Raw genomic sequence first — 71744 nt, 5'->3', positions numbered from 1 at the left:
AAGGAGGACACAAACAACCTTCCGGATATAAAAGGGGTCAGAGGGTCTAGTAAGGAGGAGGAACTGAGGGAAATCCTTATTCGTCGGGAAATTGTGTTGGGGAAATTGATGGGATTGAAGGCCGATATATCCCCAGGGCCTGATGGACTGCATCCCAGAGTATTAAGGAGGTGGCCTTGGAAACAGCGGATGCATTGGCAGTCATTTTCCAACATTCCATTGACTCTGGACCAGTTCCTATCGAGTGGAGGGTAGCCAATGTAACCCCACTTTTTAAAAAAGGAGGGAGAGAGAAAACAGGGAATTATAGACCGGTCAGCCTGACATCGGTAGTGGGTAAAATGATGGAATCAATTATTAAGGATGTCATAGCAGCGCATTTGGAAAGAGGTGACATGATAGGTCCAAGTCAGCATGGATTTGTGAAAGGGAAATCATGCTTGACAAATCTTCTGGAATTTTTTGAGGATGTTTCCAGTAGAGTGGACTTTCAGAAGGCTTTCGACAAGGTCCCACACAAGAGATTAATGTGCAAAGTTAAAGCACATGGGATTGGGGGTAGTGTGCTGACATGGATTGAGAACTGGTTGTCAGATCGGAAGCAAAGAGTAGGAGTAAATGGGTACTTTTCAGAATGGCAGGCAGTGACTAGTGGGGTACCGCAAGGTTCTGTGCTGGGGCCCCAGCTGTTTACACTGTACATTAATGATTTAGACGAGGGGATTAAATGTAGTATCTCCAAATTTGCTGATGACACTAAGTTGGGTGGCAGTGTGAGCTGCGAGGAGGATGCTATGAGGCTGCAGAATGACTTGGATAAGTTAGGTGAGTGGGCAAATGCATGGCAGATGAAGTATAATGTGGATAAATGTGAGGTTATCCACTTTGGTGGTAAAAACAGAGAGACAGACTATTATCTGAATGGTGACAGATTAGGAAAAGAGGAGGTGCAACGAGACCTGGGTGTCATGGTACATCAGTCATTGAAGGTTGGCATGCAGGTACAGCAGGCGGTTAAGAAAGCAAATGGCATGTTGGCCTTCATAGCGAGGGGATTTGAGTACAGGGGCAGGGAGGTGTTGCTACAGTTGTACAGGGCCTTGGTGAGGCCACACCTGGAGTATTGTGTACAGTTTTGGTCTCCTAACCTGAGGAAGGACATTCTTGCTATTGAGGGAGTGCAGCGAAGGTTCACCAGACTGATTCCCGGGATGGCGGGACTGACCTATCAAGAAAGACTGGATCAACTGGGCTTGTATTCACTGGAGTTCAGAAGAATGAGAGGGGACCTCATAGAAACGTTTAAAATTCTGATGGGTTTAGACAGGTTAGATGCAGGAAGAATGTTCCCAATGTTGGGGAAGTCCAGAATCAGGGGTCACAGTCTAAGGATAAGGGGTAAGCCATTTAGGACCGAGATGAGGAGAAACTTCTTCACCCAGAGAGTGGTGAACCTGTGGAATTCTCTACCACAGAAAGTTGTTGAGGCCAATTCACTACATATATTCAAAAAGGAGTTACATGAAGTCCTTACTACTCGGGCGATCAAGGGGTATGGCAAGAAAGCAGGAATGGGGTACTGAAGTTGCATGTTCAGCCATGAACTCATTGAATGGCGGTGCAGGCTAGAAGGGCCGAATGGCCTATACCTGCACCTATTTTCTATGTTTCTATGTTTCTCAATGTCTCCTTTTTAAGTGTATTTCCAATTCCCTTTTTGAATCCAACTATTGAATCTGCTTCCATCACTCTTTCAGGCAGTGCAGTCCAGGCCATAACCTCTCACTGAATGAAAAGCTCCCCCCTGGCTTTTTTGCCAAGTTTCTCCTTATCAACTCGATCAAAACTCATAATTTTGAATGCCTCAATTCAATCTCCCCATAACCTTCTCTGCACTAAGGAGAACAATTCCAGCTTCTCTAGTCCCTCCACATAACTGAATTCACTCTCCCTGGTACAGTTCTGATAAATCTCCACGGCACTCTCTCCAAGGCCTTGACATCCTTTTTAAAGTGTGGTGCCCAGAATTGGACACAATACTGCAGCTGAGGTCGATCCAGTGATTTATAAAGGCTTATCGTTATGATATCTTATTTCTACTCTTCTTTCATATTTCTTCTAATTCAGTGATGTGTTGATTTCCACAATCCCTCAGAAAGGTGAAAACTTAAGAAATGGAATGAAAGTGCTTTACTATTTTACCCTCTTATCTCCATTGACAGAGGGCTAACTGGGATCAGACAGCACTCTTTTTAATCAGAGTTGAACTCCATTTGTAACAGTGTTGCTAAAGTTGCTCAAGTGAAGAATAAGGGAAAGAAATTCAGGAGTGACCCGTTTGGGGTTTTTGCTTCAGGAAGGAAGTGGAGCACTAAATCAAGCACCCCACTTCCTTCCTGTAGCACAACAGGACACAGACGTGGCGGCAGTTGTGCAGCACTGCACACTTGGCCGTGCTGCGCTGCCACGTTCGGAGGCTCCTTCCCTCTTTTAGAAGGAAGGGCCATCGCTGCAGGCTCTGCAAGGGAAGCACTTAACTGGTCTCCGACAGCAGCAGTGATTTGGCCCGATCAGCCCGATGCACTGCAGCAGAGTGCTGGGCTGATCGATCGCTGGCGAAGATGAATCACAAATAAAAGAGAAACAGCATTTTTGAAATTTTGCTTTCATTACCAAGGTCACCTCCCCTTTAAATTTCACCCCCGAAGTGCTGGCCTCCCGATCAACGCCTCCTGCAGCTACCGGTGTTTTTGCCCGGCAGTGCTGCAGGGGGCGGAACCGGGCACACGGCGATAACGTCACGATTTCCGGCAGAAGGAGATCGTGGCGCAACGTCCTATCGCCGCCGCACACCTCCCGCCAAAGTTAGCGGGAATCAATCATCTCGCCGCACATCGTCGGTAAGTGCTTTGTGCCCAGTTATCGTCCCCGGAGGCAGTAACGGGAGGCGCTAAGGAAGCCAATTTCTAGGCCTAAGTATTAACTATATACAGATTACGCAAGATTGAAATAACAACCTTCATACATTTAAAATAAGTCACCCTTACTATAAGGGTGATGGTTTGTCCTGAGAGGTACATCAGGTGATTTATGTAGGACAGAGTCTGTGATCCTCAAGCAAACCCGCAGTCTCTCCATTGGCGCCCAATCCAATCTCCTCATTCCACTTCATGACCTTGATCTGAGGTGAAACAGTTCTGCAGTTCTACACCGCTTGCACAAATTGCAAAGTGGCTTTAGATTAGCAAAATGCAAATGGTGGGATGCAATTCAGGGGCTTTTGACCAAATCAGGTTCAGCAAATGGCACGGGACCATCTTCAGAAGGCAAAAGACTTACATAAGAACATAAGAGTTAGGAACAGGAGTAGGCCATCTAGCCTCTCTAGCCTGCTCCGCCATTCAACAAGATCATGGCTGATCTGGCCGTGGACTCAGCTCCACTTACCCGCCCGCTCCCCACAACCCTTAATTCCCTTATTGGTTAAAAATCTATCTATCTGTGATTTGAATACATTCAATGAGCTAGCTTCAAATGCTTCCTTGGGCAGAGAATTCCACAGATTCACAAACCTCTGGGAGAAGAAATTCCTTCTCAACTCGGTTTTAAATTGGCTCCCCCGTATTTTGAGGCTGTGTTGCCTAGTTCGAGTCTCCCCGACCAGTGGAAACAACCTCTCTGCCTCTATCTTGTCTATCCCTTTCATTATTTTAAATGTTTCTATAGGATCACCCCTCATCCTTCTGAACTCCAACGAGTAAAGACCCAGTCTACTCAATCTATCATCATAAGGTAACCCCCTCATCTCCAGAATCAGCCTAGTGAATCGTCTCTGTACCCCCTCCAAAGCTAGTATATCCTTCCTTAAGTGAGGTGACCAAAACTGCACTCAGTACTCCAGGTGCAGCCTCACCAATACCCTGTACAGTTGCAGCAGGACCTCCCTGCTTTTGTACTCCATCCCTCTCGCAATGAAGGCCAACATTCCATTCACCTTCCTGATTACCTGCTGCACCTGAAAACTATCCTTCTGCATTTCATGCACAAGGAACCAATCGTGGAGCTGTGGAGGCGTATCCTGCTCAGTTGGAGCTGTGAGCAGTGAGTGGAGCTGCTAGCAACTTGAGCTCCTGCCTGGAGAGCCCTGAGACCAGCCCAGGAGGAGAAGGAAGGAAGGGGCTTCACCTTCAACTTTTATCCAGAGGGAGAGGAGGAGAAAGCAGAAAACTTTTAAACAACTTTACCATTCTGCAAGGAGTTGGAGAGAGGGGGAAAAGACAAACAACATCCAGTGTGGAAGGAGGGAGACTCTACATTCTACAGGTGGGTGTGGGTGCATTTCCCCAAAAAGACTTTGTTGTTTCGGTGGGGGGAGGAAAGAAGACCACTGAGGGCCGGAACATCGCGGGGGGTGTGTGTGTGTGTGTGGTAGTGTGTGTGGGGGCCTTGCTTACAACTAGGCCCCCCCCCACAATTGGAACCCCCCCCACCCCCCCCCACATTTGCCTAGCCTGGGATAGCTGGAGCTACCAGGCTGAAGATTGTTATTAATCACCCAATTAAAGATCGTTAGGAGTGCCTGGTGGCTCCAGCTACCCCAGGTGAAGACATCTTCTCCCCCCACCTGAAGACCACCCCAAGGACTTTTGTGTTTTTGCCATCTGGGGAGTGCACCCACCCACAGCTGCGAGGGGAGACCTGCCCTCGCAGACCCCCTTCCCACCCCCCTCTCTCTCTCTCTTTCTCTGCTACTCTGTTTCTCCCCTCTCTCTCTGAGAACCCTTTCCTTCCAAATTTAAAAAAAAAAACAATTAAGACAACTGAGCAGAGGGAGCAAGGCCTCTCCCCAATTGTCAACGAGGGGAGAGGTACCTCGTTAAGGGCTCCTCTGCTCAGTTAAATACACGAGGCCATTAAAGACCATTAAGGCCTGTGACTTTGGGGTGGGTGTAGCCCTTAAAGGGACCCCGTGATGGCGACCCCATCCACGCCGGTGGCAGGGCCAGCAAGGACGTATGCGCAGGTGGCAACCGCTTCCACAGCACCTCCTGCGCCACCCGCTGCCCTGCCACCATTTACACTTATAACAAAAAAACACGGGGTCAAGAGCTACACTCACCCCACAATGAGCATCGAGGAGTGCGTGCGGGCGATGGCTGGGGTAGTCGGCCCCTCGGCCATTGTCGCAGCCTCCAAGATGTCTGGGAAGGCTGTTTTCTTCCTGGGGTCGGAGCGGGCGGTGTCCCTGGCCCTCGAAAAGGGGCTCACGGTGGGCGGGACGTTCCTGCCGGTGGATCCTCTCGAGGCCACCGCGCAGAGGGTCATCGTGTCGAACGTCCCGCCCTTTGTTCCCGCTGAGCTCCTCCTCCCTCACCTACAACAACTGGGGGAGGTAAGGTCAGGGATCAACCCCATACCGCTCGGCCTCAGGGAGAACAGCCTGCGCCACGTGTTCTCCTTCCGCCGCCAGCTCTTTGTCCGGCTGGCGCGGGAGGACGTGACAGAAGGGCACTTTAATGTGGTGCACGAGGGGACTGCCTACCGCGTCTTCTGGACGTCGGACAGCGTGCGGTGCCATGCCTGCAGGGAGGTGGGGCATGTTCGTAAGAACTGCCCCGCCTCCAAGGCCGCCAAACCACCGAAGGCGGCCAAGGCTGGCGCTGCCGCCACCCCTCCCCCTAGTTGCGTCCGCGTGCCGGGAGCCATGGGTGCGCGGGCATCGTCGGAGGCCTTTGTTTTCAGGGCCTCCGGCGGGGGGGAGGGAGAGCGTCCGAGCGGAAAGAAGGCGCGGAAGAAGGAGAAACATCTAGAGGCGGGTCCCCTCGGTGCGCCGGAAAGTCTGACCACCGCGCTCAGCCCAACCCAGTCACCGGCGAGCGCGGGGTGCCCCGAGCCCGTGCCCGGGCCCTTGAATACCACCACAGAGGGGCCCAGGCGCGGGCAAGAAAAGGAAAAGGGGGGGGCGGAGCGGGAGGCCTCGGCAGACATGGAGGTCTCCCTGACTCCGCGCGCCCCCAGGAACAAAAAGAGGCACCGCCCCAATGAGGCGGAGGGGGAACAACATCCCTCCGCGGAGGAGGCGGTGCCCGCCGCGTGTCCCGCGTCCCCCACCAGCGCCCCCAAATTGCGCTGCAGGCGCGAGGAGTCTTTCCCCGGGGAGGGTGAGACAGTTGAGGCTGCCCAGCCTCTGCCTCCCGGGGATGGAGTGGAAGATCTGCCTGTCGTGGGGGGCGTGGGGACCGCGGAGGAATGCGTAGCCGCCGGGCCGGGCGTCCCGGGGACTGAGGCGGGCGAGGCCGAAAAGGCCGAACCTGAGCCCGCCCAGCTATTACCCAACTTCCCCCGGGAGTTGCTCGACCCGGCAGAAACAAAATATATTGATTTTAATGAAACTGTAGACGCTGGGCCGGGGGGTGGCAGCGGGGAGGGGGAGGAACACCCACCCTCGCCCCTTACTTTGGAGCTGGAGCACTTGGGGAGCCTGGGGATCTCCTATGGCCGGGTCTCTCCTTGTTCTCCGGTTCCTGGGGCGGAGGGGGAACCCCTTCCGCTGTCATTTCCCGACCCAGCACCATTTTTAAAAGAGCCCAGTGGGGACTCCTCTGCCGACGATCCTGGGGGTGGGATCGGGGCAGTGCCAGGGCCGGTTGGAGCGGCCGGTTCATTTGCCGTACCTTGTGCGGTCGATGGGCCGGCTGCTGGCGGCCACCTCCCGGAGGAGGACGGGGACTCGGTGGGGGACGCGGGTGAAGACCTAGAGACCACCGCCAGCGAGGCGGTGGATCTGCTCGCGGCCGCCGCTGAGGCCCTCCTCGTTCCTGCAAAGGAACTCCGGGACTTTTTGGCCCAGAGCCGGGGTCGCCGCGACCAAGCCCGACTGGCCCTGGATAAATGGTCCGAGCCGGAGCTGATCAAGGGGTCCGTCCGCGCCGCCGTTAAAACCTTGGCCGCGGGCGGGCCCTTGACAAAGGAGCAGCACCTTGAGCTGCGCGAGCTCGAGGGACTCCTCGCTGGGCTGCGGAGGGAGCGGAGTTCAACAAAAGACTCCGCTCCCTCCCCCACAATAGGTTAAGGTAGAGGTTGCACTATGCTTTTACCATGAAGATAACCATAGCCAGCCTCAACATCAACGGCGGCAGAGGGGCACGCCGTAGATTTGACAATTTTTCGCTCCTGCGGGAGGGGAAATATGCGGTGTGCTTCCTGCAAGAAACCCACACCGTTCCGGGAGACGAAGCCACGTGGCTCCTGGAATGGCAAGGAGAGGTCCGCATGAGCCACCTCACCGCCATTTCTAGTGGGGTGGCCATCTTGCTGGGCCCGCATTTTCAGCCGGAGATCTTGGGGGTCGAGGAGCCCGTGCCAGGCCGCTTGCTGCACGTAACGGTTCGCCTGGGGGACGTGCCGCTCCATCTCGTGAACGTGTACGCCCCTCATCCCGGCCCGCAGCAAACGCGCTTCTTTGAAGAGGTGTCCGCTCTTCTTGGCTCCGTCGACGTCGGCGACTGCATTGTCCTCGGGGGGGATTTTAACTGCACCCTCGAGGCGAGGGACCGCTCCGGTGCCCCGCAGTGCATGACGGCGATGGAGAAGTTGAGGGACCTGGTCGGGTCCTTCGACTTGGTGGACGTCTGGCGAAATCTCCACCCCGACTCCAGCGCCTTTACTTGGGTGAGGCCTGGAGTTGGATGGTCTAGAGCCGACCGCCTTTACGTGTCTCGGGCGTACGTTTCCTGCGTCCCGGCGGCCTCCATGCGGCCGGTGCCGTGTTCGGACCACCACCTGGTGTGGGCGGAGCTCGCTTCGCTCCGCGCGAGGACGGGGTCCGCGTACTGGCACTTTAACAACCGGCTGCTGGAGGACGTGCGGTTCCAGGACTCGTTCCGTCGATTCTGGTCCGACTGGAGAAGGAAGCAGGGGGGCTTCCCCTCCTTGAGGCTATGGTGGGACGTGGGCAAGGCTCACGTCCGCGTCTTCTGTCAAGAGTACGCGAGGGGGTCGACCAAGAGGCGGGCGGCCAGAGTCGGGCGCCTAGAAAAAGAGGTGCTCGACCTGGAAGGCCGTCTCGGTCAAGTCGTCCGGGACCCGGCCCTGCGGACGGTGTACGAAGCGAAGAAGGCCGCGCTGAAGGACCTGCAGCTCGTCGGGTCCCGAGGCGCGTTCGTGAGGTCGCGGATCCGGTTCCTGCGGGATCTGGACCGCGGCTCCCCCTTCTTCTACTCGCTGGAAAAAAGGCAGAGTGTCCGTAAGCAGCTCTTGACGCTGCTGGCCGACGACGGCTCTCTCGTCTCGGATCCGGAGGGCGTCAACAACAGGGTCCGTGAATATTACGGGGCTCTGTTCTCTCCGGATCCGTCCAGCGAGGAAGCGCGTAGAGTTTTGTGGGAGGACCTGCCGAAGGTCGGCCCGGAGGGCGCCGAAAATCTGGAAGCTCCGCTAAGCCTGGCGGAGCTGACCGGTGCCCTCGCCCGGCTCTCGAGGGGAAAATCCCCGGGGCTGGACGGGCTGACCGTGGAGTTCCACAGGGCGTTCTGGGACGTCCTGGGGGGCGACTACGCGCGGGTCCTGGGGGAAAGTCTGGCGACCGGGGAGATGCCCCTCTCTTGGCGCAGGGCAGTCATCGTCCTGCTGCCTAAGAAGGGCGATCTCCGCCTCCTTAAGAACTGGCGCCCGGTCTCCCTCCTCAGCACGGACTACAAAATCTTCGCCAGGGCGATGTCTGCTCGCCTTGGTGCCGTGCTGGACCACATGATCCACCCCGACCAGTCCTATACGGTCCCGGGCCGGACAATCCACGATAACATCCATCTGGTCCGGGACCTCATCCATTGTTCCCAGGAGGCTGGTCTGTCGGTCGCCTTCCTATCCCTCGACCAAGAGAAGGCGTTCGACAGGGTGGATCACGACTATCTGCTCGGAACTCTGCGCGCTTTCGGGTTCGGGACGCATTTCGTCGCCCGGATCCGACTTTTGTACGCCGCCGCGGAGTGTCTGATTAAGGTTAACGGGTCCTTGACGGCGCCCCTTCGCTTTAGGAGAGGGGTGCGCCAGGGATGCCCCATGTCCGGCCAGTTATACGCCGTTTGCGTGGAGCCTTTCCTGCGCCTCTTGCGGACGAGGTTGACGGGACTGGCTCTGCAAGGGCCGGGCGTGGAGGTCGTCCTCTCGGCTTACGCCGATGACGTGCTCCTCGCGATAGAGGATCCCGCTGACCTGCGGAGGATGCGTGAGTGCCAGGAGATTTACTCGGCCGCGTCCTCCGCCAGGATCAACTGGGAGAAATGTTCCGGACTCCTGGTGGGTCAGTGGCGGGTGGACTCCCTGCCGGAGGAGCTCAGGCCTTTTGCCTGGAGCACGACCCATCTCCTCTATCTGGGAGTCTACCTTAGCCCCGACGAGGGAGCCTGGCCGGCGAACTGGCAGGAGCTGGAGGCCAAGGTCGCCGCTCGCCTAGGGCGCTGGACAGGACTGCTCCGAGTGCTGTCCTACAGGGGTCGAGCGCTAGTCATAAACCAGCTGGTGGCCGCAATGCTGTGGTACCGGCTGGTCACTTTGACCCCTCCCCCTGCGTTTGTCGCCAAGATACAGAAGAAGCTGGTGGACTTCTTCTGGAACAACAGGAAGCACTGGGTCTCTGCCGCGGTCTTGAGTCTCCCGCTTGAGGAGGGCGGTCAGTCGTTGGTGTGCGTCAGCGCCCAGCTCGCGACTTTCCGTCTTCAGACCCTGCAGAGATACCTTTACGTCGAGCCCCCTCCTAGGTGGTGCGCTCTGGCGAGGTATTTCTTCCGCCAGCAGCTCGACCTCAATTATGACACGCAGCTCCTGTTTGTGAACTTGGGGGGTGCCAGGACCGCCCTCCGGGAGCTGCCTGTCTTTTACAGGGAACTCATCAGGGTCTGGAACAAAGTCTCCACCAAGCGCAGCTCTCCGCCGGCTGGAGTGGCGGCCGTCCTGCAGGAGCCGCTGCTCGGGAATCCGTACCTCCACGGCCGAGGCTTCATGTGGCGGTCGGAAGAGAGGGCTGTGGCTGGTGAGGTGACCAGGGTCAGGGACCTGCTCGATGGCGGAGGAGCGGGCTGGATGGCGCCAGACACGCTGGCGCGGCGCCTAAACTCTGCCAACGTCCGCCACGCGGCCGATGCCATCGAGTCGCTAAAAACAGCTCTGGGCCCTGACTCCGTTAGGTGCATCGAGGAGGCTCAAGCACGTGGGGAGATCCCGTCCGAACTGACCCCCGTCCGGACGGAATTCCTCATCGGCGCCAAACTCCGGAACCTCCCTCGGGGGCCGGCGCCTCACAACTTGAGCCGCCTCGGGGAAATCCCCTCCGTGCCTTTCAGTTCCGCACGGAGGGGTTTCCTGTACGGGCTGCTCCTGCACACCCTCAACTTTGCCATCCTCGCCGGCCGTCCGGACACGCCATGGCGTACCATCTTGCCGTCCAGAGGAGGCGGGGGTCCCCGATGGAGGGCACTCTACGCAGGGGTCCTCCCACTATTCATCGGGGACTTGGCCTGGAGGGTGGTGCAAGGAGCAGTGCCATGCAACAAATTTTTAAGCCGGTTCACGGACTCCCAGGCCGCCTGCAATTTCTGCGGTCTGGAGGAGTCCGTGTTCCATGTTTTTATGGAATGCACAAGGTTGCAGCCCCTGTTCCATTATTTGAAGGGGCTGCTCCTGAAATTCTGGCTGCACTTCAGTCCCACTCTCCTGATCTTTGGGCACCCTGTGCGGAGGGGAGCGGGTAGGTCCGAAGGCCTCCTCGTAGGACTGCTCCTGGGCACGGCCAAGGGTGCCATCAGCCGGTCCAGGCAGCGGGCGGTCGAGGGGGTCGTTCAACCTGACTGCCTGCCTCTCTTCCGCTCTTACATCCGGTCCAGGGTGTCCTTGGAGATGGAGCACGCGGTGTCCACCGGTACGCTCGCGGCCTTCCGCGAGAGGTGGGCACCGGAGGGACTGGAGTGCATCATCACGCCCGGCAACCAAATTTTAATTTGATTTTACGTTTTAAAGTGAATTTGTTTTAATTGCCGGTGCTTTTAGTGTCCCCTTCCCTTTTATAGGGGGCACTGGGGAAAAATTGTGATTTTAGTGCCCAAAAAAAAAACAAAAAAAAAAGAAAAACACAACAAAAAAAGCAAAAAAAAGGGGGGAAAAAAAAAAAAAGGGCCTTGTAAATGTCTGGAGTGTCACCCAGGTCGGGTGGCACCGTTTAATGTCTTTATGTTTTGCAGGTAAACTCAAAAGAGTTTCATGCACAAGGAACCAATCGTGGAGCTGTGGAGGCGTATCCTGCTCAGTTGGAGCTGTGAGCAGTGAGTGGAGCTGCTAGCAACTTGAGCTCCTGCCTGGAGAGCCCTGAGACCAGCCCAGGAGGAGAAGGAAGGAAGGGGCTTCACCTTCAACTTTTATCCAGAGGGAGAGGAGGAGAAAGCAGAAAACTTTTAAACAACTTTACCATTCTGCAAGGAGTTGGAGAGAGGGGGAAAAGACAAACAACATCCAGTGTGGAAGGAGGGAGACTCTACATTCTACAGGTGGGTGTGGGTGCATTTCCCCAAAAAGACTTTGTTGTTTCGGTGGGGGGAGGAAAGAAGACCACTGAGGGCCGGAACATCGCGGGGGGTGTGTGTGTGTGTGTGGTAGTGTGTGTGGGGGCCTTGCTTACAACTAGGCCCCCCCCCACAATTGGAACCCCCCCCACCCCCCCCCACATTTGCCTAGCCTGGGATAGCTGGAGCTACCAGGCTGAAGATTGTTATTAATCACCCAATTAAAGATCGTTAGGAGTGCCTGGTGGCTCCAGCTACCCCAGGTGAAGACATCTTCTCCCCCCACCTGAAGACCACCCCAAGGACTTTTGTGTTTTTGCCATCTGGGGAGTGCACCCACCCACAGCTGCGAGGGGAGACCTGCCCTCGCAGACCCCCTTCCCACCCCCCTCTCTCTCTCTCTTTCTCTGCTACTCTGTTTCTCCCCTCTCTCTCTGAGAACCCTTTCCTTCCAAATTTAAAAAAAAAAACAATTAAGACAACTGAGCAGAGGGAGCAAGGCCTCTCCCCAATTGTCAACGAGGGGAGAGGTACCTCGTTAAGGGCTCCTCTGCTCAGTTAAATACACGAGGCCATTAAAGACCATTAAGGCCTGTGACTTTGGGGTGGGTGTAGCCCTTAAAGGGACCCCGTGATGGCGACCCCATCCACGCCGGTGGCAGGGCCAGCAAGGACGTATGCGCAGGTGGCAACCGCTTCCACAGCACCTCCTGCGCCACCCGCTGCCCTGCCACCATTTACACTTATAACAAAAAAACACGGGGTCAAGAGCTACACTCACCCCACAATGAGCATCGAGGAGTGCGTGCGGGCGATGGCTGGGGTAGTCGGCCCCTCGGCCATTGTCGCAGCCTCCAAGATGTCTGGGAAGGCTGTTTTCTTCCTGGGGTCGGAGCGGGCGGTGTCCCTGGCCCTCGAAAAGGGGCTCACGGTGGGCGGGACGTTCCTGCCGGTGGATCCTCTCGAGGCCACCGCGCAGAGGGTCATCGTGTCGAACGTCCCGCCCTTTGTTCCCGCTGAGCTCCTCCTCCCTCACCTACAACAACTGGGGGAGGTAAGGTCAGGGATCAACCCCATACCGCTCGGCCTCAGGGAGAACAGCCTGCGCCACGTGTTCTCCTTCCGCCGCCAGCTCTTTGTCCGGCTGGCGCGGGAGGACGTGACAGAAGGGCACTTTAATGTGGTGCACGAGGGGACTGCCTACCGCGTCTTCTGGACGTCGGACAGCGTGCAGTGCCATGCCTGCAGGGAGGTGGGGCATGTTCGTAAGAACTGCCCCGCCTCCAAGGCCGCCAAACCACCGAAGGCGGCCAAGGCTGGCGCTGCCGCCACCCCTCCCCCTAGTTGCGTCCGCGTGCCGGGAGCCATGGGTGCGCGGGCATCGTCGGAGGCCTTTGTTTTCAGGGCCTCCGGCGGGGGGGAGGGAGAGCGTCCGAGCGGAAAGAAGGCGCGGAAGAAGGAGAAACATCTAGAGGCGGGTCCCCTCGGTGCGCCGGAAAGTCTGACCACCGCGCTCAGCCCAACCCAGTCACCGGCGAGCGCGGGGTGCCCCGAGCCCGTGCCCGGGCCCTTGAATACCACCACAGAGGGGCCCAGGCGCGGGCAAGAAAAGGAAAAGGGGGGGGCGGAGCGGGAGGCCTCGGCAGACATGGAGGTCTCCCTGACTCCGCGCGCCCCCAGGAACAAAAAGAGGCACCGCCCCAATGAGGCGGAGGGGGAACAACATCCCTCCGCGGAGGAGGCGGTGCCCGCCGCGTGTCCCGCGTCCCCCACCAGCGCCCCCAAATTGCGCTGCAGGCGCGAGGAGTCTTTCCCCGGGGAGGGTGAGACAGTTGAGGCTGCCCAGCCTCTGCCTCCCGGGGATGGAGTGGAAGATCTGCCTGTCGTGGGGGGCGTGGGGACCGCGGAGGAATGCGTAGCCGCCGGGCCGGGCGTCCCGGGGACTGAGGCGGGCGAGGCCGAAAAGGCCGAACCTGAGCCCGCCCAGCTATTACCCAACTTCCCCCGGGAGTTGCTCGACCCGGCAGAAACAAAATATATTGATTTTAATGAAACTGTAGACGCTGGGCCGGGGGGTGGCAGCGGGGAGGGGGAGGAACACCCACCCTCGCCCCTTACTTTGGAGCTGGAGCACTTGGGGAGCCTGGGGATCTCCTATGGCCGGGTCTCTCCTTGTTTTCCGGTTCCTGGGGCGGAGGGGGAACCCCTTCCGCTGTCATTTCCCGACCCAGCACCATTTTTAAAAGAGCTCAGTGGGGACTCCTCTGCCGACGATCCTGGGGGTGGGATCGGGGCAGTGCCAGGGCCGGTTGGAGCGGCCGGTTCATTTGCCGTACCTTGTGCGGTCGATGGGCCGGCTGCTGGCGGCCACCTCCCGGAGGAGGACGGGGACTCGGTGGGGGACGCGGGTGAAGACCTAGAGACCACCGCCAGCGAGGCGGTGGATCTGCTCGCGGCCGCCGCTGAGGCCCTCCTCGTTCCTGCAAAGGAACTCCGGGACTTTTTGGCCCAGAGCCGGGGTCGCCGCGACCAAGCCCGACTGGCCCTGGATAAATGGTCCGAGCCGGAGCTGATCAAGGGGTCCGTCCGCGCCGCCGTTAAAACCTTGGCCGCGGGCGGGCCCTTGACAAAGGAGCAGCACCTTGAGCTGCGCGAGCTCGAGGGACTCCTCGCTGGGCTGCGGAGGGAGCGGAGTTCAACAAAAGACTCCGCTCCCTCCCCCACAATAGGTTAAGGTAGAGGTTGCACTATGCTTTTGCCATGAAAATAACCATAGCCAGCCTCAACATCAACGGCGGCAGAGGGGCACGCCGTAGATTTGACAATTTTTCGCTCCTGCGGGAGGGGAAATATGCGGTGTGCTTCCTGCAAGAAACCCACACCGTTCCGGGAGACGAAGCCACGTGGCTCCTGGAATGGCAAGGAGAGGTCCGCATGAGCCACCTCACCGCCATTTCTAGTGGGGTGGCCATCTTGCTGGGCCCGCATTTTCAGCCGGAGATCTTGGGGGTCGAGGAGCCCGTGCCAGGCCGCTTGCTGCACGTAACGGTTCGCCTGGGGGACGTGCCGCTCCATCTCGTGAACGTGTACGCCCCTCATCCCGGCCCGCAGCAAACGCGCTTCTTTGAAGAGGTGTCCGCTCTTCTTGGCTCCGTCGACGTCGGCGACTGCATTGTCCTCGGGGGGGATTTTAACTGCACCCTCGAGGCGAGGGACCGCTCCGGTGCCCCGCAGTGCATGACGGCGATGGAGAAGTTGAGGGACCTGGTCGGGTCCTTCGACTTGGTGGACGTCTGGCGAAATCTCCACCCCGACTCCAGCGCCTTTACTTGGGTGAGGCCTGGAGTTGGATGGTCTAGAGCCGACCGCCTTTACGTGTCTCGGGCGTACGTTTCCTGCGTCCCGGCGGCCTCCATGCGGCCGGTGCCGTGTTCGGACCACCACCTGGTGTGGGCGGAGCTCGCTTCGCTCCGCGCGAGGACGGGGTCCGCGTACTGGCACTTTAACAACCGGCTGCTGGAGGACGTGCGGTTCCAGGACTCGTTCCGTCGATTCTGGTCCGACTGGAGAAGGAAGCAGGGGGGCTTCCCCTCCTTGAGGCTATGGTGGGACGTGGGCAAGGCTCACGTCCGCGTCTTCTGTCAAGAGTACGCGAGGGGGTCGACCAAGAGGCGGGCGGCCAGAGTCGGGCGCCTAGAAAAAGAGGTGCTCGACCTGGAAGGCCGTCTCGGTCAAGTCGTCCGGGACCCGGCCCTGCGGACGGTGTACGAAGCGAAGAAGGCCGCGCTGAAGGACCTGCAGCTCGTCGGGTCCCGAGGCGCGTTCGTGAGGTCGCGGATCCGGTTCCTGCGGGATCTGGACCGCGGCTCCCCCTTCTTCTACTCGCTGGAAAAAAGGCAGAGTGTCCGTAAGCAGCTCTTGACGCTGCTGGCCGACGACGGCTCTCTCGTCTCGGATCCGGAGGGCGTCAACAACAGGGTCCGTGAATATTACGGGGCTCTGTTCTCTCCGGATCCGTCCAGCGAGGAAGCGCGTAGAGTTTTGTGGGAGGACCTGCCGAAGGTCGGCCCGGAGGGCGCCGAAAATCTGGAAGCTCCGCTAAGCCTGGCGGAGCTGACCGGTGCCCTCGCCCGGCTCTCGAGGGGAAAATCCCCGGGGCTGGACGGGCTGACCGTGGAGTTCCACAGGGCGTTCTGGGACGTCCTGGGGGGCGGCTACGCGCGGGTCCTGGGGGAAAGTCTGGCGACCGGGGAGATGCCCCTCTCTTGGCGCAGGGCAGTCATCGTCCTGCTGCCTAAGAAGGGCGATCTCCGCCTCCTTAAGAACTGGCGCCCGGTCTCCCTCCTCAGCACGGACTACAAAATCTTCGCCAGGGCGATGTCTGCTCGCCTTGGTGCCGTGCTGGACCACATGATCCACCCCGACCAGTCCTATACGGTCCCGGGCCGGACAATCCACGATAACATCCATCTGGTCCGGGACCTCATCCATTGTTCCCAGGAGGCTGGTCTGTCGGTCGCCTTCCTATCCCTCGACCAAGAGAAGGCGTTCGACAGGGTGGATCACGACTATCTGCTCGGAACTCTGCGCGCTTTCGGGTTCGGGACGCATTTCGTCGCCCGGATCCGACTTTTGTACGCCGCCGCGGAGTGTCTGATTAAGGTTAACGGGTCCTTGACGGCGCCCCTTCGCTTTAGGAGAGGGGTGCGCCAGGGATGCCCCATGTCCGGCCAGTTATACGCCGTTTGCGTGGAGCCTTTCCTGCGCCTCTTGCGGACGAGGTTGACGGGACTGGCTCTGCAAGGGCCGGGCGTGGAGGTCGTCCTCTCGGCTTACGCCGATGACGTGCTCCTCGCGATAGAGGATCCCGCTGACCTGCGGAGGATGCGTGAGTGCCAGGAGATTTACTCGGCCGCGTCCTCCGCCAGGATCAACTGGGAGAAATGTTCCGGACTCCTGGTGGGTCAGTGGCGGGTGGACTCCCTGCCGGAGGAGCTCAGGCCTTTTGCCTGGAGCACGACCCATCTCCTCTATCTGGGAGTCTACCTTAGCCCCGACGAGGGAGCCTGGCCGGCGAACTGGCAGGAGCTGGAGGCCAAGGTCGCCGCTCGCCTAGGGCGCTGGACAGGACTGCTCCGAGTGCTGTCCTACAGGGGTCGAGCGCTAGTCATAAACCAGCTGGTGGCCGCAATGCTGTGGTACCGGCTGGTCACTTTGACCCCTCCCCCTGCGTTTGTCGCCAAGATACAGAAGAAGCTGGTGGACTTCTTCTGGAACAACAGGAAGCACTGGGTCTCTGCCGCGGTCTTGAGTCTCCCGCTTGAGGAGGGCGGTCAGTCGTTGGTGTGCGTCAGCGCCCAGCTCGCGACTTTCCGTCTTCAGACCCTGCAGAGATACCTTTACGTCGAGCCCCCTCCTAGGTGGTGCGCTCTGGCGAGGTATTTCTTCCGCCAGCAGCTCGACCTCAATTATGACACGCAGCTCCTGTTTGTGAACTTGGGGGGTGCCAGGACCGCCCTCCGGGAGCTGCCTGTCTTTTACAGGGAACTCATCAGGGTCTGGAACAAAGTCTCCACCAAGCGCAGCTCTCCGCCGGCTGGAGTGGCGGCCGTCCTGCAGGAGCCGCTGCTCGGGAATCCGTACCTCCACGGCCGAGGCTTCATGTGGCGGTCGGAAGAGAGGGCTGTGGCTGGTGAGGTGACCAGGGTCAGGGACCTGCTCGATGGCGGAGGAGCGGGCTGGATGGCGCCAGACACGCTGGCGCGGCGCCTAAACTCTGCCAACGTCCGCCACGCGGCCGATGCCATCGAGTCGCTAAAAACAGCTCTGGGCCCTGACTCCGTTAGGTGCATCGAGGAGGCTCAAGCACGTGGGGAGATCCCGTCCGAACTGACCCCCGTCCGGACGGAATTCCTCATCGGCGCCAAACTCCGGAACCTCCCTCGGGGGCCGGCGCCTCACAACTTGAGCCGCCTCGGGGAAATCCCCTCCGTGCCTTTCAGTTCCGCACGGAGGGGTTTCCTGTACGGGCTGCTCCTGCACACCCTCAACTTTGCCATCCTCGCCGGCCGTCCGGACACGCCATGGCGTACCATCTTGCCGTCCAGAGGAGGCGGGGGTCCCCGATGGAGGGCACTCTACGCAGGGGTCCTCCCACTATTCATCGGGGACTTGGCCTGGAGGGTGGTGCAAGGAGCAGTGCCATGCAACAAATTTTTAAGCCGGTTCACGGACTCCCAGGCCGCCTGCAATTTCTGCGGTCTGGAGGAGTCCGTGTTCCATGTTTTTATGGAATGCACAAGGTTGCAGCCCCTGTTCCATTATTTGAAGGGGCTGCTCCTGAAATTCTGGCTGCACTTCAGTCCCACTCTCCTGATCTTTGGGCACCCTGTGCGGAGGGGAGCGGGTAGGTCCGAAGGCCTCCTCGTAGGACTGCTCCTGGGCACGGCCAAGGGTGCCATCAGCCGGTCCAGGCAGCGGGCGGTCGTTCAACCTGACTGCCTGCCTCTCTTCCGCTCTTACATCCGGTCCAGGGTGTCCTTGGAGATGGAGCACGCGGTGTCCACCGGTACGCTCGCGGCCTTCCGCGAGAGGTGGGCACCGGAGGGACTGGAGTGCATCATCACGCCCGGCAACCAAATTTTAATTTGATTTTACGTTTTAAAGTTAATTTGTTTTAATTGCCGGTGCTTTTAGTGTCCCCTTCCCTTTTATAGGGGGCACTGGGGAAAAATTGTGATTTTAGTGCCCAAAAAAAAACAAAAAAAAAAGAAAAAACACAAAAAAAAACAAAAAAGGGGGGAAAAAAAGGGCCTTGTAAATGTCTGGAGTGTCACCCAGGTCGGGTGGCACCGTTTAATGTCTTTATGTTTTGCATGTAAACTCAAAAGAGTTTCATGCACAAGGAACCAATCGTGGAGCAGTGAAGGCGTGTCCTGCTCAGTTGGAGCTGTGAGCAGTGAGGAGAGCAGCTAGCAACTTGAGCTCCTGCCTGGAGAGCCCTGAGACCAGCCCAGGAAGAGAAGGAAGGAAGGGGCTTCACCACCAACTTTACCCAGAGGGAGAGGAGGAGAACAGAAAACTTAACAACTTTACCATTTCTGCAAGGAGTTGGAGAGAGGGGGAAAAACCAACAACAACAACATCCAGTGTGGAAGGAGGGAGACTCTACACTTTCTACAGGTGGGTGTGGGTGCATTTCCCAAACAGACTTTGTTGTATCGGTGGGGGGAGGAAAGAAGACCACTGAGGGCCGGAACATCGCGGGGGGGTGTGTGTGTGTGTGGTAGTGTGTGTGGGGGCCTTGCTTACAACTAGGCCCCCCCCCACAATTGGAACCCCCCCCACCCCCCACATTTGCCTAGCCTGGGATAGCTGGAGCTACCAGGCTGAAGATTTTTCTCATTTACCCAATTAACATCGTTAGGAGTGTGTGCCTGGTGGCTCTAGCTACCCCAGGTGAAGACATCTTCTTCCCCCACCTGAAGACCAACCCAAAGACTGTGCTTGTGTGTTTTGCCATCTGGGGAGTGCACCCACCCACAGCTGCGAGGGGAGACCTGCCCTCACAGTTCCCCCCCCTTCCCACCCCCCTCTCTCTTTCCCTGTTACTCTGATTCTCCCCTCTCTCTCTGAGAGCCCTTTTCCTCCCAAATTAATAAAAAAACCCAAAAAAACAATTAAGACAACTGAGCAGAGGGAGCAAGGCCCCTCCCCAATTGCCAACTAGGGGAGAGGTACCTCATTAAGGGCTCCTCTGCTCAGTCTAATCAAACGAGGCCAATTAAGACCATTAAGGCCTGTGACTTTGGGGTGGGTGTAACCCTTAAAGGGACCCCGTGATGGCGACCCCATCCACGCCGGTGGCAGGGCCAGCGAAGACGTATGCGCAGGTGGCAACCGCTTCCACGGCACCTCCTGCGCCACCCGCTGCCCTGCCACCTTTCAGATTAATCACCAAAAAACACGGGGTCAAGAGCTACACTCACCCCACAATGAGCATTGAGGAGTGCGTGCGGGCGATGGCTGGGGTAGTCGGCCCCTCGGCCATTGTCGCAGCCTCCAAGATGTCTGGGAAGGCCGTGTTCTTCCTGGGGTCGGAGCGGGCGGTGTCCCTGGCCCTCGAAAAGGGGCTCACGGTGGGCGGGACGTTCCTGCCGGTGGACCCTCTCGAGGCCACCGCGCAGAGGGTCATCATATCGAACGTCCCGCCCTTTGTTCCCGCTGAGCTCCTCCTCCCTCACCTACACCAACTGGGGGAGGTAAGGTCGGGGATCAACCCCATACCGCTCGGCCTCAGGGAGAACAGCCTGCGCCACGTGTTCTCCTTCCGCCGCCAGCTCTTTGTCCGGCTGGCGCGGGAGGAGACGACGGAGGGGAACTTTAATGTGGTGCACGAGGGGACTGCCTACCGCGTCTTCTGGACGTCGGACGGCGTGCGGTGCCATGCCTGTAGGGAGGTGGGGCATGTTCGCAAGAACTGCCCCGCCTCCAAGGCCGCCAAACCACCGAAGGCGGCCAAGGCTGGCGCCGCCGCCACCCCTCCCCCTAGTTGCGTCCGCATGCCGGGAGCCGTAGGTGCGCGGGCATCATCGGAGGCCTTTGTTTTCAGGGCCTCCGGCGGGGGGGAGGGAGAGCGTCCGACCGGAAAGAAGGCGCGGAAGAAGGCAAAACATCAAGAGGCGGGTCCCCTCAGTGCGCCAGATAATTTGACCACCGCGCACAGCCCAACCCAGTCACCGGCGAGCGCGGGGTGCCCCGAGCCCGTGCCCGAGCCCTTGAACAACACCACAGAGGGGCCCGGGCGCGGGCAAGAAAAGGAAAAGGGGGGGGCGGAGCGGGAGGCCTCGGCAGACATGGGGGTCTCCCTGCCTCCGCGCGCCCCCAGGAACAAAAAGAGGCACCGCCCCAATGAGGCGGAGGGGGAACAACATCCCTCCGCGGAGGAGGCGGTGCCCGCCGCGTGTCCCGCGTCCCCCACCAGCGCTCCCAAATTGCGCTGCAGGCGCGAGGAATCTGTCCCCGCGGAGGGTGAGGCAGTCGAGGCTGCCCAGCCGCTGCCTCCTGGGGATGGAGTGGAAGATCTGCCTGTCGTGGGGGGCGTGGGGCCAGCGGAAGAATGCATTGCCGCCGGGTCGAGCGTCCCGGGGACTGAGGCGGGCGGGGCCGAAAAGGCCGGACCTGAGCCCGCCCAGCCAATACCCAACTTCCCCCGGGAGTCGCTCGACCCGGCAGAAAATGAAATTAATGTTTTTTATGACACTGTAGATGCTGGGCCGGGGGGTGGCAGCGGGGAGGGGGAGGAACACCCACCCTCGCCCCTTACTTTGGAGCTGGTGCACTTGGAGAGCCTGGGTATTTCCTATGGCCGGGTCTCTCCTTGTTCCCCAGTTCCTGGGGCGGAGGGGGAACCCCTTCCGCTGTCATTTCCCGACCCAGCACCATTTTTAAAAGAGCCCAGTGGGGACTCCTCTGCCGACGATCCTGGGGGTGGGATCGGGGCAGAGCCAGGGCCGGTTGGAGCGGCCGGTTCATTTGCCGTACCTTGTGCGGTCGATGGGCCGGCTGCTGGCGGCCACCTCCCGGAGGAGGACGGGGACTCGGTGGGGGACGCGGGTGAAGACCTAGAGACCACCGCCAGCGAGGCGGTGGATCTGCTCGCGGCCGCCGCCGAGACCATCCTCATTCCTGCAAGGGAACTCCGGGACTTTTTGGCCCAGAGCCGGGGTCGCTGCAACCAAGCCCGACTGGCCCTGGAAAAATGGTCCGAGCCAGAGCTGATCAAGGGGTCCGTCCGCGCCGCCGTCAAAACCTTGGCCGCGGGCGGGCCTTTGACAAAGGCGCAACACCTTGAGCTGCGCGAGCTCGAGGGACTCCTCGCTGGGCTGCGGAGGGAGCGGAGTTCAACAAAAGACTCCGCTCCCTCCCCCACAATAGGTTAAGGTAGAGGTTGCACTATGCTTTTGCCATGAAGATAACCATAGCCAGCCTCAACATCAACGGCGGCAGAGGGGCACGCCGTAGATTTGACAATTTTTCGCTCCTGCGGGAGGGGAAATATGCGGTGTGCTTCCTGCAAGAAACCCACACCGTTCCGGGAGACGAAGCCACGTGGCTCCTGGAATGGCAAGGAGAGGTCCGCATGAGCCACCTCACCGCCATTTCTAGTGGGGTGGCCATCTTGCTGGGCCCGCATTTTCAGCCGGAGATCTTGGGGGTCGAGGAGCCCATGCCAGGCCGCTTGCTGCACGTAACGGTTCGCCTGGGGGACGTGCCGCTCCATCTCGTGAACGTGTACGCCCCTCAGCCCGGCCCGCAGCAAACGCGCTTCTTTGAAGAGGTGTCCGCTCTTCTTGGCTCCGTCGACGTCGGCGACTGCATTGTCCTCGGGGGGGATTTTAACTGCACCCTCGAGGCGAGGGACCGCTCCGGTGCCCCGCAGTGCATGACGGCGATGGAGAAGTTGAGGGACCTGGTCGGGTCCTTCGACTTGGTGGACGTCTGGCGAAATCTCCACCCCGACTCCAGCGCCTTTACTTGGGTGAGGCATGGAGTTGGATGGTCTAGAGTCGACCGCCTTTACGTGTCTCGGGCGTACGTTTCCTGCGTCCCGGCGGCCTCCATGCGGCCGGTGCCGTGTTCGGACCACCACCTGGTGTGGGCGGAGCTCGCTTCGCTCCGCGCGAGGACGGGGTCCGCGTACTGGCACTTTAACAACCGGCTGCTGGAGGACGTGCGGTTCCAGGACTCGTTCCGTCGATTCTGGTCCGACTGGAGAAGGAAGCAGGGGGGCTTCCCCTCCTTGAGGCTATGGTGGGACGTGGGCAAGGCTCACGTCCGCGTCTTCTGTCAAGAGTACGCGAGGGGGTCGACCAAGAGGCGGGCGGCCAGAGTCGGGCGCCTAGAAAAAGAGGTGCTCGACCTGGAAGCCCGTCTCGGTCAAGTCGTCCAGGACCCGGCCCTGCGGACGGTGTACGAAGCGAAGAAGGCCGCGCTGAAGGACCTGCAGCTCGTCGGGTCCCGAGGCGCGTTCGTGAGGTCGCGGATCCGGTTCCTGCGGGATCTGGACCGCGGCTCCCACTTCTTCTACTCGCTGGAAAAAAGGCAGAGTGTCCGTAAGCAGCTCTTGACGCTGCTGGCCGACGACGGCTCTCTCGTCTCGGATCCGGAGGGCGTCAACAACAGGGCCTGTGAATATTACGGGGCTCTGTTCTCTCCGGATCCGTCCAGCGAGGAAGCGCGTAGAGTTTTGTGGGAGGACCTGCCGAAGGTCAGCCCGGAGGGCGCCGAAAATCTGGAAGCTCCGCTAAGCCTGGCGGAGCTGACCGGTGCCCTCGCCCGGCTCTCGAGGGGAAAATCCCCGGGGCTGGACGGGCTGACCGTGGAGTTCCACAGGGCGTTCTGGGACGTCCTGGGGAGCGACTATGCGCGGGTCCTGGGGGAAAATCTGGCGACCGGGGAGATGCCCCTCTCTTGGCGCAGGGCAGTCATCGTCCTGCTGCCTAAGAAGGGCGATCTCCGCCTCCTTAAGAACTGGCGCCCGGTCTCCCTCCTCAGCACGGACTACAAAATCTTCGCCAGGGCGATGTCTGCTCGCCTTGGTGCCGTGCTGGACCACATGATCCACCCCGACCAGTCCTACACGGTCCCGGGCCGGACAATCCACGATAACATCCATCTGGTCCGGGACCTCATCCATTGTTCCCAGGAGGCTGGTCTGTCGGTCGCCTTCCTATCCCTCAACCAAGAGAAGGCGTTCGACAGGGTGGATCACGACTATCTGCTCGGAACTCTGCGCGCTTTCGGGTTCGGGACGCATTTCGTCGCCCGGATCCGACTTTTGTACGCCGCCGCGGAGTGTCTGATTAAGGTTAACGGGTCCTTGACGGCGCCCCTTCGCTTTAGGAGAGGGGTGCGCCAGGGATGCCCCATGTCCGGCCAGTTATACGCCGTTTGCGTGGAGCCTTTCCTGCGCCTCTTGCGGACGAGGTTGACCAGACTGGCTCTGCAAGGGCCGGGCGTGGAGGTCGTCCTCTCGGCTTACGCCGATGACGTGCTCCTCGCGGTAGAGGATCCCGCTGACCTGCGGAGGATGCGTGAGTGCCAGGAGATTTACTCGGCCGCGTCCTCCGCCAGGATCAACTGGGAGAAATGTTCCGGACTCCTGGTGGGTCAGTGGCGGGTGGACTCCCTGCCGGAGGAGCTCAGGCCTTTTGACTGGAGCACGACCCATCTCCTCTATCTGGGAGTCTACCTTAGCCCCGACGAGGGAGCCTGGCCGGCGAACTGGCAGGAGCTGGAGGCCAAGGTCGCCGCTCGCCTAGGGCGCTGGACAGGACTGCTCAGAGTGCTGTCCTACAGGGGTCGAGCGCTAGTCATAAACCAGCTGGTGGCCGCAATGTTGTGGTACCGGCTGGTCACTTTGACCCCTCCCCCTGCGTTTGTCACCAAGATACAGAAGAAGCTGGTGGACTTCTTCTGGAACAACAGGAAGCACTGGGTCTCTGCCGCGGTCTTGAGTCTCCCGCTTGAGGAGGGCGGTCAGTCGTTGGTGTGCGTCAGCGCCCAGCTCGCGACTTTCCGTCTTCAGACCCTGCAGAGATACCTTTACGTCGAGCCCCCTCCTAGGTGGTGCGCTCTGGCGAGGTATTTCTTCCGCCAGCAGCTCGACCTCAATTATGACACGCAGCTCCTGTTTGTGAACTTGGGGGGTGCCAGGACCGCCCTCCGGGAGCTGCCTGTCTTTTACAGGGAACTCATCAGGGTCTGGAACAAAGTCTCCACCAAGCGCAGCTCTCCGCCGGCTGGAGCGGCGGCCGTCCTGCAGGAGCCGCTGCTCGGGAATCCGTACCTCCACGGCCGAGGTTTCATGTGGCGGTCGGAAGAGAGGGCTGTGGCTGGTGAGGTGACCAGGGTCAGGGACCTGCTCGATGGCGGAGGAGCGGGCTGGATGGCGCCAGACACGCTGGCGCGGCGCCTAAACTCTGCCAACGTCCGCCACGCGGCCGATGCCATCGAGTCGCTAAAAACAGCTCTGGGCCCTGACTCCGTTAGGTGCATCGAGGAAGCTCAAGCACGTGGGGAGATCCCGTCCGAACTGACCCCCGTCCGGACGGAATTCCTCATCGGCGCCAAACCCCGGAACCTCCCTCGGGGGCCGGCGCCTCACAACTTGAGCCGCCTCGGGGAAATCCCCTCCGTGCCTTTCAGTTCCGCGCGGAGGGGTTTCCTGTATGGGCTGCTCCTGCACACCCTCAACTTTGCCATCCTCGCCGGCCGTCCGGACACGCCATGGCGTACCATCTTGCCGTCCGGAGGAGGCGGGGGTCCCCGATGGAGGGCACTCTACGCAGGGGTCCTCCCACTATTCATCGGGGACTTGGCCTGGAGGGTGGTGCACGGAGCAGTGCCGTGCAACAAATTTTTAAGCCGGTTCACGGACTCCCAGGCCGCCTGCAATTTCTGCGGTCTGGAAGAGTCCGTGTTCCATGTTTTTATGGAATGCACAAGGTTGCAGCCCCTGTTTTATTATTTGAAGGGGCTGCTCCTGAAATTCTGGCTGCACTTCAGTCCCTCTCTCCTGATCTTTGGGCACCCTGTGCGGAGGGGAGCGGGTAGGTCCGAAGGCCTCCTCGTAGGACTGCTCCTGGGCACGGCCAAGGGTGCCATCAGCCGGTCCAGGCAGCGGGCGGTCGAGGGGGTCGTTCAACCTGACTGCCTGCCTCTCTTCCGCTCTTACATCCGGTCCAGAGTGTCCTTGGAGATGGAGCACGCGGTGTCCACCGGTACGCTCGCGGCCTTCCGCGAGAGGTGGGCACCGGAGGGACTGGAGTGCATCATCACGCCCGGCAACCAAATTTGAATTTGATTTTACGTTTTAAAGTTTATTTTGTTTTAATTGCCGGTGCTTTTAGTGTCCCCCTCTCCTTTTATCGGGGGCACTGGAAAAAAGGAAAATTTGATTTTAGTGCCAAAAAAAAAGAAAAAAAAAGGGCCTTGTAAATGTCTGCTGTGTCACCCAGGCGGGTGGCATGGTTTTAATGTTTTTGTTTTTGCAGGTAAACTCAAAAGAGTTTCATGCACAAGGACCAATCGTGGAGCAGTGGAGGCGTGTCCTGCTCAGTTGGCTGAGTGAGCAGTGAGAGAAGGAGCTATCAACTTTTGCTCCTGTTTTGGAAGGCCTTGAGAGCCCTGAGACCAGCCCAGGAATAGGAGGAAAGGGCTAGCTTGCTACCCATTCAACATCCGGAGGGAGAGGAGGAGAGCTGAACAATTATCATTTATTACAACTACAGAGAGTTGGAGAGAGGGGGAAAGAACAACCTGAGGAAACACCATCCAGTGTGGAAGGAGGGAGAGTCATTTCCACATCTTCGACAGGTGGGTGTGTTTTGGTGCATTCCCCAATAGACTTTGTTGTATCGGTGGGGGGAGGAAAGAAGATAACTTGAGGGCCGGAACATCGCGGGGGGTGTGTGTGTGTGGAAGTGTGTGTGGGGGGCTTGCTTACAACTAGGCCCCACACACAATTGAAACACCCCCACCCCCCCATTGCCTAGCCTGGGATAGCTGGAGCTACCTGGCTGAAGAATATTTAATCACCTATTGAACATCGTTAGGAGTGTGTGCCTGGGTGGCTCTAGCTGCCCCAGGTGAAGACATCTCCCCCCACCTGAAGACCATCCCAAAGACTGTGCTTTGTTTTTTTTGCCATCTGGGGAGTGTACCCACCCATTGCTGTGAGGGGAGACCTGCCCTCGCAGCCTCCCTCTTTCCCACACCCCTCTCTCTATCTCTATCTCTCTCTCTCTGTCTCTGTCTCTCCCCTCTCTCTATGAGAGCCCTTCCTCCTAATTTAAAAAAAAACAATTAAGACACTGAGCAGAGGGAACAAGGCCCCTCCCCAATCATTAACTAGGGGAGAGGTGTGCCTCTTTCAGAGCTCCCTCTGTTCAAACACCAACGAGGCTAATAAAGACCATTAAGGCCTGTGACTTTGGGGTTGGTGTAGCCCTTAAAGGGACCCCGTGATGGCGACCCCATCCACGCCGGTGGCAGGGCCAGCGAAGACATATGCGCAGGTGGCAACCGCTTCCACGGCACCTCCTGCGCCACCCGCTGCCCTGCCACCATTCAGACTAATTACAAAAAAAACGGGGTCAAGAGCTACACTCACCCCACAATGAGCATTGAGGAGTGCGTGCGGGCGATGGCTGGGGTAGTCGGCCCCTCGGCCATTGTCGCAGCCTCCAAGATGTCTGGGAAGGCCGTGTTCTTCCTGGGGTCAGAGCGGGCGGTGTCCCTGGCCCTCGAAAAGGGGCTCACGGTGGGCGGGACGTTCCTGCCGGTGGATCCTCTCGAGGCCACCGCGCAGAGGGTCATCGTATCGAACGTCCCGCCCTTTGTTCCCGCTGAGCTCCTCCTCCCTCACCTACACCAACTGGGGGAGGTAAGGTCGGGGATCAACCCCATACCGCTTGGCCTCCGGGAGAACAGCCTGCGCCACGTGTTCTCCTTCCGCCGCCAGCTCTTTGTCCGGCTGGCACGGGAGGAGACGACCGAGGATTACTTTAATGTGGTGCACGAGGGGACTGCCTACCGCGTCTTCTGGACGTCGGACGGCGTGCGGTGCCATGCCTGTAAGGAGGTGGGGCACGTTCGCAAGAACTGCCCCGCCTCCAAGGCCGCCAAACCACCGAAGGCGGCCAAGGCTGGCGCCGCCGCCACCCCTCCCCCTAGTTGCGTCCGCGTGCCGGGAGCCATGGGTGCGCGGGCATCGTCGGGGGCCTTTGTTTTCACGGCCTCTGGCGGGGGGGAGGGAGAGCGTCCGACCGGTAAGAAGGCGCGGAAGAAGGCAAAACACCCAGAGGCGGATCCCCTCAGTGCGCCAGAAAATTTGACCACCGCGCTCAGCCCAACCCCGTCACCGGCGAGCGCGGGGTGCCCTGAGCCCATGCCTGAGCCCTTGACCAATACCGCAGAGGGGCCCGGGCGCGGGCAAGGAAAGGAAAAGGGGGGGGCGGAGCGGGAGGCTTCGGCAGACATGGAGGTCTCCCTGCCTTCGCGCGCCCCCAGGAACAAAAAGAGGCACCGCCCCAATGAGGCGGAGGGGGAACAACATCCCTCCGCGGAGGAGGCGGTGCCCGCCGCGTGTCCCGCGTCCCCCACCAGCGCTCCCAAATTGCGCTGCAGGCGCGAGGAGTCTGTCCCCGGGGAGGGTGAGGCAGTCGAGGCTGCCCAGCCGCTGCCTCCTGGGGATGGAGTGGAAGATCTGCCTGTCGTGGGGGGCGTGGGGCCAGCGGAAGAATGCATTGCCGCCGGGCCGGGCGTCCCGGGGACTGAGGCGGGCGGGGCCGAAAAGGCCGAACCTGAGCCCGCCCAGCTATTAATCAACTGCCCCCGGCAGTCGCTCGACCCGGCAGAAACACAAATGAGTGATTTTAATGAAACTGTAGATGCTGGGCCGGGGGGTGGCAGCGGGGAGGGGGAGGAACACCCACCCTCGCCTCTTGCTGTGGAGCTGGAGCACTTGGAGAGCCTGGGGATTTCATATGGCCGGGTCTCTCCTTGTTCCCCGGTTCCTGGGGCGGAGGGGGAACCCCTTCCGCTGTCATTTCCCGACCCAGCACCATTTTTAAAAGAGCCCAGTGGGAACTCCTCTGCCGACGATCCTGGGGGTGGGATCGGGGCAGAGCCAGGGCCGGTTGGAGCGGCCGGTTCATTTGCCGTACCTTGTGCGGTCGATGGGCCGGCTGCTGGCGGCCACCTCCCGGAGGAGGACGGGGACTCGGTGGGGGACGCGGGTGAAGACCTAGAGACCACCGCCAGCGAGGCGGTGGATCTGCTCGCGGCCGCCGCCGAGACCATCCTCATTCCTGCAAAGGAACTCCGGGACTTTTTGGCCCAGAGCCGGGATCGCTGCAACCAAGCCCGACTGGCCCTGGAAAAATGGTCCGAGCCAGAGCTGATCAAGGGGTCCGTCCGCGCCGCCGTCAAAACCTTGGCCGCGGGCGGGCCCTTGACAAAGGCGCAACACCTTGAGCTGCGCGAGCTCGAGGGACTCCTCGCTGGGCTGCGGAGGGAGCGGAGTTCAACAAAAGACTCCGCTCCCTCCCCAACAATAGGTTAAGGTAGAGGTTGCACTATGCTTTTGCCATGAAGATAACCATAGCCAGCCTCAACATCAACGGCGGCAGAGGGGCACGCCGTAGATTTGACAACTTTTCGCTCCTGCGGGAGGGGGAATATGCGGTGTGCTTCCTGCAAGAAACCCACACCGTTCCGGGAGACGAAGCTACGTGGCTCCTGGAATGGCAAGGAGAGGTCCGCATGAGCCACCTCACCGCCATTTCTAGTGGGGTGGCCATCTTGCTGGGCCCGCATTTTCAGCCGGAGATCTTGGGGGTCGAGGAGCCCGTGCCAGGCCGCTTGCTGCATGTAACGGTTCACCTGAGGGACGTGCCGCTCCATCTCGTGAATGTGTACGCCCCTCAGCCCGGCCCGCAGTAAAAGCGCTTCTTTGAAGAGGTGTCCGCTCTTCTTGGCTCCGTCGACGTCGGCGACTGCATTGTCCTCGGGGGGGATTTTAACTGCACCCTCGAGGCGAGGGACCGCTCCGGTGCCCCGCAGTGCATGACGGCGATGGAGAAGTTGAGGGACCTGGTCGGGTCCTTCGACTTGGTGGACGTCTGGCGAAATCTCCACCCCGACTCCAGCGCCTTTACTTGGGTGAGGCCTGGAGTTGGATGGTCTAGAGTCGACCGCCTTTACGTGTCTCGGGCGTACGTTTCCTGCGTCCCGGCGGCCTCCATGCGGCTGGTGCCGTGTTCGGACCACCACCTGGTGTGGGCGGAGCTCGCTTCGCTCCGCGCGAGGATGGGGTCCGCGTACTGGCACTTTAACAACCGGCTGCTGGAGGACGTGCGGTTCCAGGACTCGTTCCGTCGATTCTGGTCCGACTGGAGAAGGAAGCAGGGGGGCTTCCCCTCCTTGAGGCTATGGTGGGACGTGGGCAAGGCTCACGTCCGCGTCTTCTGTCAAGGGTACGCGAGGGGGTCGACCAAGAGGCGGGCGGCCAGAGTCGGGCGCCTAGAAAAAGAGGTGCTCGACCTGGAAACCCGTCTCGGTCAAGTCGTCCAGGACCCGGCCCTGCGGACGGTGTACAAAGCGAAGAAGGCCGCGCTGAAGGACCTGCAGCTCGTCGGGTCCCGAGGCGCGTTCGTGAGGTCGCGGATCCGGTTCCTGCGGGATCTGGACCGCGGCTCCCACTTCTTCTACTCGCTGGAAAAAAGGCAGAGTGTCCGTAAGCAGCTCTTGACGCTGCTGGCCGACGACGGCTCTCTCGTCTCGCATCAGGAGGGCGTCAAAAACAGGGCCCGTGAATATTACGGGGCTCTGTTCTCTCCGGATCCGTCCAGCGAGGAAGCGCGTAGAGTTTTGTGGGAGGACCTGCCGAAGGTCAGCCCAGAGGGCGCCGAAAATCTGGAAGCTCCGCTAAGCCTGGCGGAGCTGACCGGTGCCCTCGCCCGGCTCTCGAGGGGAAAATCCCCGGGGCTGGACGGGCTGACCGTGGAATTCCACAGGGCGTTCTGGGACGTCCTGGGGAGCGACTACGCGCGGGTCCTGGGGGAAAGTCTGGCAACCGGGGAGATGCCCCTCTCTTGGCGCAGGGCAGTCATCGTCCTGCTGCCTAAGAAGGGCGATCTCCGCCTCCTTAAGAACTGGCGCCCGGTCTCCCTCCTCAGCACGGAATACAAAATCTTCGCCAGGGCGATGTCTGCTCGCCTTGGTGCCGTGCTGGACCACATGATCCACCCCGACCAGTCCTACACGGTCCCGGGCCGGACAATCCACGATAACATCCATCTGGTCCGGGACCTCATCCATTGTTCCCAGGAGGCTGGTCTGTCGGTCGCCTTCCTATCCCTCGACCAAGAGAAGGCGTTCGACAGGGTGGATCACGACTATCTGCTCGGAACTCTGCGCGCTTTCGGGTTCGGGACGCATTTCGTCGCCCGGATCCAACTTTTGTACGCCGCCGCGGAGTGTCTGATTAAGGTTAACGGGTCCTTGACGGTGCCCCTTCACTTTAGGAGAGGGGTGCGCCAGGGATGCCCCATGTCCGGCCAGTTATACGCCGTTTGCGTGGAGCCTTTCCTGCGCCTCCTGCGGACGAGGTTGACTGGACTGGCTCTGCAAGGGCCGGGCGTGGAGGTCGTCCTCTCGGCTTACGCCGATGACGTGCTCCTCGCGGTAGAGGATCCCGCTGACCTGCGGAGGATGCGTGAGTGCCAGGAGATTTACTCGGCCGCGTCCTCCGCCAGGATCAACTGGGAGAAATGTTCTGGACTCCTGGTGGGTCAGTGGCGGGTGGACTCCCTGTCGGGGGAGCTCAGGTCTTTTGCCTGGAGCACGACCCATCTCCTCTATCTGGGAGTCTACCTTAGCCCCGATGACGGAGTCTGGCCGGCGAACTGGCAGGAGCTGGAGGCCAAGGTCGCCGCTCGCCTAAGGCGCTGGACAGAACTGCTCCGAGTGCTGTCCTACAGGGGTCGAGCGCTAGTCATAAACCAGCTGGTGGCCGCAATGCTGTGGTACCGGCTGGTCACTTTGACTCCTCCCCCTGCGTTTGTCGCCAAGATACAGAAGAAGCTGGTGGACTTCTTCTGGAACAACAGGAAGCACTGGGTCTCTGCTGCGGTCTTGAGTCTCCCGCTTGAGGAGGGCGGTCAGTCGTTGGTGTGCGTCAGCGCCCAGCTCGCGACTTTCCGTCTTCAGACCCTGCAGAGATACCTTTACGTCGAGCCCCCTCCTAGGTGGTGTGCTCTGGCGAGGTATTTCTTCCGCCAGCAGCGCGACCTCAATTATGACACGCAGCTCCTGTTTGTGAACTTGGGGGGTGCCAGGACCGCCCTCCAGGAGCTGCCTGTCTTTTACAGGGAACTCATCAGGGTCTGGAACAAAGTCTCCACCAAGCGCAGCTCTCCGCCGGCTGGAGTGGCGGCTGTCCTGCAGGAACCGCTGCTCGGGAATCCGTACCTCCACGGCCGAGGTTTTATGTGGCGGTCGGAAGAGAGGGCTGTGGCTGGTGAGGTGACCAGGGTCAGAGACCTGCTCGATGGCGGAGGAGCGGGCTGGATGGCGCCAGACACGCTGGCGCGGCGCCTAAATTCTGCCAACGTCCGCCACGCGGCCGATGCCATCGAGTCGCTAAAAACAGCTCTGGGCCCTGACTCCGTTAGGTGCATCGAGGAAGCTCAAGCACGTGGGGAGATCCCGTCCGAACTGACCCCCGTCCGGACGGAATTCCTCATCGGCGCCAAACCCCGGAACCTCCCTCGGGGGCCGGCGCCTCACAACTTGAGCCGCCTCGGGGAAATCCCCTCCGTGCCTTTCAGTTCCGCGCGGAGGGGTTTCCTGTATGGGCTGCTCCTGCACACCCTCAACTTTGCCATCCTCGCCGGCCGTCCGGACACGCCATGGCGTACCATCTTGCCGTCCGGAGGAGGCGGGGGTCCCCGATGGAGGGCACTCTACGCAGGGGTCCTCCCACTATTCATCGGGGACTTGGCCTGGAGGGTGGTGCACGGAGCAGTGCCGTGCAACAAATTTTTAAGCCGGTTCACGGACTCCCAGGCCGCCTGCAATTTCTGCGGTCTGGAGGAGTCCATGTTCCATGTTTTTATTGAGTGCACGAGGTTGAAGCCCCTGTTCCATTATTTGAAGGGGCTGCTCCTGAAATTCTGGCTGCACTTCAGTCCCACTCTCCTGATCTTTGGGCACCCTGTGCGGAGGGGAGCGGGTAGGTCCGAAGGCCTCCTCGTAGGACTGCTCCTGGGCACGGCCAAGGGTGCCATCTGCCGGTCCAGACAGCGGGCGGTCGAGGGGGTCGTTCAACCTGACTGCCTGCCTCTCTTCCGCTCTTACATCCAGTCCAGGGTGTCCTTGGAGATGGAGCACGCGGTGTCCACCGGTACGCTCGCGGCCTTCCGCGAGAGGTGGGCACCGGAGGGACTGGAGTGCATCATCACGCCCGGCAACCAAATTTTAATTTGATTTTACATTTTTAAGTTTAATTTGTTTTAATTGCCGGTGCTTTTAGTGTCCCCCTTCCCTTTTATAGGGGGCACTGGGGAAAATTGTGATTTTAGTGCCCAAAAAAAAAGAAAAACACAAAAAAAAAGGGGGAAAAAAAAAAGGGCCTTGTAAATGTCTGGAGTGTCACCCAGGTCGGGTGGCACCGTTTAATGTTTTTTTTGTTTTGCAGATGAACTCCAAAAAGAGTTTCATGCACAAGGACCCCCAGGTGCAGACCTCTGTTTGCTGCTGGCTGAAGAATGATGTGAAGACAGCACTATAACTCTGGTTTTCCGGCTCTCTTGTTACATCAAGTAGGTATAGGACACAAACGTTATGTGCTGTATGAGGAGATACTAATTGAGGCATCAATTCCCAATTATGTCACTCCTGTTATATTTTACAGGACAGAATGCAGGAGAAGTCAAATGATAGAAACATGGGTGCAACCACCTCCATTCATCTGTGCAACTTGGAATGTGTGTTGCTTAAGCTTTGTTGATTCCTGTTTATGCATGTTAATTGCTGAAAAAATATATTTTCAAAAACTTAAGACATCAGTCATCATCATACCCCAAAAGCTTATTAAATCAAAGCAAAATATTAATTTCATTTATTCCTATTGTAAATTTCTTACTTAAGCATGTCCTTGTAATCGAACGTTTACTGAAAAAGAAATAAGATTCAAAACAAGTTTATCTACATCAGCTCAGCACCTCGTACTAACTCCATCTTGCAGACTTGTGGCTCATACAGTCAAGACAACACTGGTTATCTACTTTCAATAGTGTTAGATACTGATCATTAAGAAACATCTCTAAATTACATACAAACCCAAATGTTGTTGCTAGAATAACCGGAATGCTAGAAGAAGAAAGAAAGGAAGAGAGATAAACCTTTTGTACTACTTTTGGAGGTGTACAAAGCAAGCCATTTTGATATTCTTTCTAATACTACAGGTGGATGAATGATCTGGTTCTAAATTGTGAGTGTACTTCACAAATAAGGGAAGCATTTGTTACGCTACACAAGTTTAGTTGTGGCTCAGTGAGTACGCTTGCCTCTGAGTCAGAAGGTTGTGGGCTCAAGACCTGCTCCAGAGACTTGAGCACACAAATCTAGGCTGACACTCCAGTGCAGTACTGAAGGAGTGCTGCACTGTTGGAGGTGCCGTTTTTCGGATGAGACGTTAAACCGAGGCCCTGTCTGCTCTCAGGTAAAAGATCCTTTGGTACTATTTTGAAGAAGAGAAAGGGAGTTATCCCTGGTGTCCTAGCCAATATTTATTCCTGAATTAACATAACAAAAGAGAAACAGATTATCTGGGCGTTATTACATTGCTGTTTGTGGGTGCTTGCTGTGCATAAGTTGGCTGCAGCATTTCCTACATTACAACAGTGACTACACTCCAAAAGTACTTCAGGCAGTAAAGAGCATTGAGACGTCCAGTGGTAGTAAAAGGTGTTATATAACTGCAAGTCTTTCTTTCTTGATAATCGTCTTTATTTTACAAGTATCCTAACTGCACTTTAATCTAAACCTGCTGTACCATCACCAAAACATAACGCACTTCACTTTTCCAACTGTTTGCGTATTTCATAAATGAATAATGTATTCATATCAATGTGGTTCCCTTGGGAGGCATTAAATGTGTAAACCCTCCAGAATAAAGTATGTTGCCAAAAACCCACAGGGAGGTGGTGAGATCCTGTTGCCATCTATCTGCGTTCCTCCTCCCACTGGGGAACCGGGTAGAAGGAGCACAGCCCTTGGCCTTTCACCGAGGTGAAGCTCTGGAGGAAAGAACATACCGTGCACACCTGCACCAGTAGGATTCATAACATTTCATGTCAATGGGACTTTAATGCGCTTGTGGAATTGGGAACAGAACTGAATCTGGTATATGTGCAGAAAAGCTGCTGCTTTTTTTTTTTAAGTATAGATGGAAGGCGGAGAGATCTGGTGGGATTGGTTTGGGTGGCCAAGGTAGCAGGCATTGACGTGCGTGATAGTGTACCTATGTTCTCAAACCAACTGCACTTAGGAGTGAACTTCGGAGGCATTAGAAATTATGGCCTGTATGGTCACAAGAGTGCTGTCAGTAGCGCCATGCACATTGGAGAACCCAGATAGATGTGCATACATCTCTACCTTCGCTGGGTGTTTTCCATTTGGAAATATATTAATTTTGAACAATATGATCAAACAAGGTATTTATAACCTACAAGGTGCTATTTAGCAATTCTGGTTGGGCGGTTTGACAAATAATCTGAGGATTTTCTTCAGAAGACCCCAGCAGCTTAGAAGTTTAAGGCAGCTTTTACTTGGGTAGCCACCGAGTGTGATGACCTGCTGTGAAATTGCTTTCTATGTCTGGTCGCAGGAGTGCACGCAGTTTTTGTGACACTGTCCTTCAGAACCTGGAGCCACTTGTCGTTTGCCACATTTGAGCCAAGATTTTTGTCATACATCATTCTGGTCTCTTCCTCCCCTGAGATAAATGTCTGGGCTATCAGAGCCGCTGCTTCCAAGGTCAAGTCTTTGGTCTCAATCAGTTTCCTGAAAACCACAGCGTGCCCGAATTTAAAAAAAGTCTTGCAGCATCTCCCCTCTGCATGCATCTGTGAACTTACATAGGCTCACCAGTCGCCGGAGATCTGCCACGAAGTCAGGAACGCTTTGCCCTTCTCGCCGCCAGTGTATGTAAAACCTGTGTCTCGCCGTGTGCATGATGCTCGCCGGTTTAAGGTGTTCCCCGATCAACTTACTGAGCTCTTTGAATGTCTTGTCCGCAGGCTTCTCTGGCGCTAGAAGGTCCTTCATCAGGGAGTACGTTCTGGATCCACAAACCGTCAGGAGATGAGCCCTGCATTTGTTGGCCGAATTCTGTCCCAACCATTGCTTCGTGACAAAACTTTGCTGTCGTCTCTCAATAAAGTCGTCCCAATCATCACCAGGGATCTACAGTCATTTCGATGGACGATTGGCTGACTCAACAGAGAAAGCTGGAAGCGTAGCGATATCAGACAATTAAGTTGTTTTGTCTACTGCTGATAATTCAATGTTTCTCAATTATATTAATGATGAGAAAACCTTTTTAGAAGTCTGGCATTGTCCTCGGGCTGCCCTCTGGGGAAGAGCTTGCGAAACCATCAGGGGAGCTTGGGGCAACAACCATCAGCCTCAGTGTCATGTATTCAACTATCATTGTAACCCATGTATAAGCTGACCTAAGTTGTACACCTTGAGAGCATTGGCCATAAGGGGTGAACTTGTGGGAGACACTCCTAACCTGGACTTTCAGGTATAAAAGGGGAAGCTCCACCCACCTTCATCACTTGAGGTCTTGGTAATAAAGGTAACTGGTCACAGAGTGAGCTTCTCTCAAGTATGGGCCTCGTGTGCATTTATACTGTATAGTAAGGGCATATCATTGGCGATGAGAAACTGGGATTTTAACCACGCGAGCAAGGCCACTAGCAGCACAGATGAGAGGTACTGTGTTGGTGATGACTGGGACGACTTTATTGAGAGACGACAGCAAAGTTTTGTCACGAAGCAATGGTTGGGACAGGATTCGGCCGACAAATGCAGGGCTCATCTCCTGACGGTTTCTGGATCCAGAACGTACTCCCTGATGAAGGACGTTCTAGCGCCAGAGAAGCCTGCGGACAAGACATTCAAAGAGCTCAGTAAGTTGATCGGGGAACACCTTAAACCGGCGAGCATCATGCACATGGCGAGACACAGGTTTTACACGCACTGGCGGCGAGAAGGGCAAAGCGTTCCTGACTTTGTGGCAGATCTCCGGCGACTGGTGAGCCTATGTAAGTTCACAGATGCATGCAGAGGGGAGATGCTGCGAGACTTTTTTTTAAATTCGGGCACGCTGTGGTTTTCAGGAAACTGATTGAGACCAAAGACTTGACCTTGGAAGCAGCCGCTCTGATAGCCCAGACATTTATCTCAGGGGAGGAAGAGACCAGAATGATGTGTGACAAAAATCTTGGCTCAAATGTGGCAAACGACAAGGGAGTCAACATTGTTAACGCGGCACACAGTTCTCTCGGCAGACAAGGGCAATCGGACATGCCCCAGCATGTAGTCGAACCCAAAGGGGGAATTCAACAGAGACAGTGGCTAGCTGAACGCCGATTCATGCCTTCGCAATGGACAATGCGGCCAGTAATGGGGCCATCAACACCTGTTAATGGTGCGCTTAAGGATAGTTACAACAACGGGGCCTCCAGCTCATGCTGGAGGTATGGAGGCAAACACGCAGCCAGAGCTTGCAGGTATCAGCAATATACCTGCAGAAACTGCAACGTCATCGGTCACTTGGCGCGTATGTGCAGGAAGCCTGCAGCCAGGTTGATGTACGAGGAGGACGGGCCCGATGTAAGCTCTATGAGGTCAAATGAATACTGGGGGAAATCGCTGGAAGCTGAAGTTCAGCAAGTTCATGTGGAGCACATATACAGTTCATATACCAGGACGCCACCAATAATGATGAAAGTGCTCGTCAATGGCATCCCATTATTAATGGAGCTGGACACGGGGGCCAGCCAGTCCCTGATGAAACATAGAAACATAGAAAATAGGTGCAGGAGTAGGCCATTCGGCCCTTCGAGCCTGCACCACCATTCAATATGATCATGGCGGATCATTCACCTCAGTACCCCTTTCCCGCTTTCTCTCCATACCCCTTGATCCCTTTAGCCGTAAGGGCCATATCTAACTCCCTCTTCAATATATCCAATGAACTGGCATCAACGATTCTCTGCGGCAGGGAATTCCACAGGTTAACAACTCTCTGAGTGAAGAAGTGCCTCCTCATCTCAGTCCTAAATGGCCTGCCCCTTATTCTAAGACTGTGTCCCCTGGTTCTGGAGCCATCAAAAACAAATTGCAACTAAAGCGGCTTTCTCAGGTGGGGCCTTGAATTCCTCTAGAAACCTCCTTCCAATAGGCCCAGACTCAGCAACCCACTTTCACAGTGTTCCCATGCTTGAAGAGCATCCTCCCAACATGCCAGCACACCAACTCTCACCCCCTGCACCCACTTCATCTCTTCCACACTCAGAACACAGCATTCCCAGACCACAGAAACGCCTGTCTCCCTTCCCCACTGCTTCCATATACATTGACTACTCTGCCCTAATACTTCAACATCCTAACACTGCTATGCCCTCAGCACACCACCCTTTTCCCACACACCCAGATCATGCTTCTAACAAGCGCTTAAACTACAATCACCTTCTCGATCCTTGCTACATACTTGCCAACTGGAGCAGCTTCCCTGCCATTTTTCCCTGGACTCTTTTAATAAAAAGTTAGACATAAAAACCATTACACAATTGGACATAAATAAGAATTGAGGCCACTGATTTAAAATTTCCATGAAAATGTGGACCTAAACACATCATTTGAACTGGAAATGACCCCTAACACTTCCAGAATGCTTTGTAATAAAAGCACTATTTCAAGCAATCATCAGAAGTGCATAGTATAAAATTATGTATTTTCCGATTCAGCACCAGCAACACCATGGGAATACTGTTAGTTATGATAAATTAAGTTGTTACTAATAATGTGTGTGGAGAGCACTGGGAGCCTTGTTGTCATTGATTTCCATAATTCTATAAGAATTTATGTCATGTTTGATCATATTGTATTGATCATATTAACTTTAGCCTGAGGGTCTATAATGTCCCATATGATTGGGGAAAATTGGGAATTGCCATTTGATCAGGTGAATGTAGCAATTATTCAACATATTTGGAGGATTGTAAACCGGTGTCATTGCCTTAGGCTGACAATTGATTTTTGGTCTTTGCTGAGAATTTGAGGTCTCTGTCCCACTGGGACCTAAATAGTTAACTTAACTTAAGTTGGGCAAAGAAGAGTGCTCCAGGATTTATAAGGACTGAAGCTTAGAGTAAAAGCTGATAGAAATTCAATTACCTCTTTACAAAGGTCCATTAATATATCTTTTGCTATGTGCCAACCCCAAGCAAAGCTAACCAACACCTCACCAGTGACTGGGATGCCAGAGTTTTTCAGTGGAGACATTTACAGTTCTTTACAATTGCTGCACGCCAGAAGAGGATGGCTCATGCTCACGACTGCTAACCTACGTCTAAGATTCAAGAGGGAGTTAGATATGGCCCTGACGTCTAAAGGGATCAATGGGTATTGAGAGAAAGCAGGAACGGGGTACTGAGGTGAATGATCAGCCATGATCTTATTGAATGGTGCTGCAGGCTCGAAGGGCCGAATAGCCTACTCCTGCACCTATTTTTTATATTTCTAAGGTAATAATTGAGTGTGTGGTGATTTAATTTCCCCATCCCGACAGATTTTTGGTCACATTCAAAAAACATCTTTTGTGATTTTACAGTGGGGGCTGGGGGGAATCAAATTCAGCAATAAAATATTTCATACCTGAAGATTTGATTCACAGTGTAAGATATATGTGAATTTTAAATAAGTTAGATAATATTGTAAGTGGTTTATATTGTATTCCGAACACAGATGAGACTGCACACAGGGAGGTTAAAGTAACATTGACCTCAGTCTTTATGAAGACACTCCAGAGTGAGGAACAGGCCTTAGGGGCCGGCTTATATACAGTGCTCGCAAGGGATGATGGGATCCCTTGGGACTTCAGGGGATGAGCTCCCTGGTGGCGGAATATGGGAGTGCATGCTTTACAGATACACATCACTCTCCGCCAAAGTCAAAGTGAAAACTATTTACAAGGTGAGGCGGTCGGGAGCCTTTCTTTCCCTGGTGGACCGCCTCGGTACAAATGTCTGTTCTGGTGTGTTGGCTGTGCCCTCGCTGGGCTGGCATGTTGTTGGCCCTGCAGGGCTGCTGGGTGAGCCTGGCCTTGCTGGGCTGTTGGGCGTGATGGGTTCGATTTCCTGGTCCGGGGTGGTGTCGTTGATCCTTTGGGTGTGTGTTGTGGGCTCAAAAAAGGTGGTGTCTACTGTGCGTTGTTCAGGGCAGTCTGTGAATCGCAGCCTCGTTTGGTCCAGGTGCTTTCTGCAAATTTGTCCATTGTCTAGTTTAACGACAAACACCATACTCCCTACTTTAGCTATCACTGTGCCCGCGATCCACTTGGGACCATATCCATAGTTTAGCACATACACATGGTCATTCAGATCAATTTCCTGTGACACATTGGCACGACCATCGTTTACATTTTGTTGCTGCAGCTTGCTCTCTACCTGATCATGCAGGTTGGGGTGGACCAGCGATAGTCTGGTTTTAAGTGTCCTTTTCATGAGTAGCTCAGCCGGGGGCACGGCTGTAAGTGACTGGGGTCTCGTGCAGTAGCTGAGCAGTACTCGGGACAGGCGGGTTTGGAGTGAGCCTTCTGTGATTCGTTTAAGGCTCTGTTTGATTGTTTGCACTGCCCGCTCTGCCTGCCCATTGGAGGCTGGTTTAAACAGGGCCAAGGTGACATGTTTGATCCCATTGCAGGTCATGAATCCTTTAAAATTCGGCACTGGTGAAACATGGCCCGTTGTCACTGACCAGTATGTCAGGCAGGTCATGGGTGGCAAACTTGGCCCTCAGGCTTTCAATGGTGGCGGTGGCGGTGCTTCCCGACATTATTTCACATTCAATCCATTTGGAAAAAGTATCCCCACCACCAGGAACATTTTACTGAGAAACGAGCCCGCATAGTCGACATGGATCGTCGACCATAGTCTGGAGGGCCAGGACCACAAACTTAGTGGCGCCTCTCTGGGTGCGTTGCTCAACTGAGCACACACGCGGCATTGTCGTACCCAGGACTCGAAGTCAGAGTCGATACCGGGCCACCACAGGTGGGATCTGACTATCGCTTTCATCATTACTATACCCGGGTGTGTGCTGTGGAGATCCCAGATGAATGTCTCCCTGCTCTTTTTGGGTAGTACTACGCGGTTACCCCACAACAGGCAGTCTGCCTGTATGGACAGCTTGTCCTTATGCCACTGGAATGGCTTGATTAGCTCTTGCATTTCTACGGGGATGCTGGCCCAGCTCCCATGCAGTGCACAGTTTTTTACTATGGACAGCAGAGGATCTTGGCTGATCCAAGTCCTAATCTGGCAGGCCGTGACAGGTGATTTATCATTTTTAAACGCTTCCAGACCATCAACAAGTCTGGGGGCTGTGCCACCATCAACAAGTCTGCAGGCTGTGCCATTTCCACCCCCGTGGTGGGCAATGGCAGCCGACTGAGAGCATCCGCACAGTTCTCGGTGCGTGGCCTGTGGCGGATGCTATAGTTATATGCTGATAGCGCGAGTGCCCACCTTTGTATGTGGGCTGAGGCATTAGTATTTATCCCCTTGTTTTCAGCGAACAGTGATATGAGGGGCTTGTGATCGGTTTCCAGCTCAAATTTGAGGCCAAACAGGTACTGATGCATTTTCTTTACCCCGAATATACACGCTAATGCCTCTTTCACAATCATGCTGTAGGCTCTCTCGGCCTTAGACAAGCTCCTGGAGGCATAGGCGACAGGTTGCAACTTCCCCGCAATGTTAGCTTGTTGTAATAGACACCCGACTCCGTACGACGACGCATCACATGCTAACACAAATCTTTTACACGGGTTATACAATACAAGCAGCTTGTTGAAGCATAAAATGTTTCTGGCATTCTCAAAAGCAATTACTTGTTTTTTTCCCCATACCCAGTTCTCACCTTTACGCAATAACACATGTAAGGGCTCTAAGAGGGTGCTTAACTCCGGTAGGAAGTAACCAAAATAGTTGAGGAGTCCCAGCAACGACCGCAGCTCTGTGACGTTCTGTGGCCTGGGCGCATTCCTGATAACCTCTGTCTTGGCGTCTGTGGGCCGAATGCCATACGCCGCGATCTTTCTCCCCAAAAACTCAACTTCTGTTGCCATGAAGACACATTTCGACCTCTTGAGCCGCAGCCCTACGCGATCCAGTCGCTGGAGGACCTCCTCCAGGTTTTGTAGGTGCTCGATGGTGTCCTGACCCGTGACCAATATGTCGTCCTGAAAAACCACCGTGCATGGTACCGACTTAAATAGGCTCTCCATGTTTCTCTGAAAGATCGCTGCAGCCGACCGAATTCCAAACGGGCATCTGTTGTAGATGAACAGTCCCTTGTGCATGTTGATAGAGAATTGGCTGGCGAACAGAAAGCAGAGAATCGGGATAAATGGGTCCTTTTCGGGGTGGAAATCGGTGGTTAGTGGTGTGCCACAGGGATCGGTGCTGGGACCACAACTGTTTACAATATACATAGATGACCTGGAAGAGGGGACAGAGTGTAGTGTAACAAAATTTGCAGATGACACAAAGATGAGTGGGAAAGCGAGTTGTGTAGAGGACACAGAGAGGCTGCAAAGAGATTTGGATAGGTTAAGCGAATGGGCTAAGGTTTAGCAGATGGAATACAATGTCGGAAAGTGTGAGGTCATCCACCTTGGGGAAAAAAAAAAACAGTAAAAGGGAATATTATTTGACTGGGGAGAAATTACAACATGCTGCGGTGCAGAGGGATCTGGGGGTCCTTGTGCATGAATCCCAAAAAGTTAGTTTGCAGGTGCAGCAGGTAATCAGGAAGGTGAATGGAATGTTGGCCTTCATTGCGAGAGGGATGGAATACAAAAGCAGGGAGGTCCTGCTGCAACTGTATAGGGTATTGGTGAGGCCGCACCTGGAGTACTGCGTGCAGTTTTGGTCACCTTAGTTAAGGAAGGATATACTGGCTTTGGAGGGGTACAGAGACGATTCACTCGGGTGATACCTTATAATGATAGATTGAGTAGATTGGGTCTTTACTCATTGGAGTTCAGAAGGATGAGGGGTGATCTTATAGAAACAGTTAAAATAATGAAAGGGATAGACAAGATAGAGGCAGAGAGGTTGTTTCCACTGCTAGGAGAGACTAGAACTAGGGGGCACAGCCTCAAAATATGGGGGAGCCAATTTAAAACCGAGTTGAGAAGGAATTTCTTCTCCCAGAGGGTTGTGAATCTGTGGAATTCTCTGCCCAAGGAAGCAGTTGAGGCTAGCTCATTGAATGTATTCAAGTCACAGATAGATAGATTTTTAACCAATAAGGGAATTAAGGGTTACGGGTAGCGGGTGGGTAAGTGGAGCTGAGTCCACGGCTAGATCAGCCATGATCTTGTTGAATGGCGGAGCAGGCTCGAGGGGCTAGATGGCCTACTCTTGTTCCTAATTCTTATGTTCTTATGATGCAGGTGAGGCCCTTCAAAGTCTCTTCCAGCTCCTGCGTCATGTAGGCTGAAGTCAGGTCGAGCTTGGTGAAAGTCTTGCCTCCTGCCAGCGTCGCAAATAGGTCGTCTGCCTTAGGTAGCGGGTATTGGTCCTGTAGCAAGAAACGATTAATTGTTACTTTATAATCACCGCAAATCCTGACCGTACCATCACTTTTGAGTACTGGAATAATCGGGCTGGCCCACTCGCTGAATTCCACTGGGGAGATGATGCCCTCGTGTTGCAGCCTGTGCAGCTTGATTTCCACTCTCTCCCTCATCATGTGAGGTACCGCTCGCGCCTTATGGTGAATGGGTCGTGCCTCTGAAACCAAGTGGATCCGCACCTTCGCCCCGGAAAAGTTTCCAATGCCTGGCTCAAAAAGGGAAGGAATTTTGTTAAGAACCTGAGTACATGAGGCCTCATCGACATGTGCTCGGATGTCATCCCATTTCTAGCGTATTTTGCCCAGCCAGCTACTTCCAAGCAGTGTGGGGCCATCGCCCGGGAAAATCCAGAGTGGCAGTTCGTGCACCGTGCCCTCATACGTGACCTCGACAATGGCACTGCTCAGGACAATGATGAGCTCTTTGGTGTACGTTCTCAGTTTCATGTGGATGGGGCTCAGGGCTGGTCTGAGTGCCTTGTTGCACCACAGTCTCTCAAACATCTTTTTACACATGATGGATTGGCTAGCACCAGTGTCCAATTCAATGGCTACGGGTAAGCCATTCAATTTTACATTTAGCATTATAGGTGGACATTTCGTCAAAAATGTGTGCACCCTGTGTACTTCGGCATCTGCCTCCTCTCACTGAGGCTCAAAATTGCTTTGATCCAGGTTTTGCAGAGCTTGCAGCTCATCTGCAAGCTTGTTGGACGTGCCCCATTGTTCCACAGCTCTTGCAACATACCCTTTGAAGCGGCATGAATAGGCTAAATGGAAGCCTCCACAATGCCAACAAGATGTGAATTGCCTTGCATTCATCCTTTGTTGTGGACTCAGTCATCTGGGTCACCTCAGGTCTGCTGGCAGTAGCAGACTCGTGGTTTCTGCCCTGTACATTTCTGCTTGCAAGCACAGCTCCAGTTAATTTATGAACATTGCTAGCACTTGTGTGCTGAGAGATTTGTTTAGATTTATCACTGGTGGAAATAAACACCTGTGCTATCGCAATGGCCTTACGGAGGGTCAGTGTCTCTACAGTCAAAAGTTTCCATAGGATGGTCTCGTGGCCAATGCCCAGTACAAAAAAGTCTTTGAGCATCTGCTCCATGTAGCCATCAAACTCACATTGTCCTGCAAGTCGCCTTAGCTCGGTGACGTAGTTCACCATTTCCTGACCTTCAGATCGCTGGCACGTGTAGAAGCGATACCTCGCCATCAGCACACTCCCCCTCGGGTTAAGATGCTCCCGAACCAGTGTACACAGCTCCTCATATGACTTATCTGTGGGTTGCACCGGAGCCAGAAGATTCTTCATGAGGCTGTAGGTCGGTCCCCCGCAGAGCGTGAGGAGCACCGCTCTCCTTTTTGCAGCGCTTCCTTCTCCGTCCAGCTCGTTGGCTACAAAATACTGGTCTAGCCATTCAACATAGGCTTCCCTGTCCTCACCCCCCTGAGAACTTCTCCAGGATGGCCACAGTTTGCTGCATCTTTGCGTTGGATTCATATACTCGTCTCCAGTTATTGTGTTCCTGACACAGATGAGACTGCACACAGAGAGGTTAAAGTAACAGTGACCTCAGTCTTTATTAAGACACTCCAGAGTGAGGAACAGGCCTTTGGGGATGGTTTATATACAGTGCTCCCAAGGGATGCTGGGATCCCTTGGAACTTCAGGGGATGTGCTCCCTGGTTGCGGAATATGAGAGTGCATGCTTTACAGATACACAACAGTTTCCCTTAGGTCTTTTCGATGCACCCCCACGTTACACTAGTTCTTGACCTGGGAGTGATTACTGTCCTGAAGAGATGAATGAGTCATGGACAAATACCTCGTCTCAACCGGCAATGCTTTATTAAAGCTAAACACACATCTGCACCCAGTAAAACCACACACACCCTGGTATGTAAAACAAACAAATGCAGTACAATACACAGTGTGGCCTGTCTAACAAGCCCCAAATGCGAAGTACCCCAACATCTAAAACACCTCCCTGTCAACCCCTAAGAATTTGGTTAGGAGAACGCACGATACCCCCTCACACCATGACTGTGCTCTTAAAAGATGTGTGTGCAGAAATGCTCACCGATTTCACTGGCTTACTCGCTGCTTCTTCTGATGAAAAGGTGTCTCTTTGGTTTCTTCTGTCCGTCACAATACGGAGGGTTGGATTCTTGTAGGGGCGAAGCAGCGAGGCAAGAGAGAGAGCTGTGTCCACATGACATGCTTTTATATCCCAAGTTCATTTGCCTTTTCAGGCTGAATAAAGTTTGTTTCGAGGCTTCTTGTGGTTGTGTCTTCTGCTTTTACCCTATAAAGTTCCTTGTTTTCGAGGCTTCCTGTGTTTGAGTCCAGCGATGGGTTTTCACTTCCAGGCAGTCTGGGTTTAATGGCTCTCCATTGTTCTGGTAACTCATCCAGGTAATCGGTCCGATCACTGATTGACGAGGTCACCTTGCCTAACAATGGGCTCCATTAGCCCACCTCCTGCCTTATGTTGGCCATTGTCAGACTCCCTGTCCATCATTCTAAGTCCAACATGGGGCCACACCTGGGCCCCTCCCACAAACAGCTTCCAGCTTTTTTTCTGTGGTGAGAAAAATATTAAATACAATGTCCAGACAATGTCCAATAAATCCTTGGGAGTTTAATGCTTCCAGTCCTTACAATATGCTAATGAATATCCAAATTAATTCCATGGGCTAACATTTTCATCTTGACCACATGAGCGCTGATTTTAGCAGAGAGGTTTCCCATGATTATTGAAGCTGTTTGATATTCATTGTATTGATCTCAATGGATTAAAAATTGGTTGGGATCAAGAATGGGCAGGCATTCCTCTCTGCCAGATTACATCCCATGAGTTGAAGATGTAACTATCAGCGCACTAAAGGATTCGGAATTCAACCAAAAGCAAAGTGGCAAAGTGAGGCCTGGCAGGCTTGGATTTCCTCCGTGATTAATTCCACTTCATAATTTGTCTTTCCTTGTTCTTTCTCCCTTTTCCTTCCTTTGTTGATCGCGTGTGTGTATCTCAAATGAGGTTGATAATTAACTATTGTTAGAGAAATCAGTTTGGAGCTGTTGTCTCTGTGTCAGTAATTAAAGTTCTAAATGTATTAATTCTTGTGGGTTTTAAAGAATTCAATGATAACTCTAACAAAGTCTTGTCCTGTTTCAGAATCTGAGAGTTGGGAGACCAACTGGACTTTTAGAAGCGGCCTTGAATTTCTATACATAATACAGTCATGATCAGTGTTTGAAGATAAAAATATTAATAGTTAATACCAGTTATTTTTATGGCCTCTTTGTCATATCAGTATTTTCTCTCAGAGATAATGAATGATCTGTAAGCTCACCGCAAGATGATGTATTTTTAGCAAAAATGTTAGGCTATGAACTGTTTGAATCTTTAGTTGTCGTGTGGTGTTTATGAATATTCAAATTATAAATGCTCCACTGCTTTTGCACTGGTTTCATGCTGAGGAGATAAGCTGGCATAAAAATTATTCTTTGTACTATTTACAGTGAAGTTGCAGCCTATCCTCCTATTTTCAAGTCAGTGCATGGATTGTGCAGGAATGAAATGAAGTTTTAAAACTATTTCACTAAACATAGACAATGGCTGAGTGAGTAAATGCACTGGGATACTTAGCCACTCAGACCATAAAGATCCCAGGTTCGATTCCTTGTCTGTGCTGGTGTTTACAAATCCCATTCAGGAATGTTATCCATTGAGTCAGTGCGTGAATGTCAGTTGAGGACAGAATCAATCAGTGAGGGAATGTAAATATGTACTGTTGGTCCTGACATGGATATAATGATGTAGCAGGCTGGATAGGCCTGCTCCAATATTCTTTCCATGGTTTTGTGCCTATTGAGTTAGGAATGTCTGTTCTGAGGATTAAAGCACTTTCTGCTTTTGGTATATTGCGATCGTTTTTAGGAATTCTTCCTCCTGCAATGGAGATTTGCATACTGGTGAGTACAACTGCAGAAATCCCACCCTGCAGTGTCATTTGAAGCACTCAGTAAGTGTATGTGTGAGTGGAACAGTATTGAATGAAATTCAAGAGAAATCAAGGGGACCTAAATTGCTCGGCCCCCAGTTTTGAGCGCGTCATTTGAATTATATGAAAGTTTAGCACTGGGGGCGGGATGGGGGGCAGGGGAGAGTGATACCCTCGGCGTGGAATTGACCTCTTAGAGGCAAAAGAATGTGTGGGGCGGTCGCGGCACATTTGTGGGGATATTTGTGACTCTCAGCGCGGCGCTGCCATACCGTGTCATGCTGAAGCGTCACAACATCCCTCCCCTTCTTTTAAAGGGGAGGGCCATTGTGAACTCTGCAGCCACTTTAGTGGTGCTCACTGGGCCACCAGGGAGGGTGTTGGCCAGGGCCAGCGGCCCGGCATCGGAGAGGGGTTGCCGGGCCGCTTCAGCAGCCGCCATTGTCGGGCCGACTAAAATGGCGGCTGACGGAAAAAAAATGGCGGCCGCGGCACTACCACCTCCCCTTTAAAGGCAGCCGGGGCACCGCAGCCCCCACAGCTTTTCCCCGGTGGGGCGCAAAGGGATTGGTGCGGGGCGATAAGGTGTCGGCGCGCACAGCGATGACATCATCGCCATGCGTGTGCCATGCTGGTGCACTAATCGCAAGGCGCACTTCGAGCCCTGGGGCAATTCCAAGGGCGAGTGCTCTAGCCGCCGCGCCAATGCTTCTGTGCCCCGTTAGCACCTCCCGGAGGTGCTAGCTGGCCTTTCCCAGAGGTGCAATTTCGGACCCCAGTTGTTTTACAAGATCAGCCGTGCGGTTAAACAGCCTTTTAACACTCACTATCTTGACTCACCCATCAACGATGGTTACTTTGGAAAGCTGCCCATGATCAAAACCCCGGCACCTTCAAAACAGGAGGAAAATGAAATTGAAAGACAAATGGTCCATTATGTTACTGTTCACAAGGTGGTAGGATGGATTCATGCATTCAAACCCAATTTCATCTGGAGATACCTTTCCACAGATAAGGACAAGGAATTCAAAGAGCAATCCTAAACTGCACTTCCCAGCAGTGAGTTTAAACAAAACCTAAAACAGATTCACTGTCCATTCATTTCATAACTGTTTGGGGGACCTTACTATGTGCTAAGCAACTGCTATGTTTACCTACACGGCATCATCACTGCACTTCTTTTTGTATATGAAATTACTTGAGAGATCCCTGAAAGCTGTGATAAGGTGCTGTATAAATGAAAGGCCTTTCTTTTTTAACATTGACGGATCCTTGGGAGATAGTTACTTCTGCTTGGGAACTTGCCATGCTAGCTAGAGCATGAACTGGAAGGATTTCGAAAACAATCAGCCAGCATCCACACATTTTGTGTTCACTTCAGCAGGGGGTCTTTGAATGGCAATCAACATGGGCAATCTGGCTAACGGGCCCTGAGAGCAATCTTATTACTACCTGGTTGATCTCAACTACTTCAGCACAGGCTGGGGATTGAGCCTGAGGCCTCCTGTTCTGTATGGCTCACATAACCACTAGATTAAACCAGTCGAGTCACATCGGGTGTCCTGAAAATATATTTTCTGTTGACGATGATGCCAAAATCTTCTTTCACGTTCCCAAGCAGAAGTCGCAAAAATGATAGTTTTATTGATCGATCACTCTTGTCTCTGAGTCAGAAGGTTGTGGGTTCAAGTCCCAGTTCGGCAAGTTGAACACAAACCCGAGACCGACAGTCCAGTACAATGCTGAGGGAGTGCTGCACTGTCGGAGGTACCGTCTTCCGGTTGAGACGCTAAACAGGGGCAAGTCTTTTTTTTATATCAGGTTATGTACTCTGCTCACTTTTCCTGCTGGTCGTGGGTCCAACACAACAGCAAAACTCACACCATCTGCACCTTTACTCCTTCAATGAAACATTTAAAAATCAATATTCCAAAATCAACAATTGAACTGAAAATGAACAGAACACATGTAAGTGGGTTTTCACAGGTGAATCTCTGACGATTGGGCCCGTGGTGCTAAATTAAGGGCCGATTGCTCCTGTTTTGCAAATCTTGTTTGAGATGCCTCTTGAATATTGTTGAGGCAAGCTGGTGTGACATTAGCTCAGCAGCATGATGTTTCCCATTAACTGAAAATACAGTGATTACATTTTAAATGTAGCCACGAGCGAGCATTAATTACATCACTTGATTTCATGCTTCAACAAAGAGCTTGGTACTGTCACATTGCAAAGGATTAAAATCCCTAGCAGTGTGACATACTGCTGAGAGTGAGCAGATCAATCTGAGTGTTTGATTCAATCTGATCTGCCCCGTGCATTGAACCCTGTGCCAGAATCAAACTGCTGCAATTACCTATTCTCTTCAGGATGAAATTTTTCTTTATTTCAAATATGCCTCACAGAAGGACCAGTTTGGGTTAAATAATTTGATGGCTTGATTCCTGTATCGGAGATTGTCATAAAAATACAATACACATTCCTGCTCACTCTCGCTTCAATCACGACTCACTGAACTTTATTTTGCTCAAACTCATTCTTTCCCAGGATTTCAAAGCTGTGGGAATCCTCACCATCCACAGTATTTCTGTTCTCCAACAATCTTCAAGCTTTTAAACCCAAGCTTGGTGGCCACTGATCACTCATCCCTGTTCGTCTCATGTTCTGATTTACTCTTTACAATCATGTTAATGTCAGCCACCATCATTCACCTTGGTTTGGTTTCTCTGCTAAAAACAACAGCCTTTTAAGTATTGTCATGATCATTCCTGCTGAACTTTTTGGCATAAAATGCAGCTCCTCAACAGCCGTGGCTCAGTGAAGTGACCCTTGCCTCTCAATAACACAGAACTGATCAACAAAGAACATGTTTAAATGTTAAAAGAGGGAAGGAAAACCAGTCATTTCCTGCTGGATGCTTCTGGCCTCTCACAAAGGCAAAGGGCCAGAGGTTTACAAGCAGCTGCCAATCTCGAGCATCAGACCAATGAACAGTCTCAGCTGAAGAGGTCAGATTGCTGCTTGACAACATTTTCTTTAAACAGACAAACTTAACCTTAGCAACATCAATTACCCTCTACCATGTCCATTTCCAGCACTTCCCCGCAGGGAGTTCATGAAAAAAAGGGTAAAATATATTTCAACTCTAGCTTAACTAAGTTTTGTATATTTTAAGGACAAGACAAATGAAACATAGCTCCACATGAGCAGCACTTGTGCTTTCCTCAGATCAGCCCCTTGACATCTGCGAGGCAAAGGCTATGAAAACATCAACACACCACCTGGTCATTACAGAATACATTGTGCATTACTTGGTATTGTGTTGCTGTTATAAAAGAACCAGCATGAGTGCTTTGCTAGTAATGTCAAAGTAAAGTTATGACTAACCATTTCTTCAAGGCTCTTTCTCATGGCCATCCAGCACCAGTACCAAGTGCAAAATATTATGTCTGTAATGCACTTATGAATGACTCCACGAGGCAATGTGTTGAACTCAAACTGTCGTGAACTTGGTCCTTTATTCGTAAGTCCAGAGTGAGGCACAAGCATGGTGGGCAGCCTTTTATACTGGGCCCTGCACACCTATACAGGTGACCCTCAGGTCTCCCACTGCAGTGCCCTCTGGTGGACAGCCTCTGCCAAAGGGGCAGGAAATCCCGGTCTCCACCAGTAGCACCCTCTAGTGCTGCCAGCATAGTATATACACAGTGTAAACCTCATTGATAGTACATCAGTTAACAAGTCTCCATCTTATGCAACTCTACAGTGTCTACACAGAGAGTATATCTATAGTCTGCATATATAACATCACTCTCCCCCAAGTCCTTTGTGCCGATTACCTTTGCACTATATGCTCTGGCTTAGCTCTCCCCAGACTTAAGTGCCAACAGCCCTTGCACCTTGGCTGTGCTTTGGCTTGGCTCTCTCCCTGTTAACCCCCAACTCGTTTTGTTACAACGTTGGGTAGTGCTTACCAGTTTGGATGGTTCGATGATGCAGTGGAGGTTCCAGTGGGTTCTGGGTGTGATCCATGTGTGTGTCCATGGCTACCTCCAACCATCCGCCCCCCCCACCCCACACAGCGAGATCATGCAGCAGGCCCATTACATTAACATACAGGATCACACACAGTTCAAGTACAAAGAAAGGAAGTTACAGTTTGTATCGTGACACCTTGGTTTAGTGACTTACATTCATAATGTTTTGCGGTCGTGCACCAGGATTGGATAGATTGCATTCATGGTTCAGTCATGGTAAGTACTGAGCAGTACCGATATGCGAGGACGCAGGTTCCAGAGCAACCGGACAGGGTCCTGGTCGTCTGATAGTGGAGCTGTGCCCCCTGCTAGCGGGGTGGGCTTGGTTCGCTCATCTCGCCAGAACTCAGATCCTTTGCCGTTGCCTAGTGGTGGGTAGAGCCACAGATGTGTGTGGCCTCCCTGTCCTCCTTTGAGGGCTGCAGAATCTTGAACCTGGCTGTTCCAGGTCCCGTTTGGGGAACTCGTTGGTTCTGACCTTTCGCTCCTGGACATAGCCAAGGTAGCAACTGGGTCTGGGGGCTGCACCTTCTCCACCCGGGTGGCGGGCAACGGCAGCTGACTATGCGCATGGCGGCGTTTTCGTTCCCAGATCCGTGGCAAATCGTGTCATTGGGTGCCTGCAGCATGGGATAGACTTGGGTCAAGGTATCAGGATCAGTGCCTTCACCCTCCTGAGGTCGCTGGCCTATAACTTGTGGGGACACCTGGGGCAGGGCATCAGGATCAGCGCCTTTATCCTCCCGAATTCGCTCGCTTGCTACTTTTGGAGGCACTCTATTCCCGACATCTCACAACAACATTTTGTTCTTTACATTAGGAATGGTACCGACATCTCGCAGCAACATTTTGTTCAGAATCTTAATCGGTTCGTTACATTGATTGCCATGTATACAGTGTCTCTAAGTTCAGTTGTTTGCAGGTCTCCTTTAAGAGAAACCTGCTGGATTTACTCCAATCAAATTCTTGGTTAGATACCACATGTTGGTCACTCAGCGTTGCACCTCGTGATATGGCCACGACCATCTTTTTTTTCAGCCACGTTGCACCTCGCTGCAGCAGAGATGTCATCTTGCCTCTGTCCTCGAGGTCGACTGCCTTGATCCTTCTCTCCTGCGATTCTGCCACTAAAGCTGGAAGAGTGCCTGTGAATTCAATCTTCCTCCCCAGGAGTCCTGCCACTGGAGCCGGGAAGGTACTTTTAGGTCATTCCGGTCGGATCATTGCCATGCATTCATGATGGACATTCTGTGCCTCAGGTGCTGCGCAGGTCTGTTCTCTGGTGCTTGGCCCAAGCAAAGGTGAGGTTTTGCTCTGCCTCTGAGCATAGGGGACATTGATTGCTGGAGTGAAGAGGTCTTCCCATTTCCACTGGATCTTCCCCATCCACCTTCTTCCAAGTAGCGTTGGACCATCACCTGCAACAATCCACAGAGGTAACTTGTGCACACGCCATTATGGATTACACTTACAGCCACACTACCAAGGACTGGGATCAGCTCCTTGCTGTAGGTACACAACTTTTCCTGTACTGGAACCAGCTCAGGTCATTTTTCATTCCATAGCGTCTCAAAGGCATCCTGGCTCATCACTGACTAGCTCGCTCCCGTGTCCACTTCCATGAAGACTGGAACGCCATTTATCTCGACTTCCATCTTCACTGGAGGACAATCGATGGTGCAGGTATACACACCATACAATTCTCCTTGGGGCTGAGCTGCCTCTCTGGCTAAATCATCATACTCCCCGCTGGATTGAAAATCATCTACTGACTCTTCTGCTAGACGGTGAGTCGTATTTCTTTTACACATACGCTGGAGGTGGCCCTTCGTGTTACAGGCTTTGCATACGTACTCAGCAAACCGACACTGATGAGCCCTATGGTTTCCTTCGCAACGCCAACATGGTGCTACTCGATTAGCACCCCTCAGTGGGCTCTGAGTTCTGGAACCCTGAGGTCTGCGCTCTCTGCCCTGGGCAGAGCCACGTTCTACAGTCTTGCCTGTGAAAGGCACCATTCTGTGTACAGTACTTGCCGGGTTTGAGTCCACAGATAAATAATTTGCTTGATGGTTCAGGTTGAGTCAAGAACACCTGATTGATGCTGATGGCCTTCTGTAGCTTGACTGTGGTGTCGGCAGATAATAGCTTGTGAAGGAGGCCCTCGTGGCCAGATCTCATTAGAAAGATGTCTCACAATGCTTTGCTGAGGTGCGTGCCGAAATCACACGGTGCCGCAAATCTCCTGAGGTCGGCAGCATAATTTGCAATCTCCTGGCCCTCAGGTCTGCGGTGAGTGTAGAATCTGTGCCTGGCCGTAAGGATGCTCTGTTTTGGTTTTAGTTGGTCACGAATTAGTTCAGTCAGCTCATCGTATGTCTTATCCTTGGCCTTCATGGGTGCCAGAAAGTCCCTGACGAGGCGGTAGACCTCGGGCCCACAACTGGTCATCAGTATAGCCTTGCGCTTCTCCGCCAATGTGTCCGTCTCCACTGCCAGGTCATTTACCACAAAATATTGCTCAAGCCTTTCCATGAAGGCATCCCAGTCATTCTGCACACTTATGCAGGTGACCCTCAGGTCTCCCACCACAGTGCCCTCTGGTGGACAGCCTCTGCCACAGGTGCAGGAAACCCCAGTCTCCACCAATTGCACCCTCTAGTGGTGCCAGCATAGTAGATACACAGTGTAAACCTTATTGATCGTACATCAGGTAAGAAGTCTCCATCTTATGCAACTATACAGTGACTACACAGAGAGTATATCTATAGTCTGCCTATATAATACAAAGAGCGCATGAATTTCTTTCCCACTAAGATTGAGATCCTGGGGTAGATTTTCATCTTCGCTGCCTGTCTTGTGGAGCAGACCACCCAGCCTTTACAGAACCCACCTGATTTTCATTCCATGAAGGGCAGACAATCCACTCAGCAGATTACAACCATAGCGATGACAATGAAAATCTACCTCATATCTGCAGCTGCCTCCCTTTCCTTAAGCCCCCTACCCCCAACATTCATCTCATTCTAGATCCAATCCACTTTCATGAAGCAGTTTTTCTCCCATCTCTCACTGCACTTGATGGGCCCAAATTTGGCCCACCCTTTTTTTCGGTGCACTCAAGTGAAGGTGCGCCGACTTCCTAGGATAAAAACAGCGCCAAAAAGTTGTCTCCGCATTCTGGCTGCTCTGTGGCCTCTCCCATGGTGCGGCGCGGTGTGGCAATTCAATTAGGGGGCGGAGCTAGGGCTCTGCACTCAAAAGAGTGTTGGCAGCTCAATGCATGTGCACTGAAGGTTTCGCACATGCGCAATAGCTCCCCTGCAGCATGGGACCCGATGTTTCGCCCTATCCCAGGCCGACTGGCGTCAGGACGTGTGCCGTGCTGCTGCACTTCATGGAGAGAGTCCCACACCTATTCTCAGAGTGAGAAGTCAGCAGTCCCTCGGAGCGAGAAGTCAGTAATCCCTCGGAGAGAGAAGTCAGCAGTCCCTCGGAAGAGAGAGGTCAGCAGTCCCTCAGAGAGAGCGGTCAGCAGTCCCTTGGAGGAGCAGTCAGCAGTCTCTCAGAGAGAGAAGTCAGCAGTCCCTCGGAGAGAGAAGTCAGCAGTCCCTCGGAGAGAGAAGTCAGCAGTCCCTCGGAGAGAGAAGTCAGCAGTCCCCTAGAGGAGAGAAGTCAGCAGTCCCTTGGAGAGAGAAGTCAGCAGTCCCTCGGAGAGAGAAGTCAGCAGTCCCCTAGAGGAGAGAAGTCAGCAGTCCCTTGGAGAGAGAAGTCAGCAGTCCCTCGGAGAGAGAAGTCAGCAGTCCCTCGGAGAGAGAAGTCAGCAGTCCCTCGGAGAGAGAAGTCAGCAGTCCCCTAGAGGAGAGAAGTCAGCAGTCCCTTGGAGAGAGAAGTCAGCAGTCCCTCGGAGAGAGAAGTCAGCAGTCCCTCGGAGAGAGAAGTCAGCAGTCCCTTAGAGGAGAGAAGTCAGCAGTCCCTTGGAGAGAGAAGTCAGCAGTCCCTCTGAGGAGAAGTCCACCAGTCCCTCGGAGAAGTCCACCAGTCCCTCGGAGGAGAAGTCCACCAGTCCCTCGGAGGAGAAGTCCACCAGTCCCTCTGAGGAGAAGTCCACCAGTCCCTCGGAGGAGAAGTCCACCAGTCCCTCGGAGAGAGAAGTCAGCTGTCCCTCGAAGGGGAAGTCCACCAATCCCTCGGAGGAGAAGTGCACCAGCCCCTCGGAGGAGAAGTCCTCCAGTCCCTCGAAGTTGACTCCTGCAGCCTCCGTGTTCTGCGAGCCCAGCCTGCTGTGTGTTGTGTGTAGCCAGTTCCCTGCGATCTCTCTCCCGCCCGGGCGGTCCCACCCACCCGCACCTATCCCCAATAGAGTGGCCTCTCGCACCGGCTGGATATCAGTGCAAATCAGTTGTAACTTTGCAAGTGCTAGATGCAAGATTTATTACATGCATAAAAAATAGCTTTTATTTTAATTCATTCTCAGCTAGGTCTTTAGATAGAGCATTATAGCGATGTGTATCATTTCATCTTGCATAAGAGAAAGAGGCATATCATGATCTGCCCTATTTGAAACTCTTAGTGTATGTGTGTATATAAGACTTTTCTTTCTGCTCTGTCCTCTCTTAAATTTTGTACACCACATATCATTCCAAACCAACGGGAGGCCTGGTTTGATTGGAAGACGGCTCCAAAGCCTCCAGAAAGGTTGCTTTATTGGCTGTAAGAACATGGATAAGGGCAGTATAAGATGGTGTGCTGGTTATTTTTTAACTGGCTCCTGTAGCCTGTGTCTTCTGCCGAGACCAGCCCCCCTTTAAGTTGACTCCTGCAGCCTCCGTGTTCTGCGAGCCCAGCCTGCTGTTTGTTGTGTGTGGCCAGTTCCCTGTGCATTCTCTCCCGCCCGGGCAGCCCACCCACCTGCACTTATCCCCAATAGAGTGGCCTCTCACACCGGTAGGCCCGCTGACTTCCCAGGCCGAGTTATGAAGGTAGGACTTAAGTTTTATTTTTTATTTATTTATTTATTTTTAAAATTTATTATTGATGTTTTTTATGCTTCTTGAATGTTGTTGTGAAAGTGTTCAGTGCTTTGCAAGGTCCTCTCCGCTTTCCTTCCCCCCCCCTATCTCTGGCTACCTGCGCTGATTTCTTAACGCTCCGCAATGGTTTTCTGTGCGGCCACAAGTGGCCACATACGCTTGCCTAAGTTAGTTTGGAGCAACTATTAGCTGCCTAAACTGGCTTAAGTGGCCAAAACAGGCGTAGGTGGCTGATAACACGCCCTTTTGGAAAAAAAAAATCAAACTAAAAAAAATCCTAACTAACTCACTTATACTGGCGCAAATTAAATGTGCAGAATGGGGATTTTTAAGGTACTCCAGAAAAATCAAGTTGCTCCAAAAAAACGGAGCAACTCCTGGGCAAATTTGGGCCCTATAAGCTATTGTCTCCCCTGAGAGTAATTACCTGACCTGTCAGTTCTCTCCCCACTCAACCTGTGACCCGTCCGGACCCCCATGCTAGCCGATATTGTTGTTAGCTCTTTTTGCTCAAGTACAGTCCCTTTTCTTTTAAAAACTTCCATCATCACCCCATTCTCTTAAATCCATTCATCCTCTCCAACTTCCAGCCTATCTTTATGCTCCCATTCCTCTCTAAGGTCCTCAAACACATTGCAGAATAATAGTTAGAAAGCTAATTGGCCCATAATATCTGGGGACAACTTTTTGTTACAGCAATCCAAAACTAATCCCACTGTCCCATTCTCTCCATATCCTTGTATCTTCCTCTGTTTCAAATATTTATCGATTTTTCCTCTAAAAGATGCAATAGTGTATACTTAATCACTTCATATGGCAACACATTGCATGCACCAACAATTCTCTGCATGAACATTTCTCCCAAACTCTCTCCTCACTCTCTTGGTGATAATTTTAATATGATGTCCCCCTCATCATTGTCTCCCTGACCACAGAATATAGACTTTCCCTATTCACTTGATCAAAACCCTTCATAATTTCAAGAATGTCTATCAAATCCCTTTTAACCTCCTCTGCTCCAATGGAAATAGCTGTAATATCTGAAGTTTCTTGTCATAACTATGGTTTCCCATCACTGCATTATCTCGGTGAAGGTTAGGCTGTATGATTTCTGTAGCCTTAATGTTCTTCTCAAATTGAGCACGCAAAACAGCCCACAGTACATCTTTACTCCGGATGCGGAAATTCAACATCGCCTCTACTGCGCCAGTGCAGCCTTCGGCCGCCTGAGGAAAAGAGTGTTCGAAGACCAGGCCCTCAAATATACCACCAAGCTCATGGTCTACAGAGCTGTAGTAGTACCCGCCCTCCTGTATGGATCAGAGGCCTGCACCATGTACAGTAGACAAATCAAGTCACTGGAGATATATCACCAACGATGTTTCCGCAAGATCCTGGGAGGACAGGCACACCAACGTTAGTATCCTCGCCCAGGCTCACATCCCCAGCATTGAAGCACTGACCACACTCGATCAGCTTTGCTGGGCAGGCTACATAGTTCGCATGTCAGACACAAGACTCCCTAAGCAATTGCTCTATGCGGAGCTCCTTCACGGCAAACGAGCCAAAGGTGAGCAGCGGAAACATTACAAGGACACCCTCAAAGCCTCCCTGGTAAAGTGCGACATCACCACTGACACCTGGGAGTCCCTGGCTGAAGACCGCCCTAGCTGGAGAAGGTGCATCCGGGAGGGCGTTGAGCTCTTTGAAGCTCAACGCCGCGAGCGTGAATAGATCAGGCGCAGGCAGCGGAAGGAGCGCGCGGCAAATCAGTCCCACCACCCCATTCCCCCGCTGAATGTCTGTCCCACCTGTGACAGAGTCTGCGGCTCTCGTATTGGACTGTTCAGCCACCAAAGAACTCACTTTAGGAGTGGAAGCAAGTTTTCCTCGATTCTGAGGGACTGCCTATGATGATGACTCCTGTACTCAATACCATTATTTATAAAACCAAAAATGCAGTTGACCTTCTTCATGGCTTTATCTAATAGAACTCACACTTCCAGGAAATAATGTTATTTGAACCACAAGATCTATCTCTTCATCCCCTCCTTTAGCATTTTTCCCATTGAGTGAATGCTTCTGTTCCTTGTTTTTCCTCCCAAAATGTCCTCCTACAGTGATAGGATGATCCTCGTATCTCTGGTGACAGCCCAGCGCTTTATCCACTCCTTATTTAATATCACCACCATACCTTCCTTCTCCGCAATTAGAATCTCTCCATCATCCCTGAAGAGTCCTACTCTATCTTTAATCAATCCTTAACTTTTTATATGGTTATAAAATCCCTTACTATTTCTTTTTATATTAGCTGCAAGACTTTTCTTCATATTCCCTTTTAGTTGTTACAATCTTCCTATTCACCACTCCACAACTCTTTCAATACTCCTCATGATTTTTTTTTAGTAATTTTTTGTTTGCTTCAACTTTCTAATCTCATATGCCTCCCTTTTAAGTTTCAGTTTAGTTTTAATGGGCTCAATTTCCCCCTGTTATCTGCGTTTTTTTGGCGTGCACTGCTTTTTTTGGCGTAAATTATAATGTCAGTTTCCCCAAAGTTTCTGCGCCAGCGCAACTCAGTTAGGTACGATTTTTTTAGGTTAGTATTTTTTTGCGTCATGGGGGCGTAACCTGATGTTTGTGTCAGTTTTTTACATTTAAGAAAGTTTGGCCAACTTACATTTTTCCTAGGACAGCGTATGTGACCACTCCCAAAAAACCTTCTGGGCACGTAAGAAAAACCAGCGCACATTAAAAAACCGGCGCAGAAAGATGCCATTGTTTTTCAGCAAAGTTTTGGAGGGAGTCAAGAAGACAAAGAATATGCATCATAGAAACATAGAAACATAGAAAATAGGTACAGGAGTAGGCCATTCGGCCCTTCAAGCCTGCACCGCCATTCAATGAGTTCATGGCTGAACATGCAACTTCAGTACCCCATTCCTGCTTTCTCGCCATACCCCTTGATCCCCCTAGTAGTAAGGACTACATCTAACTCCTTTTTGATTATATTTAGTGAATTGGCCTCAACAACTTTCTGTGGTAGAGAATTCCACAGGTTCACCACTCTCTGGGTGAAGATGTTTCTCCTCATCTCGGTCCTAAATGGCTTACCCCTTATCCTTAGACTGTGACCCCTGGTTCTGGACTTGCCCAACATTCGGAACATTCTTCCTGCATCTAACCTGTTTGAACCCATCAGAATTTTAAACGTTTCTATGAGGTCCCCTCTCATTCTTCTGAACTCCAGTGAATACAAGCCCAGTTGATCCAGTCTTTCTTGATAGGTCAGTCCTGCCATCCCGGGAATCAGTCTGGTGAATCTTCGCTGCACTCCCTCAACAGCAAGAATGTCCTTCCTCAAGTTAGGAGACCAAAACTGTACACAATATTCCAGGTCTGGCCTCACCAAGGCCTTGTACAACTGTAGCAACACCTCCCTGCCCCTGTACTCAAATCCCTTCGCTATGAAGGCCAACATGCCATTTGCTTTCTTAACCGCCTGCTGTACCTGCATGCCAACCTTCAATGACTGATGTACCATGACACCCAGGTCTTGTTGCACCTCCCCTTTTCCTAATCTGTCACCATTCAGATAATAGTCTGTCTCTCTGTTTTTGCCACCAAAGTGGATAACCTCACATTTATCCACATTATACTTCATCTGCCATGCATTTGCCCACTCACCTAACCTATCCAAGTCACTCTGCAGCCTCATAGCATCCTCCTCGCAGCTCACACTGCCACCCAACTTAGTGTCATCCGCAAATTTGGAGATACTACATTTAATCCCCTCGTCTAAAACATAGAAACATAGAAACATAGAAAATAGGTGCAGGAGTAGGCCATTCGGCCCTTCTAGCCTGCACCGCCATTCAATGAGTTCATGGCTGAACATGCAACTTCAGTACCCCATTCCTGCTTTCTCACCAGACCCCTTGATTCCCCTAGTAGTAAGGACTTCATCTAACTCCTTTTTGAATATATTTAGTGAATTGGCCTCAACAACTTTCTGTGGTAGAGAATTCCACAGGTTCATCACTCTCTGGGTGAAGAAATTCCTCCTCATCTCGGTCCTAAGTGGCTTCCCCCTTATCCTTAGACTGTGTCCCCTGGTTCTGGACTTCCCCAACATTGGGAACATTCTTCCTGCATCTAACCTGTCTAACCCCGTCAGAATTTTAAACGTTTCTATGAGGTCCCCTCTCATTCTTCTGAACTCCAGTGAATACAAGCCCAGTTGATCCAGTCTTTCTTGATAGGTCAGTCCCGCCATCCCGGGAATCAGTCTGGTGAACCTTCGCTGCTCTCCCTCAATAGCAAGAATGTCCTTCCTCAGGTTAGGAGACCAAAACTGTTAACAATACTCCAGGTGTGGCCTCACCAAGGCCCTGTACAATTGTAGCAACACCTCCCTGCCCCTGTACTCAAATTCCCTCGCTATGAAGGCCAACATGCCATTTGCTTTCTTAACCGCCTGCTGTACCTGCATGCCAAACTTCAATGACTGATGTACCATGACACCCAGGTCTCTTTGCACCTCCCCTTTTCCTAATCTGTTACCATTCAGATAATAGTCTGTCTCTCTGTTTTTGCCACCAAAGTGGATAACCTCACATTTATCCACATTATACTTCATCTGCCATGCATTTGCCCACTCACCTAACCTATCCAAGTCGCTCTGCAGCCTCATAGCATCCTCCTCGCAGCTCACACTGCCACCCAACTTAGTGTCATCCGCAAATTTGGAGATACTACATTTAATCCCCTCGTCTAAATCATTAATGTACAGTGTAAACAGCTGGGGCCCCAGCACTAGTCACTGCCTGCCATTCTGAAAAGTCCCCATTTACTCCTACTCTTTGCTTCCTGTCTGACAACCACTTCTCAATCCATGTCAGCACACTACCCCCAATCCCATGTGCTTTAACTTTGCACATTAATCTCTTGTGTGGGACCTTGTCGAAAGCCTTCTGAAAGTTCAAATATACCACATCAACTGGTTCTCCCTTGTCCACTCTACTGGAAACATCCTCAAAAAATTCCAGAAGATTTGTCAGGCATGATTTCCCTTTCACAAATCCATGCTGACTTTGATCTATCATATTATCTCTTTCCAAATGCACTGCTATGACATCCTTAATAATTGATTCCATCATTTTACCCACTACCGATGTCAGGCTGACCGGTCTATAATTCCCTGTTTTCTCTCTCCCTCCTTTTTTAAAAAGTCGGGTTACATTGGCTACCCTCCACTCGATAGGAACTGATCCAGAGTCAATGGAATGTTGGAAAATGACTGTCAATGCATCCCTATTTCCAAGGCCACCTCCTTAAGTACTCTGGGATGCAGTCCATCAGGCCCTGGGGATTTATCGGCCTTCAATCCCATCAATTTCCCCAACACAATTTCCCGGCTAATAAGGATTTCCCTCAGTTCCTCCTCCTTACTAGACCCCCCGACCCCTTTTATAACCGGAAGGTTGTTCGTGTCCTCCTTCGTGAATACCGAACCAAAGTACTTGTTCAATTGGTCCGCCATTTCTTTGTTCCCCGTTATGACTTCCCCTGATTCTGACTGCAGGGGACCTACATTTGTCTTTACTAACCTTTTTCTCTTTACATAGCTATAGAAACTTTTGCAATCCATCTTAATGTTCCCTGCAAGCTTCTTCTCGTACTCCATTTTCCCTGCCCTAATGTACAGTGTAAACAGCTGGGGCCCCAGCACAGAACCTTGCGTACCCCACTAGTCACTGCCTGCCTTTCTGAAAAGTACCCATTTATTCCTACTCTTTGCTTCCTGTCTGACAACCAGTTCTCAATCCATGTCAGCACACTACCCCCAATCCCATGTGCTTTAACTTTGCACACTTGTGTGGGACCTTGTCGAAAGCCTTCTGATAGTCCAAATATACCACATCAACTGGTTCTCCCTTGTCCACTCTACTGGAAACATCCTCAAAAAATTCCAGAAGATTTGTCAAGCATGATTTCCCTTTCACAAATCCATGCTGACTTGGACCTATCATGTCACCTCTTTCCAAATGCGCTGCTATGACATCCTTAATAATTGATTCCATCATTTTACCCACGACTGAGGTCAGGCTGACCGGTCTATAATTTCCTGTTTTCTCTCTCCCTTCTTTTTTAAAAAGTGGGGTTACATTGGCTACCCTCCACTCCATAGGAACTGATCCAGAGTCAATGGAATGTTGGAAAATGACTGCCAATGCATCCGCTATTTCCAAGGCCACCTCCTTAAGTACTCTGGGATGCAGTCCATCAGGCCCTGGGGATTTATCGGCCTTCAATCCCATCAATTTCCCCAACACAATTTCCCAACTAATAAGGATTTCCCTCAGTTCCTCCTCCTTACTAGACCCTCTGACCCCTTTTATATCCGGAAGGTTGTTTGTGTCCTCCTTAGTGAATACCGAACCAAAGTACTTGTTCAATTGGTCTGCCATTTCTTTGTTCCCCGTTATGACTTCCCCTGATTCTGACTGCAGGGGACCTACGTTTGTCTTTACTAACCTTTTTCTCTTTACATTTCTATGGAAACTTTTGCAATCCGTCTTAATGTTCCCTGCAAGCTTCTTCTCGTACTCCATTTTCCCTGCCCTAATCAAACCCTTTGTCCTCCTCTGCTGAGTTTTAAATTTCTCCCAGTCACCGGGTTCGCTGCTATTTCTGGCCAATTTGTATGCCACTTCCTTGGCTTTAATACTATCCCTGATTTCCCTTGATAGCCACGGTTGAGCCACCTTCCCTTTTTTATTTTTACGCCAGACAGGAATGTACAATTGTTGTAGTTCATCCATGCGGTCTCTAAATGCCTGCCATTGCCCATCCACAGTCAACCCCTTCAGTATCATTCGCCAATCTATCCTAGCCAATTCACGCCTCATACCTTCAAAGTTACCCTTCTTTAAGTTCTGGACCATGGTCTCTGAATTAACTGTTTCATTCTCCATCCTAATGTAAAATTCCACCATATGATGGTCACTCTTCCCCAAGGGGCCTCGCACAACGAGATTGCTAATTAATCCTCTCTCATTACACAACACCCAGTCTAAGATGGCCTCCCCCCTAGTTGGTTCCTCGACATATTGGTCTAGAAAACCATCCCTTATGCACTCCAGGAAATCCTCCTCCACCGTATTGCTTCCAGTTTTGCTCGCCCAATCTATGTGCATATTAAAGTCACCCATTATAACTGCTGCAGCTTTATTGCATGCACCCCTAATTTCCTGTTTTGATGCCCTCCCCAACATCACTACAACTGTACACAATTCCCACTAACGTTTTTTGCCCTTTGGTGTTCTGCAGCTCTACCCATATAGTTTCCACATCATCCAAGCTAATGTCCTTCCTAACTATTGCATTAATCTCCTCTTTAACCAGCAATGCTACCCCACCTCCTTTTCCTTTTATTCTATCCTTCCTGAATGTTGAATACCCATGGATGTTGAGTTCCCAGTCCTGATCATCCTGGAGCCACATCTCTGTAATCCCAATCACATCATATTTGTTAACATCTATTTGCACAGTGAATTCATCCACTTTATTACGGATACTCCTTGCATTAAGACACAAAGCCTTCAGACTTGTTTTTTTAACACCCTTTGTCCTTTTAGAATTTTGCTGTACAGTGGCCCTTTTTGTTCTTTGCCTTGGGTTTCTCTGCCCTCCACTTTTCCTCATCTCCTTTCTGTCTTTTGCTTTTGTCTCCTTTTTGTTTCCCTCTGTCTCCCTGCATTGGTTCCCATCCCCCTGCCATATTAGTTTAACTCCTCCCCAACAGCACTAGCAAACACTTCCCCTAGGACATTGGTTCCGGTGCTGCCCAGGTGCAGACCGTCCGGTTTGTACTGGTCTCACCTCCCCCAGAACCGGTTCCAATGCCCCAGGAATTTGAATCCCTCCCTGCTGCACCACTACTCAAGCCATGTATTCATCTGCGCTATCCTGTGATTCCTACTCTGACTCGCACGTGGCACTGGTCGCAATCCCGAGATTACTACTTTTGAGGTCCTACTTTTTAATTTAGCTCCTAGCTCCTCAAATTCGTTTCGTAGGACCTCATCCCTTTTTTTACCTATGTCGTTGGTACCAATGTGCACCATGACAACTGGCTGTTCTCCCTCCCTTTTTAGAATGTCCTGCACCCGCTCCGAGACATCCTTGACCCTTGCACCAGGGAGGCAACATACCATCCTGGAGTCTCGGTTGCGGCCGCAGAAATGCCTATCTATTCCCTTCACAATTGAATCCCCTGTCACTATCGCTCTCCCACTTTTTTTCCTGCCCTCCTGTGCAACAAAGCCAGCCACGGTGCCATGAACTTGGCTGCTGCTGCCCTCCCCTGATGAGTCATCCCCCTCAACAGTACTCAAAGCAGTGTATCTGTTTTGCAGGGGGATGACCGCAGGGGACCCCTGCACTACCTTCCTTGCACTTCTCTTCCTGCTGGTCTTCCATTCCCTAGCTGGCTGTGAACCCTTCTCCTGCGGTAAGACCAACTCGCTACACGTGCCACTCACGTCATTCTCAGCATCGTGGATGCTCCAGAGTGAATCCACCCTCAGCTCCAATTCTGCAACGCGGTCCGTCAGGAGCTGGAGGCGCATACACTTCCCGCAGATGTAGTCATCAGGGACACCGGAAGTGTCCCTGAGTTCCCACATGGTACAGGAGGAGCATATCACGTGACCGAGCTCCGCTGCCATGACTTAACCCTTAGATACACTTAAATTGGCAACAACAATGTTAAAAGTTACTGACTGATGTAAAAAAGAAAGAAAAAGAAAAGCTACTCACCAATCACCATGATGAAGCTTATTTTTTTCAAAGTCAATGGAGAGAAAATGGAAGTCTAATTCAATTCTGTAATTTTATATTTTTTTCAAGTACCATGCCAGCACCTGTTGTCTCCTCACCGGGCTCGAGGGCCGGAGCATCGGCCGGCAGAATCGGTCCCTCGCCTGGACACAGGGGCTCGGGGCTTGGCTTCCAAAGATGCCGGAGAGGTGGGGTGGATGCTGAACTGAATGGATGAGAACTCTCAGACTATACAGCAGTTCAAATGAAGCCTGAGGTGGGGTGGGGGTGGATGCCAAGCCCCTGTGTCCGGGCGAGGGAACGATTCTGCCGGCTGACCCTTGAGCCTGGTGAGGAGACGTTCAGTTGGTAGTGAGTGGTACTTTTTAAAAAAATCAAAAATTAAAGAATTGCATCAGAGTTTGTTGCACCAAATGCCTTAATTGAAAGACTAGCTTCCTGTTCTAAGCAAGCCTATTGTGCATGTGCAGATCAGGGTATGATCCATATCAGGGCATCAACCTTGGGGAGAGAGAGAGAGAGGAAAGAAGGCTTGAGTGCTTTGTCCTGCTGTTTTGAGCTTCTTGCAAATCTACAATTTAATTATGGGGGCAATATTGACAATGCCATACCTCGTTCAAGACTTCTGCATGATGGTGCTGTGGAGGAGAAGATTGATTCGACATCATCGCATGAGGAACCTCAGAGCAGGTAGGATGATGGGCAGGAGGGCATACCCACATCGGGTATATCGAGACAGGCATTTATACCTACACCTGAGTGAGGCAGACTGTGTGAGAAGGCTGTGTTTCCGCAAAGAAGTTGTAACCGAGATCTGTGAGTTAATAAAAGCAGACCTGCAACCTAGAAGTGTCAAGGCGACTGTTTGTCAGTTGAAGTAACGGTTACAGCTGCACTTTAATTTCATGCATCTGTATCATTCCAGGCCACAACTGAGGATATGTGCACCATTTCTCAACATGCAACACATATCTGCAATCGGCAGGTGACTGCTGCACTATATGCCCAGAGGAATGACTACATAAAGTTCCCTATGACCGCCCAGGCAATGCGTAACAGGGCTGTGGGCTTCTCTAGGAATGCTGGCTTTCCAAAGTTACAGGGCTGCATTGATTATACCCACATCACCTTGCGAGCACCTTTGGAGGATTCTGAGATGTACAGGAACAGAAAAGGCTTCCACCCCGTGAATGTGCAGCTCGTCTGTGATGACATGCATCGCTTCATGGCAATTGATGCGAGATACCCTGGGAGCAGACATGATGCATTCATCCTACGCAAGAGCGCTATATCTGTCATGTTTCAGTAGCAGCCAAAATGGCAGAGCTGGCTGTCGGGAGACAAAGGGTACGGTCTCGCCACCTGGCTCATGATACCCCTACGCATAACCCGGACGGAAGCTGAGTGGGAATACAACATGTCGCACATTGTGACGCGCAGCTTAATAGAAAGGACCATTGGCATCTTGAAGCAACGTTTCCGATGCCTGGACCATTCCGGAGGCTACTTGCAATACTCCCCTGAGATTCACTGTTGTGTGCTGCATGCTGCATAACTTAGCCATCATGAGGCAGCAGCAGCTGGTAGTACAAGACCCACCTGAGGTGAGTGTGGCTGCTGATGAGAAGTAAGATACAGATGACAAGGAGGAGGAGGAGGAAGAAGAGGAAGCCATGTAACTACCCAAACCCAGAGCACAACGGCGGAGGAGGGCAGGCCGTCGTGCTCCTTTAACGATTGCTCGAGCCTTGTGCCAGCAGCCCATCCATGAACACTTTGCTGCCTGAAGGCTCAGCGGCAACTATTCCAAATGGACAATGTTTACTGTTTGGACCAGTTCCGTAGTGTTGTGTTATGTTAATGGAACAAATAATGGAAATTATTCTTCTTCAGTTTCAAAAGTTGTATTAATAATGGAACAAATAATGGAAATGATTTAATTCTAATTTAAAATATATTTTTTTCAAAAGTTTAAATTTTTTTTATACTGAACTTAACTTTAATAAAAATATTCTTGTATCAAACTTTAGTTTTCAGTTACGTTCGCTTACAAACTTTAAGATCACTTAAAAACTTTAAGATCACTTACAAATTTTTAAACTTGTAAATTTACATCACTTACAAAAAACTTTTAATTTGTGAACAGTTACAAGAGGAGCAACAATAACAACAACGACAACAACAATAACAACCGCAAAGAAAGGCTGCACCCATCTCTCCTCCACCTTATTTTAAGACCACTCACTGCGCTTGGTCTTGGTGACTCCACCCCTGTCTCCCTGTCCGCAGGTGGTGGCGCAGCACTTTTCGGGTTAGCACCAAGCTTATTCTTTCGAGCATCTCGGGTTATGCGCACTTCTTGATGGGGGGCATAGGCAGGCGGTAATGTGGGAAGCCCGGCTTGGGCCTCTTCAGAGGTTGGTCTGGGGTTTGGAGTGGGAGTGGCAGTAGATTCCGTCAATGGCCATAGGGTCTGGGCATGTTCCCTTATTGCAGCAACTCACTCTAACAATCCTTCCCTCATGTGCCTTGACAGTGTCTCAACTACCTGCAACATTCCCTCCCTCATGTTCACCAACAGTGTCTCAACTATCTGCAACATTCCCTCCCTCATGTGCCCGGACAGTGTTCCAATTTCTCATGAGAATGTTGTTACTTTTCCCGGCAGTCCCGATACCTCATCAACCACCCTACTGATGGTGTCTATTGTGTTCCTAACACAGATGAGGCTGCACACAGGGAGGTTAAAGTAACAGTGACCTCAGTCTTTAATAAGACACTCCAGAGTGAGGAACAGGCCTTAGGGGTCGGCTTATATACAGTGCTCCCAAGGGATGCTGGGATCCCTTGGGACTTCAGTGGATGAGCTCCCTGGTGGCGGAACATGGGAGTGCATGCTTTACAGATACACAACGTCACTCCCCCCGCCAGAGTCAAAGTGAAAACTATTTACAAGGTGAGGCAGTCGGGAGCCTTTCTTTCCCTGGTGGACCCCTCGGTACAAATGTCTGTTCTGGTGTGTTGGCTGTGCCCTCGCTGGGTTGGCGTGTTGTTGGTTGTGCAGGCCTGCCAGGTAAGCCTGGCCTTGCTGGGCTGTTGGGCATGATGGGTTCGATTTCCTGGTCCGGCGTGGTGTTGTTGATGTGGGTTGTTCAGGGCAGTCTGAGAACCACAGCCTCGTTTGGTCCAGTTGCTTTCTGAAAATTTGTCCATTGTCGAGTTTGACTACAAACACCCTACTCCCTTCTTTAGCTATCATCGTGCCCGCGATCCACTTGGGACAATGTCCATAGTTTAACACATACACAGGGTCATTCAAATCAATTTCCCGTGACACAGTGGCGCAACCATCGTTTACATTTTGTTGCTGCCGCCTGCTCTCTACCTGATCATGCAGGTTGAGGTGAACCAGCGAGAGTCTGGTTTTAAGTGTCCTTTTCATGAGTAGCTCAGGTGGGGGCACCCCTGTGAGCGAGTGGGGTCTCGTGTGGTAGCTGAGCAGTACTCGGCACAGGTGGGTTTGGAGTGAGCCTTCTGTGACTCGTTTAAGGCTCTGTTTGATGCTTTGTACTGCCTGCTCTGCCTGTTCATTGGAGGCTGGTTTAAATGGGGCCGGGGTGACATGTTTGATCCCATTGAGGGTCATGAATTCTTTAAATTCGGCACTGGTGAAACATGGCCCATTGTTACTGACCAGCATGTCAGGCAGGCCGTGGGTGGCAAACATGGCCCTCAGGCTTTTAATGGTGGCGGTGGCAGTGCTTCCCGACATTATTTCACATTTAATCCATTTTGAAAAAGCATCCACCAGTACCAGGAACATTTTACCGAGAAACGGGCCCGCATAGTCGACATAGATCCTCGACCATGGGCTGGAGGGCCAGGACCACAAACTTAGTGGTGCCTCTCTGGGCGCATTGCTTAACTGAGCACATTGCCGTACACAGGACTCTAAGTCAGAGTCGATACCGGGCCACCACACATGGGATCTGGCTATTGCTTTCATCATTACTAAACCCGGGTGTGTGCTGTGGAGATCCACGATGAACGTCTCCCTACCCTTTTTTGGTAGCACTACGCGGTTACCCCACAACAGGCAGTCTGCCTGAATGGACAGCTCGTCCTTTCGCCGCTGGAACGGCTTGTGTTTTTTGAACTCTTGCATTTCAACGGGGATGCTGGCCCAGCTCCCATGCAGTACACAGTTTTTTTACGAGGGACAGCAGAGGATCTCGGCTGGTCCAAGTTCTAATCTGGCAGGCCATGACAGGTGATTTATCATTTTCAAACACTTCCATGACCATCAACAAGTCTGCGGGCTGTGCCACCATCAACAAGTTTGCAGGCTGCACCATTTCCACCCCCATGGTGGGCAATGGTAGCCGACTGAGAGCATCCGCACAGTTCTCAGTGCCTGGCCTGTGGCGGATGGTATAGTTATTCGCTGATAGCGCGAGTGCCCACCTTTGTATGTGGGCTGAGGCATTAGTATTTATCCCCTTGCTTTCAGCGAACCAGGATGTGAGGGGCTTGTGATCGGTTTCCAGCTCAAATCTGAGGCCAAACAGGTACTGATGCATTTTCTTTACCCCGAACACACACGCTAATGCCTCTTTCTCTATCATGCTGTAGGCCCTCTCGGCCTTAGACAAGCTCCTGGAGGCATAGGCGACAGGTTGCAACTTCCCCGCAACGTTAGCTTGTTGTAATACACACTTGACTCCGTATGACGATGCATCACATGCAAGCACAAGTCTTTTACGCGGGTTATATAATACAAGCAGCTTGTTGGAGCATAAAATGTTTCTGGCTTTCTCAAAAGCAATTACTTGTTTTTTTCCCCATACCCAGTTCTCACCTTTGCGCAATAACACATGTAGGAGCTCTAAAAGGAAGTTACCAAAATAGTTGAGGAGTCCCAGGAACGACCACAGCTCCGTGACGTTCTGTGGTCTGGGCACATTCCTGATAGCCTCTGCCTTGCCGTCTGTTGGCTGAATGCCGTCCGCCCCGATCTTTCTCCCCAAAAACTCCACTTCTGTCGCCATAAAGACGCATTTCGACCTCTTCAGCCGCAGCCCTATGTGATCCAGTCGCTGGAGGACCTCCTCCAGGTTTTGTAGTTGCTCAGTTGTGTCCCGACCCATGACCAAAATATCGTCCTGACAGACCACCATGTGTGGTACTGACTTGAGTAGGCTCTCCATGTTTCTCTGGAAGATCACTGCAGCCGACTGAATTCCAAACGGGCATCTGTTGTCGATGAACAGTCCGTTGTGCATGTTGATGCAGGTGAGGCCCTTTGAATACTCCTCCAGCTCCTGCATGATGTAGGCCAAAGTCAGGTCGAGCTTGGTGAACGTCTTGCCTCCTGCTAGCATCGCAAATAGGTCGTCTGCCTTAGGTAGCGGCTATTGGTCCTGTGGCAAGAAACGATTAATAGTTACTTTATAATCGCCACAAATGCTGACCGTGCCATCACTTTTGAGTACTGGAACAATCAGGCTGGCCCACTCGCTGAATTCCACTGGGGAGATGATGCCCTCGCGTTGCAGCCTGTCCAGCTCGATTTCTACTCTCTCCCTCATCATGTGAGGTACCGCTCGCGCCTTGTGGTAAATGGGTCATGCTTCTGGGACCAAGTGGATCCACACCTTCACCCTGAAAAAGTTTCCAATGCCTGGCTCAAAAAGGGAAAGAAATTTGTTTAAGAACCTGGGTACATGAGGCCTCATCGACATGTGATAGCACTCGGATGTCATCCCAGTTCCAGTGGATTTTGCCCAGCCAGCTCCTTCCAAGCAGTGTGGGGCCATCGCCTGGGACAATCCAGAGTGGCAGTTCAGGCACCGTGCTCTCGTAGGTGACCTTGACCATGGCACTGCTCAGGACGTGATAAGCTCTTTGGTGTACGTTCTCAGTTTCATGTGGATGGGGCTCAGGGCTGGTCTGAATGCCTTGTTGCACCACAGTTTCTCAAACATCTTTTTACTCATGATGGATTGGCTCACACCAGTGTCCAGTTCCATGGCTACGGGTAAATCATTCAATTTTACGTTGGACATTTCATTGAAAATGTGTGCACCCTGTGTACTTCAGCATCTGCCTCTTCTCTCTGAGGCTCGAAATTGCTTTGATTCACCATGGACCGATCTTCCTCTGCCACGTGGTGGTTAGCTGGTTTTGCAGAACTTGCAGCTCGTTTGCAAGCTCGTTGGAGGTGCCCCATTGTTCCACAGCTCTTGCAAACTTACCCTTTGAAGTGGCATGAATAGGCTGAATGGAAGCCTCCACAACGCCAACAAGGTGTGAATTGCCTTGCAGTCATCCTTTGTTGCGGACTCTGAGTCATCTGGGTCACCTGAGGCCTGCTGGCAGTTGCAGACTCGTGGGTTCTGCCCTGTACATTTCTGCTCGCATACACAATTCCAGTTAATTTATGAACATTGCTCGCACTTGTGTGCTGAGAGATTTGTTTGGTGTTATCACTGCTGGACATAAACGCCTGTGCTATCGCATTGGCCTTACTGAGGGTCGGTGTCTCTACAAAAGTTTTTGTAGGATGGTCTCGTGGCCAATGCCCAGTATAAAAAGGACTCTGAGCATTTGCTCCATGTAGCCATCAAACTCACATTGTCCTGCAAGTCGCCTTAGCTCGGCGACGTAGCTCGCCACTTCCTGACCTTCAAATCGCTGGCACGTGTAGAACCGATACCTCACCATCAGTACGCTCTCCCTCGGGTTAAGATGCTCCCGAACCAGT

The sequence above is a fragment of the Pristiophorus japonicus genome, chromosome 20 (genome assembly GCF_044704955.1).
Source record: "Pristiophorus japonicus isolate sPriJap1 chromosome 20, sPriJap1.hap1, whole genome shotgun sequence".
NCBI classification, from domain to species: domain Eukaryota; kingdom Metazoa; phylum Chordata; class Chondrichthyes; family Pristiophoridae; genus Pristiophorus; species Pristiophorus japonicus.
Note: the sequence above shows the minus strand (reverse complement) of the source record.